This window comes from Microcaecilia unicolor, chromosome 9 (genome assembly GCF_901765095.1).
Source record: "Microcaecilia unicolor chromosome 9, aMicUni1.1, whole genome shotgun sequence".
Classification (NCBI taxonomy): domain Eukaryota; kingdom Metazoa; phylum Chordata; class Amphibia; order Gymnophiona; family Siphonopidae; genus Microcaecilia; species Microcaecilia unicolor.
This window is the reverse complement of record NC_044039.1, coordinates 59,085,389-59,157,477: the sequence shown is the minus strand read 5'-3', so window position 1 is coordinate 59,157,477 and position 72,089 is coordinate 59,085,389. Positions and strand designations below refer to the sequence as shown.

The following is a 72,089-nucleotide window of genomic DNA, read 5'->3' as shown; positions in this document are numbered from 1 at the left end:
TGAGGAGCACACTCGCGCTACGGGCGTGAAGATGGTTGCGCATGCACGGTTCGCGCATGTGCACTCGAGGGCTAGCAAACTTTGTTGCTAGGAAGATCTTCCAATCTGGGGCTGCCAACAGACATCACCCAATATGAGAACAATCAGCCTGCTGTCCTCGGAGAATACCTGCTACAGATAAGTAACTTCGCTTTATTGCAGAAGTCAGTGACCACAGAGTGACAGTTTTTAAATGCTTCCGACTTGGGAATGCCCTTAAATCTTAGATTACACCTCCAGGACCTGTTCTCTCTGTCCTCCGGTTGTTCCCACAGCTCTTGAAAAGCTACATTTTCTTTAGAAAGAGAACTTTTAAGGGTAATTACATCTCCCCGCACAGATTCTTCCACTGTTGCTACTCAAGCACCCAGGTCCCCTATCTTCACTTTAATGTCTTGTAGGGTTTCCTGGATATCGTGGCAAACACCAGCCATGTCCGCTCTTAATTCCTGGAACCAGCCCATCATTTTTGTTTTTGTAACCACAGCCTGTTCCGCAAGGGCCATCGCATGATCTTCCTTCTCCAAGTCAGACTGTATGGGCACCATTTTTTTCACACCCTCCTTAGTGCCTGGCCCGCTGACTCCGATCATGGTTTCTCATGCTGATCTGCCTTGTAGCGCAATTTTTCCAAGCTTCTTCGCGGTGGCATACCATCCCCCACAGTCAGGGCCCAAAAGCACTGTGCTGCAACAGTAACAAATAATGGAAATTGCTCAAAAATACCCAAGCCCCGACGGCGCTAACAAATTATGCTGTTATCCTCCTCCGCCTCCTTATTATTTTTTAGTTTTTCAATGATTTTAAACGTGCTAAGGTATTAAGGATATTAGTCTAATATTGGAAGTCTTTAGCTTATATGGTATATTGTGTGATTTATTTAATTTTTCTTAGAAATTAATGAAATGTAATTAAAACTCTGTAAGAGCACTCCTCCCTTGCTATCCTAATTAGAATAACGGACTATAAATTAAGAGATGTGGTAAGGGTGGGTGGGATTGAAGACTAAACTAGGTCCTGTTGTGCCTTCTTGAGGCTATTTGTTAATGTGTATACTGTGGCAAAAAGTTAAAGTAATCAGATTGCCTTTAATAACCTTTGCAAAAAAAACACACATTTATGCAATACCAGTGGAGTGGAGGAGTGGCCTAGTGGTTAGGGTGGTGGGGTTTGGTCCTGAGGAACTGAGTTCGATTCCCAGCACAGGCAGCTCCTTGTGACTCTAGGCAAGTCACTTAACCCTCCATTGCCTCATGTAAGCCACATTGAGCCTGCCATGAGTGGGAAAGCGCGGGGTACAAATGTAACAAAAATAAAAAAATAAATAAAAATACCACAATTCCTCATGTACAGCCACCAAACAACCTTTTTGGGTGGATAGTGTTCACAATGAGCTCCTTTTATTATTAACCAGATAGAAGAGATTTTTCAGTTTTGGCACACTATAAGTCAGTATAAGAACAAAGATAAGAAAACCAATGGACTGGGCTTATAGCCCATTTAGTTATGTTTAAACAAATGAGAGATAGCATATTTATTATTTTGATTAAAACCACTTGTCCCTGAAACATGCACAACACACAGTAATCCATTTGTGTATCTAAAATTTAAACTTCTACAAAAGAGATTAGGTGAAGATGTGATTCCATGTGCCCCAATGAAAGGAGAGTTTAATTTTATTTCCCTTTAATTTCAATATATTCCATCTTTATAACATGGGGCTTCCCAAGGCAGATTACAACTGTTAACATGAACCTATCAGGAAACAGAATATCCTCACTGAGATTTGGCCACATCTTCTAGCACAGTGTAGAAAAATGAGCACAAATACAGAGTTTATTACTGTTGTTTATACCAACTACAATAATTTTTAAGCTGTTATAAATATCATAAATTGAATATTATTAAATCTAGTTATGGGAAGCTTTCAAATAAATAAAAGCAGTTAAAACATTCCTTATCCTCCACTTTTTAAAGCACTGCCTATCCAACAAACAGCTTTAGACCTTTTACAGATGGACCACACATAGGCAGTCCGTTATTTTTTAATAAACTGTTGCTATTGTTTTCAATAGCGTTTGCCATTGTTTTGGGTGAACTAAAATACCGACAAGCTCCACCTACTGGTTTCATCACAGCAGTGGCGTTCCTAGGGAGGGGCGGTGGGTGCGGTCTGCCCCGGGTGAACACGCCGCTGGGGGGGTGCCACAAGCCTGTTGGCGCCGCTTGTTCCGTGCTCCCTCTGCCCCGGAACAGGTTACTTCCTGTTCCGGGGCAGAGGGAGAATGGAACGAGCGATGCCGACAGGTGCGCGGCACCCCCCCAGCAGGTAAAAATGCACCCGGGAGGGGGTCATTTCACCGGGGGGGGGGCGCATCGGCGATCCGCCACGGGTGTCAGTCGCCCTAGGAACGCCCCTGCATCATAGGCTCATGCCATCCTCCTTGACTAGCTCCAAGCTAGGGCTAGCCCTCCCTCTCTGCCTCTGCAGGCTGTATGAGAGAGTCCAGTCTTCCTTGTATGCCTTTGTGCTCAGCAGCTGATCCCTCCTTAATTTACTTTAATTCCATTAAGAATTTTCACCATCTCCCCAAGTAATTTCCCCATTTATTTTCACAGAGTTTCTCCCCCTTATTCTCTTTTGAGTGTTACAAGCTTTTTCTCTCAGCTAGACTCAGGTTCTAGCCATGTCCTTGCCTCTGGGGTGGCTAGATACAGATTATATGCAGAAGGCAATTCTCTTCTAAGCAACTGAAATGTAAATTGGATTTTTTTGTGTGTATTATGAGTGCTACAATTATGAAGATTTGCTTAAGAATTGAGGTTACTGCTAAAGCTTCTGGTTTAAGCTACGTGTTGAAGCTACTTTATACTTTGCCTAGAACAGTACAGCACTAAATTTCAGCCATACCCAGGTTAACTTCCAGTGCTAGTTCATAGATAGGGCCCAGCACTAAATTGTGAAGAGTCTTAGCAACCATTAGGGTTTGCATCATACAGCAAAATGGTAGCAGCAATTTCTATGGGTCATACATCTTTGTAATTATGAAACTCCACAGGAAGAGAACCTAGGAAAATTATACTAAGAGGGGCCATACATAGGCCTTGCATAATGACTGGGGAGCATGGGGTTTCCCTTTATATTAGCCCACCCCAGGGTTTTATGTATCCCCTACCATAACCCCACTTGGAGCTTGGTCAAACCTGCAGAGAGACATGCAACTAGGGTAAACCTATAAAAATCTACTCGGTTATACCATGGTCAAACAATTGTATGACTGACTATCTTGGTCAGTATTAGGGTTTGGTGTTACCCTTGTATAAGCAGTATCAATTTGAATTACATAAGCAGAAATAACAGAAAATCTTTTTAAGAAACATTCAAAATCTATGCTAAAATGAAAGTAAAGACAATAAGGGTTCAATTATGAGCGACCAATCATAATAGAAAATGTGTCATTAGCTAAAAAGGGAATAATAATAAAATAAAATTGAACCTTTCCAATATAAACAGGATTATTGCTAAACTAAAAATAAAACAAAATATGAGTCCATAATGTCCATAAATAGCAATTGTGAATCTGAAATTAATTATCTCTTGATTTTGCTTGGTTGTAGTGTGCTGGAGGTTCTAGTTCTGAGACGTCTACAGTTGTGATTCTAAATCCTGGACTTTACTGAAGACTGCAATATCTTTCAGGTGAACCCAAGATGAGTGGTTCTCAAACTTGGCTGTAGTAGAGGTCAAAGTTTCAACCTGAAAAAGGATATACTTTTTATGGGCTAAGTCTCTTATATTCAAGGAATTGAGGTTTGCAGAATATCCCCACTTCTGGTTTGCGTAATCTGGATGAAGTAAGACAGATATGTTATTTTTAATTATAAATGGAACTGGAATACTAATGATGAAGCAGGAGAGTCAACATGAGAAAATTGGCAAATTAATGTGCAGGGAAATTAAAGTTAACAATTATGATGTAGAAAGTCCATGTTAATGACATATGTCCAGTAGTCAGTGTTGCTCTTCGGTATTAGGAAGCAGGGCCGTGCCGATGCGGTAAGCGAGGTAAGCGCCGCAGGGGGGCGCCCACCTCTGGAGGGCGCCGCCGCGGTGCTTACCCTCGCCCCGCCGAGGACTTTAAATCTTTTGGCACCAGAGAGGGGGGTGCCGCCGCTCCCGCTGCTCTTCACGATCCTGGCACCCCCCCCCTCCCGCACCAGCCCTTTAAATTTACCTCGTGTGCAAGTAAAATAAGCAGATCCGATCATCTCATTGGGCCTTCCCTCACTGTCCTGCCCTCCTCTGACGCAACTTCCTATTTCCTCTAGGGCGGGACAGTGAAGGAAGGCCCAATGAGATGATCGGATTCGCTTCTTTTACTTGCACACGAGGTGCTGCGCTCGCTATCGCGTCGGCATTGGCAATTTCTTTTTAAAGACGGGTGGCAGAGAGAAGACGAGGCAGGGTGAGGGTGGGGGACAGATGGGGTGACCGTGAAGGTGGGGGGGGGGCTCGGATAGCAGAAGGGACTGGATGGGAGACAGATGGGGTGAGGGGGATTCGGATGGGCAGAAGGGACTGGGTGGGAGACAGATGGGGTGAGGGTGGGGGGCACTTGGATAGCAGAAGGGACTGGGTAGGAGACAGATGGGGTGAGGGGGACTCGGATGGGCAGAAGGGACTGGGTGGGAGACAGATGGGGTGAGGGTGGGGGGCACTTGGATAGCAGAAGGGACTGGGTGGGAGACAGATGGGGTGAGGGGGACTCGGATGGGCAGAAAGGACTGGGTGGGAGACAGATGGGAGAAGGGGCATGGAGCTGGAACTGGGGTCTGAAAAGTGAGCAGGAGGGAGAATGGGGTCAAGCCTGGGGCAGGGGTGGATGGGAGAATCAATGGATCTGGAACTAGGGGCAGCCGCAGGTGGGAACTGGGAGCCGAAAAGAGGGGGCAGTGAGAGAGGGGGGATAGATCCTGGATGGAATGGGGAGTGAGAGGGAGGGCAGACCCTGAATGGATGGGAGGGCAGAGAGGCATGGATGGGAGGGCAGGGCCCAGGGAGAGGACAAATTGCTGGAAGGGGAGGGGAGAGAGGATTGCTGGCTATGGATGGAGGAGGGAAGGGCAGAGAGGGACAAGGATGGACATGGGGGCCCAGGGAGAGGACAAATTGCTGGAAGGGGAGGGGAGAGAGGATTGCTGGCTATGGATGGAGGAGGGAAGGGCAGAGAGGGACAAGGATGGACATGGGGGCCCAGGGAGAGGACAAATTGCTGGAAGGGGAGGGGAGAGAGGATTGCTGGCTATGGATGGAGGAGGGAAGGGCAGAGAGGGACAAGGATGGATATGGGGGCCCAGGGAGAGGACAAATTGCTGGAAATGGAGGGGAGGGGAGAGAGGAGGATTGCTGGCTATGGATGGAGGAGGGAAGGGCAGAGAGGGACAAGAATGGACATGGATGGGAGGGCAGGACCCAGGGAGAGAGGAGAAATTGCTGGAAATGGATATAGAGCAGGAAATGAAGAAGAAAGGAGAAAAGTAAAGAAATAAATGGAAAGGAAGCCCTGGAAACGGAGTTAAGAGGACAGATAGCAGCAGAATCAGATACTGGGCCAGCATGATCAGAAAAAGAAAGTCACCAGACAACAAAGGTAGAAAAAAATCATTTTATTTTCATTTTAGTGTTTGGAATATGTCCACTTTGAGAATTTACATCTGCTATCTTATTTTGCAATGTATAGCAATTTGTTTCTAAGAATATTGCTGACAATTCCTTTCAGTGTGGCAAGTGGTGAGCGATCATTTTCATGGGGGGGGGGGGGGGCGCCAACTGATAGTCTGCAGGGGGGCGCCAGAGACCCTAGGCACGGCCCTGTTAGGAAGGCGCTGTAGGCACACAGTTGTGATAGAGTGTACACATGATCACATCTGGTAGATGGTATGCAGTTTCCGGAAAAGATGAGCCTGCAAAAATATTGAAAATAAGAAGTCCCATTGGGTAAGGTGACGTGGCCGGGCCTTCTGAAGCTTGCCATAAGTAGGTTGAAGGAGTGGAATTGAGGCTGTAGATCATAAATTAAATTAGTAGTCTTCACCTGCGTTGACTACTTTTCCCCAAGGGTTGAGCCCTCAGCTGCTAGCGGCCTGCAGGACTTAAAAAAACAGAATAGAGTTAACAATGGGATATGGGTAGTCAAATCTTAGTAAAGGATTCTGGAAATTAGGCCACGTCTTCACTGTTGATAATGTTGATTAGGATTCAGCATACTGGAGGAACATTTCCAGGCACAGTATGTGTAGGACCATCAAAATAATCTACAATAGCAGTACAGAGAAATTCTCATGTTAGTGAACATATTATAAAGATCTGTTGCAAGTGGTTATTCAGGTTCCAAATGACCTTTTCTTCATAGGGTGGTAAACTAAGGGGTCACACGATGACTGCTAAACAGAATCAGAAAGGGAGAAAATTTCTTTACCCCAAAATAGTGAACAGCAACATTTAAAATATTGCATATTCAGTATGATAACTATTGTTACCATCTGTCCTGTTTAATTATAAATCCAGGAAGTTGGTTAAAGAATTGGAATTAATATATGTTCCATTAACAATAGTGATTTTGCTTGGAATGCCAAATCTGGGAATAATTTCATTGCAGAGAGAAAGCGCCATCACTTGTGCAGTTTCTCTCGTGCTTAGGAATGTTTCTATCCTTTTTAAGAAAGCACACAGACAAGCAAGTACCGTCTACCTCTTACAGGCGTTTGCATATCTGTGAAGTCCACATACTAGCGTTGGTCCTTGCACAATGGGCAAGTGGCCAGGAGGAATAGCGAGTCCCTCGTAAGGATTGTAAAGAAAACATTTAAAACAATTCTGAATCACAGTTTTACATTACTTTAATAGCTGAGGAGTCCACGGTTTAGAAGAAGGCTGATCATATATAATATTAGCATTTAAAGGTAAAAGATAGTGGAAAGCATCTAGTAAAAGGGATAAAATGCACTACAAGGCAGGATTAATGGGGCATCCTGTAAGCTTCCACTGGTTAAGTTCAGCTAGAGTCACTGAGTAAACTAAGGTAGAAGACAAATCAGAAATGGGCAGCTCAGGGGTTGGAGAGACAGCAAAGGGAGGGGTAAAGGAAGGGGGAGGGATGCCAGAAAGAGGAGTGGTTTTGGAAGGGTAAAGAAGAGTGTCAGGGGGTGGAGTTTCAGAGGGGGTGTGTCGAAGGGAGGTGTGGAAGTGGGTGTGTCAGTAATCAAGGAATGGGTTATGGGGGGGGGGGGGTGTAAGGAGGACTGGTAAGGGAAGTGTGAAGGGGTGGGGTAGTAAGCAGGGCAAGGGTAATCAGGAACATAATGAAACATGAATCAAGTTATGGGACAAAATGTAACATTCTAGCACAAAACAAGTGAGCAGAAAATAACCACACAGCAGTAGTTGTCGGTATGGCTAGCATGTACAGAGTGACTCCGTTCAAACAATTCTTTGAGAACATATACAAAATAAAAACTTAGAAAATTACTCTGAATTGTTTAATAGTGAAACAAAAAAATAAGGATGTCATTGTCACTACCTGTTCTAAATATAAAGAAATCAGGAAGTGGAGTTCTTAATCTTTTCTGAAAGCTTCACTTATCCCCTGTTTAAAAATACTACAAAATAAAACAACAGGGGCGGATCCATGAGTAGCGGAAAAGTCTCCCCTGTCTGGCCAGTTCAAGAGAGTATTTCTCGCAGCTCATTGAATTCCCCTGTAGTTAGAAGGAGGGAATTTTTGTTTTAATGTAATCAGGAAGTGGATACCAGAGCCAGTTATTCTAAATATCGTCACAATCAAAAAGCACTCCAAATGCCATATTCTAATAGTCATTAAGTATTTCTGCGTCCTGTAGATAAGGAAATAAGAAGTTGTACTGAAGCAAGCAGAGTTTAGATTTTACACACGCCATAAAGAGACTTCAAACATAAGTAATTTACATTTATGTATAATACTCTGAAACTGAAAAGTGACCGACGCATCAATTTATACTGCACAATAGATCAAGTACTTCCGCAATTGTAAACCATGCTAACACAGAATTTCATTAAGGCATATAAACATTCCAGTACTGAACAATGCATTGTTTTATTTAAAAGGATCCCATATGAAATCAAATAACATAGCTATTCCAGGGACAATATACTCTCATAGGAGATCTCCTGTCTCTGCAGCTGACAGGGAAACCCATGGAATTACCAATAATCAGCTGGCTTAGCTATGCCATTTTCAAAGAGCACAGATGGACACATACAGACAAACAATTAAAACTGTAGTCTAATCTTAACAAATAAGAAGTCTTACATTGGACAGCAATAATAAGAATAAAAAACTAGAGGAAGTAGTGTTCCCACAGAACGCTCAACGCTCACCAGCTACTGCACACAACCAGAGCAGGAAAAGAAAATCCACAACCATACACATACACAGAGAAAGAAATTGTCCCACATAGAGAGCCATTTCTTCGTATTGAGGACAAGATTTAATTTTCAAATTTAGTAAAATAAAACATTTAAATTAGATCTAATTCAAATCTATAGCAACTTATAACATGACTAGGGAGCAGAAAAGCAGAACTTATCCCTTCAAACTGTATTCTAACTGTTTATGACTGTGCTAGCTTATAGAGGAAATGCTGTCATTCTGTCATTTCACAAGTAGGGATCAGTCCATTTGAAATTTATTAATATATCTAAACTTTACCCAACAAACCAGAGGCATAAAATCTAATAATGCCTTTGTGTGTTATATTGTAGTAACAGGACCAAGTAGTAACAGGTAATCAATATGAGCAATGGATGTCAGGGAACGATTGTTGAGCAGGGGTAGGCTGGTGCTTCCGATTTCTGGGCCAGTGTCGTGGGGGGTCATTGCACTCAGCCACATAATGGCCAAGACGATGGCAATGGAAACATTCAACATTGGCATGGTAATTAGGACTAGCCTGTGGGGGGTCACAAGGGCAGTTAGAATCCCTAAAAGGGTTCTGTACCTAGGGGAAGCAACTTAAGTTGCCACCTTTATATGGCTGCTGATTATGGGGTCTGGCATTATAAGTAAAGTTGCCAGATGGGAAAGGAGCTGGAGCTCTGGTGTTGTGGCTTGTGTTCTGAACACCATGACCGGACCGGTAATTATGTCTGCATTCATAGGCATAGTGGCCAAATTTGCTGCATTGCCAACACTGAACGTTGGAACAACGTCCGTTGGGGCAATGGGGGCTAGGATAGTGGCCAGATTGTGATGGGTTAGTCTGGGTGGGGTGTGATGGGTCAGGGTCCTGGCAGCCAGGGGTGGCTACTACAGGAGGCCGCACAACGGGCAACTGTTTAATGATGTCAGATCAATAGTATCCGGAATCACTTTGTCAGTGACAGTGGAAATCCATCTACTGATAATTTGGTAATGTAGATCATAGGTAGAAACCGGTGTGTATGTTCTAACAAAGCCAACTAATCTTTTGAGAATTTTTACATTAAAAGTACCATTTCTAGGCCAAGAAAGACCTGCCCAAATTTTATTCCATTTATACCAGATCTTGCAAAATTTAATAAGATTCATGCGGTCTCCTGGAAAGTGACTTATTACTTTCTCAAGAGGCAGCATAATAAAATGTATACTGGAACCCTAGTATAGTAAAACACTTATATATAGGTTGTGGCAAACTCTACTAACAACTCTAGTCCTATAAAACACCTATTTCACTGTTATCTCAAAAAGAATTCTTAGTATAATATTGAAACCCAAATAAACACCAACTCTGAAGCGTTACCACAACTAACATGGCAAGGATCGACAGGTACACAGAGAGATCGTTAAAATCCGACTGACGTTTCAGAATTCAAGAAACTACTCAACCCTCTCTACTGCCTTACCCTGCATATGTGGGTAACCAGACAGCATCAGCCAGGTAGCGTCAGAATGAGGGATCGGCACCGTGCAAATCTTATCTAACTATATGTAATCATATCACCAATAGTCCCTAAACTATATGTAACTATATTATGTGAAAATGATCCTCCCCTCCGCCTGAGGGTCCTCGGGATCTCCCCTTCACCCTTGCTGCCCAACCTCCTGGTTCACTGCAGTCCACAGGGCAGGGCTCAAAGAAATCTTCAAAGCAAACTTAACAAGTTCTTTATTTTGCTTGGGATCCAACAGTCCAGCAGTGCAAAAAGACACAATACTTGGATCAACAAAAAAAACCTCACAATTCCCCCTGTTGCTCCTCTCAGGGGTACAAACACAGCAAGAAAAAAAACTTTTAACTCCCAGGCTTCCAGCACCCAGCTGGGCTCCTTTTAGACAGTTTTATAGCCCTGGGTCTTCTTTCTCCCCCCCTCTCCCTTGGGAGGGGCCAAAACACTGCAAGCAGTCCCAAAAAAACAAACAAACACAGCTCTTGAGGCTTCAGCACACAGCTCAAACCCCTTCAGCTTCTTTTAGGCTTTTTAGCCACAGTTCACACTCCACCTTCTTCCTGCTGGGCTCAGCCCACTCCAGGAAAATCTCTCATCCCTCTTCAACCAGAACTCTTTAAACTCAAAGTTCATTCACAGCCTGAGCTCTGGAAAATGAAAAGGCCCCACCCATCTGGGTCACTCTCTCTAAGCACTGACCCATCCTCCCACATGGCCTTTCCTCTTTCCTCTCTTAGTCCAGTTACCATACCATGAAGTTACCTGGTCCCTTAGTTTGTTACCTAAGGAGTGAGCCCAGGCTGAGAGGTCCATAGGCTCTTCCTCGCTCTCCTCTCTTTCTCTCTGTCCAGCTTCTTGATACTCCATGGGCTCCCCGTCCCACCCACTTTGCAGCTGTTCTTCTTTCCCTTGATTACCCTGCAGGGGCACCACCCTTTCCTTGTTAGAGTTCTCCCCCTGTTCCTGCTGGGGAAGGTAATCTCTGTACCAGGCTTTGCCCCGAGGTTGCTGGGAAATGTAGTCTCTTCCTCTCCTCCATTTTACTGGGGTCACGAACCTTTCTCTGCTCTCTCTCGGGGGATGCTGGGTAATGTAGTCTTTTTCCCTCCACCCTTTTCTAGGGGGCATTACTACTTCTCTCGCTCTCTGGGGATGGAATGGAGGCCAGGCTCTGTTCTGCCTATGTCTGCTCGTGAGCCGCCTCCCTTCTTCCTCTTCCACTTCCATCTTATCTACCCCCAGGTCCTCTCCTTCACATACCCCACCCCTTAAGAGACTGCCCCTCTCCTGAACCCTAGGTGCTGTATCCTCCTCTCCCATTCGGGATAAAGCATCGACATTGCTCAGGGCACTGCCCGGTCGATGCTCTACCGAATAGCGGAACGGCTGCAGAGCCAGGTACCACCGCATGAGGCGAGAGTTATTGTTCTTCATTTGATTAAGCCATTTTAAAGGCGCATGATCGGTGACCAACTTAAACTCTCTTCCCTCCAAGTATACCTGACAGGTCTGGACTGCCCACCTAATGGCCAAACTCTCTTTTTCAATTGTGGAGTAGTGAATTTCATGTGGGAAGAGCTTTCTACTCAGGTACAACACTGAATGCTCTTCCCCCTCATGATCCTGGGACAATACCGCTCCCAGCCCTACCCCGGAAGCATCAGTCTGCAGGATAAAGTTTTTCTTAAAATCTACAGCTGTTAACACAGGTTCCTGACACAGGGCCCTCCGGAGGGTTTCTATCGCCTGTATCCCATCCTTCTCCCACACTAACTGATTGGGCTTATTCCCCTTCAGCATGTCAGTAAGGGGTGCTGACAGGGTAGAAAAATGGGGGATAAACCATCTATAATACCCTATGAGCCCTAGGAACCCCCTTAACTGTTTCTTAGTGCTAGGCCGGGGAAACTCCTGGACACTCTGGGCCTTGTCAATCAGGGGCCTGACTTCGCCTTACCCTACCATATACCCCAGGTATTTCACTCTCCTTTGGGCAAAGTGGCATTTCTCGGGATTTAGGGTTAGCCCGGCCTCTCGGAAGGAACTAAGCACCGCTCGGACTCGGGTCATATGGGTAGGCCAGTCCCTGCTGTGAATGACCACATCGTCCATGTAGGCGGCAGCATAGTTTTGATGTGGTCGCAGCACCCTAACCAGCAGGCGTTGGCAGCTAGCCGATGCCGAATTCAACCCAAAAGGCAACCGCTTAAACTGGTACAGACCCTGGGGCGTCCGGAAGGCCGTCTTAGGACGGGCTTCTTCTGACAAGGGGATTTGCCAATACCCTTTGGTCAAGTCCAGCGTGGTGAGAAACTGGGCCGTTCCCAGCCTATCTAGCAATTCATCAATATGGGGCATGGGGTAGGCATCGGTCTGCGCAATGGTGTTCAGCTGACGAAAATCAATGCAGAACCACCATGACCCATCTGGTTTAGGCACCAGCACCACCGGACTTGACCAGGGGCTATTGGACTCTTCGATCACCCCAAAGCCTAGCATCTCCTGAACCTGCCGCATGACCTCCTGCCTTTTTTGGGGGGACAGCCTGTAAGGCCTCTGTCTAACCACCTTCCCCTCCTCTGTTACAATCTCATGTTGCAACAGGTGCGTTTGCCCAGGACAGGGTGTAAGGACATCTTTAAACTCCTTCAGGAGCTTTTGCATGTCCTTCTTCTGGGCCCAACTCAACTGGGCGTTAATGTCTAGTGGCCCGGGCCTGAAAATCTCATCTATCTGGGGCCCCAGGTCCTCCTCTGCCTCCTCTTTAGCCAGAGCCTGAAACCCTTGCCTCTCGACCCAGGGCTTCATCAAATTAACATGAAAGGTCTGCCTCTTCCCAGACCCTCGGGCTACTTCATATGTCAGGGGGCCCAGTCTCCTGCGCACCACCCAGGGACCTCTCCACCTGCTTTCAAATTTATGTGGAGCTTCGGACACTAATATGAGGACCTTATCCCCCTCCTGAAACTCCCTCTCCTTAGTGCCCTGATCATAATGCTCCTTTTGTTTCCCTTGACTCTGTCTAAGCTGTTCTTGCGAGTATTCCTTTAGCCGCCCGAGCCTTCCTCTCAAGTCCTGTAGGAAGGTGTCCACTGATTCTTCCCCTGTCTCCGGGGCCACCCACTGTTCTCTCAGGATATCCAGGATCTCCCTTGGTGGTCTCCCGAACAGGAGTTCAAAGGGCGCTACCCCCAAGGAGGACTGAATAGATTCCCGGCATGCATACAGTACAAAGGGGAGCAGCTGATCCCAGTTCTCTAACTCGGTCCCCAGTCCTCTCTTCAGCATCCCCTTAAGGGTTCGGTTAAACCTCTCCACCAGCCCATTTGTTTGGGGGTGATATGCTGAAGTCCTCACATGGTGTATCTGAAAGGCCTCCCACACCCGCTGTAAGGTTCGGGACATGAAGTTAGATCCCCGGTCGGTCAGTACTTCCCTGGGAAACCCTACTTCGCAAAAGAGTTTAATTATCTCTGCCGCTATAACCTTAGCTGAGATATTCCTTAGAGGAATGGCCCAAGGGAATCGCGTAGCGACATCCATCACTACCAGTACATACTTATGGCCCCTTTTCGACTTAGTAACCGGGCCGATTATGTCCATAGCTATACGGGTTATGGGCTGACTCACCCGGCGCAAAGGACATAAGGGAGCCCGGGGGGGTAGGCGATCGGCCACCTTCTGGCAATTCGGACAGGATTTACCGTACCCTTCCACCTCCTTGTACACCCCGGGCCAATAGAATCTCTCCAGTACCTGCTCCAATGTGGCCTGTGTCCCTTTATGCCCTCCCAGGGGATGATCGTGGGCCAGGCGAATTACCAGGGGCCTGAATGCTCGGGGCACCACCAACTGCTTCCCTCCTTCAGGATTCTCCCAGGTGGGCCTCACCCTATACAGCACCCCTTCTTCTACTATAAATCTTGGGACCTGGCTACCCTCCTCCCTACGGGCACGTTCCCAAGCATACTGTAGAGTAGGGTCCGACTCCTGCTCCCTAGGGAAATGGGGAAACTGCTCTTTGAGGCGGCCTACTTCTTGGGGTATATAAGCTTCCGTCTCGCCCTGGTCAAAGGCCTCTCTCCGTTCCCTTTTCTCCACCCTTCTGTCTGCCCTCGCCTTGCGAGTCTTCCCAAGTTCACCCACCACCTCCCCCTGAAAAGGGAAAATTTGGTCTAGATTGGGCTCTGATGTCTGGCGCTCTCGGGCCTGCGCACGAGTGGTCACCATAACCCTCTTATTCTCTATACAATCTGCGAACGGGGGCCAATCCCTGCCCAAAATCAACTCTTGGGGCAACCTGGGCAAAATCGCTATGGCTAGCTTAATCTTCCCCGTGGGACCCATAATGCTCACCTGGTGCAACCTATACGGGGTGCTGGCTCCATGGATACATTGGATCACAACCTGCCCGTCATAAGCCCCCCTATCAGGCCCTCTGGTCCCTCTTATCTTCTCCCACAGGGCTCTTGACATCATAGACTGATCTGCTCCGGAGTCCAACTGGGCCTTGACCGTGATGCCCTCCACCCCTACCTCCTGGGTATAACTAGACTGGGCACTGGGGGAGACTTGTGAGATCCAGCCTGCTCGACCCGGACACTGGCTTTGAAAATGCCCCGTCCCTCCACACTGATAGCAGCGGCGCTCTTTGGACAGCCCTGCCCCCTTAATGTCCCTTCCCTGAGGAAGAGGGCCTTTAGCCCGGGACAGCACAGGGCCTTCCCCTGGACCTCCCTTTTTGGTCAGGCAAGGAAGAACCTGGCCCTCGGGAGAGCTAACACTGGCTTTCCCTCCCCCCGGGTCTTTCCCTACCTTACCCCAGTGTTGGGCTTCTAAACAGCATTCTAGGCTCCCCACAGCTTCCTCCAGGGTACGACACCCCCTCCGTACCACCAATACCCTTACTTCCTCTGGTAAGGCTTGCAGAAATTGTTCTAACACTATTTCCTGTAGGATATCTTCCACCGTATGTCCCTCCGGCTCTAGCCACTTCTTCGCTAGGTCCATCAATTTTGTGGCTAGGCCCTTGGGAGACTCCCCTTTCCCCCAAGCTAGGGCCCTAAATTGCCTACGATAGGCCTGGGCACTAAGCCCATACCTATCCCGGATGGCCTCTTTCACCCTGTGGTAATTCCCCGCATCTATAGGCGATAGTCCACAGAAAGCCGCTAATGCCTCCCCTGATAGAGAGGGGGCTAGACGAATGGCCCATTGTTCTTGAGGCCATTTAGCAGCCACCGCCACCCTCTCGAAAGCACACAAAAAGTCATCTACATTGTCCTGCTCCGACAGTTTACCCCAGGTGAGCCAGTTCATGTGATAAGGGCCTACCATGCTTGTCCCGTCAACAGTCAAGTCCCGGTCTCTTGCCCCACTCACGGCTCCCTGGGCGTGTGCTCCCCTCTGCAGGAACTCCTGGAACATGTCCAGCATCGGCTGTTGCTGGGCTCGATTAGCCGCCAAGGAGTCCCCCATCATCTTTTCCGCCAATTCCTGCTGCTTTTGGAATTGCAGGGTCATCCAGGCGAAAACCTCCTTAGGATCCATCGTGGGTGCTGCTGCCGTCACCTACAAAGAGGGCACAAAAAAAAACTCTCCAAGTGCAATAGCTTAACACCTGTGCCCCGCGGCCACTTCCCGCTCACCTTCACTCCACCCCTGCTCCCGTATGCGCTTACCGGAAGCAGAGATGAGTCTGCGCTGCTCTCAGCGTTGGCCCCCTCGGGTCCGTCTGCCTTCTGCATGGACATCCGCTGTGGATCCCACCACTGCCACCACTTGTGAAAATGATCCTCCCCTCCGCCTGAGGGTCCTCGGGATCTCCCCTTCACCCTTGCTGCCCAACCTCCTGGTTCACTGCAGTCCACAGGGCAGGGCTCAAAGAAATCAACTTCAAAGCAAACTTAACAAGTTCTTTATTTTGCTTGGGATCCAACAGTCCAGCAGTGCAAAAAGACACAATACTTGGATCAACAAAAAAACCTCACAATTCCCCCTGTTGCTCCTCTCAGGGGTACAAACACAGCAAGAAAAAAAAACTTTTAACTCCCAGGCTTCCAGCACCCAGCTGGGCTCCTTTTAGACAGTTTTATAGCCCTGGGTCTTCTTTCTCCCCCCCTCTCCCTTGGGAGGGGCCAAAACACTGCAAGCAGTCCCAAAAAAACAAACAAACACAGCTCTTGAGGCTTCAGCACACAGCTCAAACCCCTTCAGCTTCTTTTAGGCTTTTTAGCCACAGTTCACACTCCACCTTCTTCCTGCTGGGCTCAGCCCACTCCAGGGAAAATCTCTCATCCCTCTTCAACCAGAACTCTTTAAACTCAAAGTTCATTCACAGCCTGAGCTCTGGAAAATGAAAAGGCCCCACCCATCTGGGTCACTCTCTCTAAGCACTGACCCATCCTCCCACATGGCCTTTCCTCTTTCCTCTCTTAGTCCAGTTACCATACCATGAAGTTACCTGGTCCCTTAGTTTGTTACCTAAGGAGTGAGCCCAGGCTGAGAGGTCCATAGGCTCTTCCTCGCTCTCCTCTCTTTCTCTCTGCCCAGCTTCTTGATACTCCATGGGCTCCCCGTCCCACCCACTTTGCAGCTGTTCTTCTTTCCCTTGATTACCCTGCAGGGGCACCACCCTTTCCTTGTTAGAGTTCTCCCCCTGTTCCTGCTGGGGAAGGTAATCTCTGTACCAGGCTTTGCCCCGAGGTTGCTGGGAAATGTAGTCTCTTCCTCTCCTCCATTTTACAGGGGTCACGAACCTTTCTCTGCTCTCTCTCGGGGGATGCTGGGTAATGTAGTCTTTTTCCCTCCACCCTTTTCTAGGGGGCATTACTACTTCTCTCGCTCTCTGGGGATGGAATGGAGGCCAGGCTCTGTTCTGCCTATGTCTGCTCGTGAGCCGCCTCCCTTCTTCCTCTTCCACTTCCATCTTATCTACCCCCAGGTCCTCTCCTTCACAATTACCAATATTCTCTAAACTATATCTAACTATATCACCAATATTCCCTAAACTATATTTCCATTAATTATATCTTCTAAGACTCAAATATCTGTTATGTATCTACTATGACTCAAATATATCTTAATGTCTAGACCTCATATAGCCTCTCCAAAGAACTAGGAACCCCCCCTTACCATCAAAGTACTTGTACAAGATTTTCACTACTCAAAAAATGTGATGGTAAAGGACTCCCCATAAGTTGGAGTGACCGAATAGAAACATTTACTCACAACCCAATATAAGTGTTAACTCTAATATGGAGTAATAAAGAAAAGAAAGTTTGAAATGTAAATAGGGATTATACTTACCCCTCTTCTCGTTCCTAAGTGTTCGGACTCAGAAACCCCTGGTACCTCACTGTCTAGGAACTCCAGGGTCAATCCAGACAGACTGTAAGTAGTGGCTGGATTCAAAAGAGGACTAGTCCATAGGACAGGTGAAATGAGAGCCTTACATCACTTCCACATCGTTTCTATGTCTCCGTCATCCCTGGACGGTGGACTTAATACGTAAAACAAAAGACCTCACTAGAGAAAACCCTAAAACGGGCTTAAATCCAAATGCCTAAATTTTTAGTTACTGTCACTCACATATGGTTAACCTACTGGCAGGTATTAGTTCCATTATTGGGTGTAAACCATAGGTATCAGTAAATGCCAATTGTACTAACTTATTTTAAGATGAAAATATTGAAATAGAGCATAGTAATGGGAGTTAAAATTTCCTAAATTCTAAATTTAAACAGGGACCTGTCAATAATCTCCAGCTTTTAACAGCAGCGCATGGCCATGTATCTGTATGTTTGTGTATATGAAGGGGAAAAAAACTTTTGGGGCAATGTTAAAGGCACAATTAAAGGGTACTAGAGAATACTCAGTGAAGGTTGAGAATCAAATTAAAGATCTAATGTATAAATTAATAATCTAACCCTGTAATATAAGTGATGGAAAATGGAAGAAAAGTTAGAATTAGTGAAATAACAAGTATTGTTGGGGGGGGGGGGGGTAGTGAGAGTGGGAAGGATGGGATTAGGACAGGGGGGACAGGAAAAGGAAAGGAAAAAAGAAAATTTTTACAAGGACCTGGACAGCAACCAGATGTGGGAAGGTTCTAAGGATTCAGCTGCACCCAACTGTGAAGTAAAATAAAGCAGATATATTACATTCAACCTAATTGCAAGAGCATTAGAACAAAAATTAGTTTTTAAGGCAAGCAACAGCAGCGTCGAGAACACCATGCGTTGAGAACACAATGCCTAAACAGGAAAATAGGTGGGGCCTAGAAGGAAAAAAGTTTTAAAATGAAGCATGGATGTAATTGTTATGCAAAAGTGAAATTGTGATGTATGATTTGTCATCAATAAAAAACGTTGAAGCATAAAATGAAGCATGGAACTTGAGAGAAGCATAACATTTAATCTATTCCCAAATAAAACACCAGGGCAGGAGAAAACAGCAAGTAAGCATGACTCCTAGCTAGACAGTGAAGTTAATATGACAGGTTAATACACAAACACTTACACTTACAAAAGGGACCTAATCAGAAAACCAGAATGCAATGACAGGGAATCTGTGTCAAAGCAGGTACATAAAACAAATTAAAACATGTCATTTTTACACCAAAACCCTCAATGATACAGTATAAAACATATCTAATCAAGTAATTGAAATAGTATATTCAATGATTACAAACAGAACAGTTTCAGCATTTGGAGGAAAGGGGAGGGGTTGAAAAGTACATTCAGGAAACCAAAGAGGAAGTTGGCACTGCTGTACTGCAGGCACACTGACATTATCTTCTCAGTAAGAAAGGTAAGAACTTATATTATATTATTATCTTTGACCAAATAAAAAACTTTATTGCTTATTGAATCTCCTATTATGTAAACTGTATAGAACTCGAGATACCACTACAACAAGGGTTCTATAAATTCTAAAAAAATGATGAACTAATGTGATTTTCTGTGTTTGATCTGAGTCTCTGTAAGCACTGTAGATCAAAAGCAAAGAAAACTGTTATAAAGACCTTATGCTGGTGTAATTAGTCTGTATAGAATTAATATTTCAGGAGATAAAAAGGAAAAAAAAAGAAAGTTATTGCTTTGTCTGTGTCTAGATATAAAGAGGAAGTTGGGATTTTTCAAATGCGTAGTTCAAACAAACCAGTCTTGTCTTAGTTGGGTTTTTTTCATATATATATGACAGCTTCAGCTTTTCCCTTTAAGCACAGTTGAGTCTATAGCAGTTCCCGCTGTGTTTGTAGAGAGTCCAAATTTTTAAATGTAAATACAGTTGTGGTTACAACTTCAACGTTGAATGGAACAGCAGGGGTTTTTCTTTTACACTTCCTTGCTTGTAAACCCTGATAAAAGCAAGGCAGAAATATTATACCAGATTAAATTTGTCTGAATTCAAGCATTTTTCATTCCGTATGCCTTTAAAAGGACATTAAAATTTAAATTTCTATTGCATAACAGTGGTTAACCTGAGCACTCTCTCAAGCAATAAGGAGATGGTTTCCGGTTTTATAGTATACAGAAGTAAAGTTTCTTTCTGTTGTAAAAAAAGGTTTTGAAATAATGTTTAAAAAGATCAGCTCTATAGTTTCAAAATTAAATGTCTTATCAACAATAAATCTATAACTTGAACAAGGATCCCTAATGCACCGTAACATATAGAAACAAGACAGCGAAATAACCTAACACATTCTAAAAAAAAAAAAAAAAATTGAACTCATTTTCCATCACTAGAGGGCAGTGGATAGACACCATAGCATCTGTTTCCTGTAGATTAAGAAAACATACATAAAAAAAAAAAAGAAAAGAAAGTCCCTTTCCAGAAGAGCTTACAATCTTAACTAAAAGTAGCTCACATCTATTTCAAACTCAGCCTTCTTGATTGCAAAACTGGCAAAGTCAGTGCTCAGTATAGTATTTCTTTTTAATGATAGAGAGAGGTTTAGAAGCGATTTACCGAGACAGAGCTGTAGCCTGTCACTAAACACAGGAAGTGTTAGTGTAAATATAGAAAAGAAAAGAAGCCTTTACCTTGTCCCCCCCTTTTTTTTCCTGAGAGGGGAGACATCTTGCAGAGGACAGGGAGGTGCAGAGGTCTCAGGGCAGCCCAGCAACAGCACTGACACATTTTAGTTAAAATGTTTAAAGTGTTTAAAATGCTCCAGCACTGTTATAAAACTAAGAACTCAGGTGTCCATAGGTGCTAGAGGTGTGTTTAAATTTTACAAGTTTATAACTGTGGGAAGATGGGCAGAGAAACCTGTTACAAGGCTTCTGATTGGCTGTCTGAGACCCCAGGGAGAGCTGGGAGCTGGAGGGGCATGTAAGGCAATCTTGAAGGGCAGTGTGGAAGGAAGCCAATAGGAGCCAGAATATGCTAAAGGGCATGAATTTGGACCAATGAGGTGGCAGGAGGCAGTCTGACCCATAGATTGGTGTGAATTTCAAGCCAATCCAGGGGACAGGAGGGGTGGAGCAAAGAAAATAAGAGCAGTCCAGATGCAACCTGGAAAAAAGAAAGGCAAGCCCGGACAAAGAGAGGAGGCTGAAAGCATGCTCTGAAAGGGGAAGATCAGATCTAGGCAGGAGTGTGCAAGCTGGGGCAGAGAAGGGCATGCGCAGGCAAGAAGAGGCAGCTGCAGGCTGGAGGAGAAGATCAAACCCAAGCAGGAGTGAGCTGCAGGCTGGAAGGGAAGGACCCACTGACAAGCCCCAGATGAAGAGAGAGAACTGGTGAGTCCTGTAAGGGGCCGGGCACTAAAGCAGACAGGAACAGAGGAGGAGGAGAAGGGGGTCTGGAGTGAGCCGGGGCAAAAGAGGAGCTGTAGCAGTAGCCACAGAGGCCATTTTTTAGACAGAGAGAGAAGCAGAGGAGGAAGAGGGACCATACTGGGGAGCTGAGACGTGTTGGGAGCAGTGCAGAGCTGAATAGAGAGCAGCTTGGCCAGGTCCCTGAATCCCAGAGAAATCCACCCAGCACATCCCTCCGTGTGTGTGCTTCCTGTCCAGAGAGGAGAAAGCCGGCCATGTGACTGCCTGTCCTGTAAAGAAGAGGCCTATCCGGAAAGGGAAGAAGCCCCACAAGGAGAGAGAGAGAGAGACCCCCCCCTTGCACTGAGTGCCTAGACTCCAAAGGAACTTTATTTGGAGTGTCTGCCAGCATGAGTGTCTGCCTCAGGAGGATCCAGCACAGGAGCCTGCTGGTTTGAGTGTCCGCACCTAAGCGAGCCTGCCCTGGGGAAAGAGCTGCCCAGCCTAAGCCTCAAGCCCTGTGAGTGCCTGCAGTTAAGGGCCTGCCTTTAGGAGATTTAGTTTAGCAGTCCATCAGTGTGAGTAGAAAAAGGGGTCATGTTTTGGGAGGGCTAGATAGGAATTTCCCCTGCTTATCTTTTTATTTGAATTTAGTTAGCCCACAAGGTCCCTTGCCAAAGAAAATACTGATTGAGGTTAGCACACACACACACACCAAGCACAGGGAGTTAGGATTTTCATTTTTTGAGTTTTTTGAGTCAGAGCAGTAGGTATCCTGGAGTTCCTGAGCCAGTGAGCTGACCTCGCCAACCGAGACGTGGATGTGGAGAAGACCAAGGTACCCAACGCAAGAGAGCAGCGATGCTAGCGAAGATTTGATACACCGGTAACATTATTGTGTGCACACAAATTGAATATATATATATATATATATATATATATATATATCAGATCTGAGTACAATAATTGGGGTTGTGTACATGTTTGGGATGTTTTATGTTATTGCAGCAGTGGGGTCGGGGTCTTGGTAACTGAAATTGTAGTTTTGAACACCTTGTTGCCTTTGTAACCTATCACAAAGTATTTAACACCTTTCACTATTTTTATTTAATACTTTAACAATTGGTACCAACATTAAGGAACATAACCAACAAGTGTTTCTATTTATTTTATCATTTAATAAAATATTTAATATTTTTTTTCTTGCCAAATCCCTCGGTTGCGAGGAGTTTATTTGGGAACCCTATTTGAAACTGTGACATTCCTATATATTTATTAATTATTGTAATTATCTGCTCCACGACTAGGTGGTTTACATTAGTTTTGTATAAAAATGCTACAGCTATGAGCCTTGGTCCCCTGCCTAGACTTTGGTTCAGGCTCTAAGGGAAACGCTTACAGGCCTGGGTGACTCTTGCTTGAACTCCCAGTGTTGGAGAACAACAGGAAACACAAGGGTGGGGGTCCGAAGGACAGAGTGACATTGTGGTCAGCAACGTTGTGAGAAAGGAAAGGTATAGCTAGATGTAGGGTCTTGCTTAAGATTTGTGGTCAAGTGAGCTAAAGACAAAACCATGTTTGCAAGATAAAAGCTACTCATTAGCATGAGCCAATCAGTGGTAACCACAGTGCATTCTTTCTAGCAAAAAAGGTGCCGGTACTCAAATGCTAGGCCACCCTTCAGGGGTGGGGTGATCACTGAGGGACCCACCCTACAATAGCCAGGTCCCCTGCAACCAATCACAGAATCTATGACAAGGCAGAATTGGTGTGTAGAGCCTGAGCTCTTTCATTAAAACTTGGGGTCCATGGGTCAATGTTAGCAGACAATGGAAAAGGTGCCGGTACTCAGTACCCCCAAGTACCCCCTCAAAAAAAGCCCTGGGTAACCATGACATTAGCATAGATCCAATCAGGTATAGCTACTGTCATATTATCCATATCCTGAGGGCACCTATAAAAATCAGTGTATTTCCTGGTTTAAGCTAGAGAGAAGGGTTGCCACTCTCTCTCTCCAAGGGAAACCAATGTGACCAGCAGAATTGACAAATTACCTAATTGCTTTCCCTTGTAAAACCTTTAATTAGTAAAAGAAATTATAAAAGATTAGGAACTAGCTAACACCTGTTTGCAGCTGGAGAATTATATTCCTAGAACCAATTAATTGTACATGCCATTTGTATATCCTTTGGTGTCTTTGGGCGAGTAAATAAATTCATAATCTTTGGAACTATAGTGTCTTCCCTTGTCTTCACTAATATTTGTTAATAATCTCTTGGGTTAGTTAAGGGATAGTAATTAATATTCTATTTAGAGATGGAGTCAGATTTGAGGTCCAATCAGCCTTCTTGAGGAGTTCTCTCTGGTACTAGACAGTTGAACTGTGGTACCAGGCAGAACCTAGGGGTCTCTAAACCCTCATATTAAAACAGTTTCAACAAAAACAGGAACTTCTAATTGCTTTTTGAACAGATAAGAACAGACTTAAACTGTTGCTCAGTATATTCCGGCTGTGAAATAAAACTTATGGTCCCTAACTAGTGCTTGCAAGTAAAAGTGAGCAGTGAGGTTAGGATTAAAACGATTAGAAGACAAAAGCATGAACCCGATAGCTACCGTAAGTCACTAGCCGAGCTACGAGGCAGCAGGCTTATAGAAACACAGTTTATAACAGGGAATAAGAGAATTTGACAGTGAAGCAGTATACAAGTAGTTAAACATTAAAAAGTTGGAAATCCCCATTTGAACAGCTCTCAGTATGGTAGGAGGAATCTAGCCAGACTTATACGGTCTGTGCCAGAGCTGGTGGTGGGAGGCAGGGTTGGTGGTTGGGAGGCGGGGATAGGGCTGGCCAGACTTATACGGTCTGTGCCCTGAAGAGGACAGTACAAATAAAAAAAGTAGCACATATGAATTTATCTTCTTGGGCAGACTGGATGGACCGTGCAGGTCTTTTTCTGCTGTCATCTACTATGTTACTATGAGGGGCATAATTGAACTTCGCCGGCCAAATAGATCGCCGGCGATCTATTTTGGCGGCGGTGCTACAGCTGGCCGGAACCCTATTATTGAAAAAGATGGCCGGCCATCTTTTTTTTCGATAATACGGTTTAGCCCAGCCAAATGGCAGAGTTCGCCGAGGTTGAGATGGCTGGGTTTGTTTTTCAGCGATAATGGAAAGTTATGTTGGCCATCTCAAACCCCGGCCAAATTCAAGGCATTTGGCCGTGGGAGGACCCAGCATTTTTAGTGCACTGGCCCCCCTGACATGCCAGGACACCAACCAACCACCCTAGGGGTCACTGCGCTGGACTTCAGAAAAGCTCCCACGTGCATAGCTCCCTTACTTTCGGAGCTGAGCCCCCCAAACCCACTACCCACAAATGTACTGCACCCACTAAAATTGTTCCAGGGACCTGCATACAGCCTCTAGGACAGTGATGGCGAACCTATGACACGCGTGTCAGTACTGACACGCGTAGCCATTTTCGGTGACACGCGGAGAAGCAGCGGAGTTCCTTGAGCGCGACCTCCCTCCCCCGGTGAAATCACCCCCCCCCCGGTGCATGTTTACCCGCTGGAGGGGGGTGCCGTGTGCGCTCCTATTGGCTCCCTCCCTGCTGCTCCCTCTGCCCCGGCTCCTGCACGGCCGTTAGGGGATCTTTGATCTCACTTCCGGCCGGCGGAGCAGAGAGCAGCGGAATGCCGTGGGGGACGCATCTCTGAGGGCCCTGTGATCACCATTACCCGCAACCATCATCCAATCTACTGTTCTGGGGTGTCGTGGATTTGTAATTGACCATCATTACTGAGATAGGTGAGGGGGAGGCTGGGAGAGGCGAGGGCATGTGCTATGGGTGCCGTTTCCCGCCATTAGAAATAGCGGCAGCCGTCTTAATTTACATAAGGTGGTCAGTTAGGCTAGTTAACCCCTAATTGCCTGCAGGGCTAACAGGCTATCTATAATTCTATCTTCTGTCACTGCCCCCCTGATGGAGAACCCAAAAAATAAAAAACCAAGGTTAAGTAAAGGAAGTGGTAGTAGCAGTAGCCGACCCTTTCAAGAGACATGGACCGAGATGTATGGCATTATAGAAAAAAATGGCAGATCATTTTGCGTTCTATGTACTGAAACGATAGTAAGCAGAACGTGGAATATAAATAGACATTTTGAAACTAATCATTCCCAGCTCTTGAAAAAAAGTGAGGATGAAAGGAAGGAATACATTTCCAGGCAGCTACACTTTTATAAGAGCCAATCTAATTCCATCCTTAAATTTGTAAAAGGTTCTACAAATTTAACATCTGCAAGTTTGAGCATTGCTCACTCCATAGCTCAGCATGGAAAAGCACTCAGTGAGGGAGAATTTATTAAAGAAACTCTCCTAAGATGTGCACCAGTTCTATTTCATGATATGCAGAATAAAGATGCAATTATTAAGAGAATATCTGAGTTACCAGGAAATTTGGAGTGCCTGGATCCGATTACCAGACACTTTTAGCACCCTGAAAAATATAGCAATGGCTTTACTCACAATTTTTCCCTCTACATACTTTTGTGAAACCTTATTCTCAACGTTAAATAATATCAAAACCAACAAAAGAAACAGATTGAAAGATGAAGTTAGTAGCGCTTGCTTGGGCTTGAAGTGTACAAAATACCAACCTTCAATTGAAGATTTAGCCTATGAAATTCAGCAACAAAAAAGTCACTAATAGGCAGATTAGTTAAAGAATTCCCCCTCCCCCTCACTTATCTTAGTTCACGGCACCCCACACAAGTTAAATAATATCAAGACCAACAAAAGAAACCGACTGACAGATGAACAAAGAAGTCACTAAGCAGGTAAGTTAAATAATTAGGTTTTGGTTTATTAAATACAGTTATATATTACAATTATACATTTTTGTTATTTAAACTATAAATATCGCGAAATTATGGTTTTTTTCTCGAAGTGACACACCACCCGAGTTATGCTCGGTTTTTTGGCGAATTTTGACACACCAAGCTCAAAAGGTTGCCCATCACTGCTCTAGGACTTATTGCTGCTGTATAACTTTGGCATACCAGTTCACACCTGAAGACTAATCTCTCTGAAAAAGTCCTTTCTTGAAATAAGCACGTTTACTCACAGTTAACTGCAGATCAGAGGTTGTGCCCCACTGGCAAAGAGTTCCCTGGTACTAAGATTAGCAGTAGGTCAGAGCTGGCACAATGGTGTACAATGCCCTCTTTCAGCACCATTCAAGGTAAGAACTACGTTCTCTGACGTGGGTAACACAGGAAAGGGATCTAAAAGTGGTTTACAAAAATGGCCACTACCGCATGGACTACAACAGGAAACAAAACAGGGCACACTCTGACCCAGTTAGCAGGGGGGGAAAAGCACCATGGGAGTAGAGCCCAGTACCCTACACCCACCACAATGCATTGCTAATGTGACTCTGCAGGGCACCTAACAGAAAAGGTGTCACACTCACCCGAGAGCCACATCGCAACCAGGGAAAGGCTGTCGGAGGATACAACACATTCTGCTGTCATGGAGGTGGGTGCGGCATTTGAGGCTGGCATACAGGCTGGCAAAAAAGGTTTTTAGTTTTATTTTTTAAGTTTGGAAGGGGATTGCTGACCACTGGGGGAGTATGGGGAGGTCATCCCCCATTCCCTCCAGTGGTCATCTGGTCAGTTGGGGCACCTTTTTGAGGCTTGGTCGTGAAAATAAAAGGACCAAGTATAGCCGGCAAAATACTGCTTAACGCCGCTTTTTTTTCCATTATCGGCGAAAGCCGGCCATCTGGTAGCCACGCCCATGCCCGCCCATGTCCCGCCTTCGCTAATCTACCGACACGCCCCCTTGAACTTTCACCAGCAAAGCGACGGGAAAGCGGCGATGCTGTCAAAAATGCCGCTTTCGATTATACTGATTTCGCCACTTTTAAAAAATCGCCGGCCATCTCCCGATTTGTGTCGGAAGATGGCCGGCGATCACTTTCGATTATAAGCTGGTATGTTACTATGTTAAGTAAATACATGAACCACGGAACAAAAATTTAGAAAAACAGCTAAGGGTTACTGAGACATAAGCAAGAAACAAATATGCTTTGATTTATGTATATTTCCAATTTAAAAGTCAGCTAAAATAAATTATTAACCAAGGAACGGCAGAGCTGTCACTGACATTTCCTGTAGATGGAGTGAAACGTAGCTAGTGCCAGTTTGCAATATAAAAGTTATGATTCTATGGTCGCATCCTGATTAAAATATAGCTAAAACAGTTCCTAAATAAGATTCAAATGTTCAAAACAATTATAAAATATTTTATGCAGCCCAAAGTTAGAGAAACTAACTCAGAAAGAAAGATTTCAAAGTGCGCCATAGAAAAAAAAGAGGAACTTAGTTATAACCGAGTGACGTCAGAACCAGGGAGTGCAGGGCCGTGCCTAGGGTCTCCGGCGCCCCCCTGCAGTTGGTCCTGCCCCCGCCCCCCGAAAACGATCGCTACACTACCCGCCCTCTTCTCCCCAGATCCTTTTCTTTTTGTTTAAATTTACCTCTGTCCGGCGGCAGCGTAGCATTAGTGAGAAGGAGGCGGCGCTCCCCTGCCCCGACGTGTCAGTCTTCCCTTCGCTCAGTTCCCGCCTTCTTAGAAGGCGGGAACTGAGCGAAGGGAAGACTGACACGTTGGGGCGGGGGAGCGCCGCTTCCTTCTCACTAACGCTACGCTGCCACTGGACAGAGGTAAATTTAAACAAAAAAAAAAAAAGGAAAAGGCTCTGGGGAGAAGAGGGCGAGGTAAGCATGGTGGGGCGGGGTGCCCCCCAGAGGATGGCGCCCTCCTGCCATGCTTACCTCGCTTACCGTGTTGGCACGGCCCTGAGGGAGTGAATATCAGAACTCTCTATTTTAAACTACGGCACAAAACAATGTTTCAGATGCCAGCCATCCAAAACAGTTAGGAAACATCTTTTCTCAGTAATACATTACTTGAATGAAATAAAATAGTTAATCCATCTATCACAGGATAGCAAAATATGAACAAAAAAAATATCTAGACTTAAAACTAGTCAGATACAAACTGCCACGGTGGTTACTAGAATATTACCAAATTTAGAATAAATGACCCATTTATGGCAAAAATCTTTCAGTAGTCAAAGAGATACAAAAGAGTCCTGTTTTTAAGCAAGCAACTATATCCCACTCACTAGTTACACCATCTAAACAGAAGAGAAATAGAAAAAGAAAACCCCACATACAAATACACAGAAAGTGGTCCACATATGCAGAATTATCTCTGTATACTAAGGACAAAATTTAATCTTAAAATTTAATAAAATAAAACATTCAAATGTGAGCTGATCAGTTATTTAAATCTTTCAGAAAGGGCTAGATTTGCCCTACAGAAAGCAGGAGATACTATCAAGGACAATATAAGGGATTCGCATAATAGACCCAATAAAACAATAATAGTCAAGAGTGCAATGCTGTCAAAGGTTTGAAGGTTTATATGTGCAATTTTAAGGGTGGACAGAAACAAATGTAACATATACACTTAAACTAGGCTATATAATTCCAGATACATACACTGACTACATAGCTTATTACCTTTAGATTGTAAGCTCTCTTGAGCAGGGACTGTCCTTCCCCTTGTCTAAACTTGTACAGCGCTGTGTAACCCTGGCAGCGCTATAGAAATGCTAAGTAGTAGTAGTAATTAAAAATTAAAAGTACGGAATTGAACACGGGAGAAGCAGTAGTGGCATGGTTAATTAGAAGGCAAGGGGCAAAAAGGTCGGGGAAGACATCAGTATAGGGGAGACAGTCAAGAAGGAAAATTTTAAAAGCTTCACTAACAGTACTATAGAGGAAAGGGGCATCTTATCACTTGCGACTTGGGTAGTTAGTCAAGTGTAATCGAGGCAGCAGATGGTCATAATTATCTTGTGAGAAGAATGAGAAGCAGACGATGGGTGTGACCCAGAGTTAGAAGCGAAAAGCAGGAGGTACAGGAAAGACTGTAAACCTGTCCAAAATAAGTCAGAAGATGAAATTGAGGGCCATACGGGTCACAGCTTATGAAAAGGGTAATTACTTCTTAGGCATACTTAGACCTGTCAGGGGATAGAAACTAACCAAAGAACAGAGACAGAACACATTTTGGTCAAATCAGACTCAATAACTGAATCCCCTCTTTTGACCAAAATGAGTAAAAGAGAGAAAGACTAGAAATAGAAGACTACCAAGAGATGTGTTTATAAATATGTATAAAGGTGCGGAAATAAAGGAGAGAGAGAATAGGTCGCCCACTCCAACTTACTATGTAGCATTAATTAAGTAATACACAGGAATAAGGAAACAGAGCGAGCTAAAGCAAACTGCGTAGTTGGGCATGAAATGAAAAGGGGAAGTAGTTATGAGAGATAGTAAGGAGAAAAAAAAGTACCAGTTACAGTGAACTGCATGCTATCAGGAAAGGGAATAGAAGTTTGAATGAGACAGAATTGAAAACCATGGTATTTTGAAGAAAAATTTACAGAAGCCAAGGGAAAAGAAGGGACCAGGAAGCAAACAAAAGTGGGGCAGTTAAAGAAATAGAGTCACAGAGGTGAGATAAAAGGAATAATAGTAGGACTTTTAAGAAACTGCATGGAAAAGTAACCTGAAAACTGCAAACAATGAAAGGATTTCTCTAGAGATTAGTCAATGCAGAGGTAGAGATTCAAGAGGATAGATCAGAAATTGGGAAGAGGTTGAAGACGCTTAGAAGATGTACATAATGCAGTAAAATTACTGACATCTTCCAAAAATTGGCAAGGGGAGGAGCCGGGCATGGCTTTGTGTATATATCAGAAATTGTCCCTCTTATGGAGTGAGGGATACTTAGAATGATAGGTATGGAAACACACGTTTCAGGCCGTTAGACAAGATATGCCCGCATCAGACCAAGCCACGAAAGTGTGCGTGAACGCCAAAGAATAACCATCGAGAACAATGGAAGTTTTAGAAGGAAATATACAGAGGCTATTAGAGAAAGGGGGCGCCATATACCAGTTCCAACATTTAAAAAACATTTTCACCAAGGCACGTTATGGCTGAAATGATATATATAGCTGAAAGGGACAGTAAAAGAAGAATAATTAACAAGGATAGAAATGTTTGGGAATGTTTTCACTTTACCAACTGGAAGTATAATAATAAGACACAATACTCACATCTTCTCAGAGAAAAATAAAAAATGCCCCATTTATAGACATGGGGAAGACAACAGAAAGCAAGTAAGGGTTACCATAAATAGTTTTCAGGGAGAGGTTAATACCAGTGGGACAAAGAAGATATATAAGATGAGAGAAACATATGAATATAGACGAGAAAGCTAGGTTTGTAAGAAGAATGCAACCAAATTTTAATAGGTTAGAACTAAAGAAAAGAAAGTAAGTAAAGGTCTAGAGAAAAATATTAAAGTGAAAAGAGAAACAGATATAGTGTATTGTGAGTTGTCAGGACATAAAAGTTGTCAGAGGAAGAGAGATAGAGTGTATTTTGGTCAACTGAGATTCAATATGCCAATCTCCTGTTTGACCAAAATGACTTAGGTAAAGAAAGAATATTAAAGAATTGTGTCCAACCAACGGAGGGGTGACCAAATGAATTAATGAGGGGTTAATTATCCCCTAGGTTCTGGCCGGTACCGGCATAGAATTGTCCAGTACCAGAGAGAACCCTGAGAAGGCTGATTAGACCTCAAATCTGACCCCATCTCTGAAAAGAATAATTCACTTACTTTATAACCAAACCAAGACATTATTAACAGGTATTAATAAAGAGAAGGAGAGATCGGTTTAAATATAAGATTTATTACTCACCCAAGACAGGTTACATAAACAAGATGTTCATATGGAGAGATCTCGGATAGTGCAACACAGGTCTACCTCTAGTCACAGACTCTTCAGACTCCTCACTATAGGGAGACTGCCAGTCATATTTATACTCTCCTCATTACATTAAGTTCTATGAAGTTCTAGAAAAAACTACTTCTACGCAAATGGCCCAGGTGGCCGAATAACAGTTTTTTCCCCCTTAACCGCAGATTCTGGTATTTTTACCCTTGGAAAAAGTCCCCTACCTTTTTCCAGCAGATGGGCAGCTGTTTTTGTCCATAAATGTTCTTTCTTACTTCTGCTTTTTTCATGCACCTGGTATAAGGTCCCTCCCAGCTATCTCTGCAGTCAAAATCTATTTTCATCACTCCACACTATCAAACTAAAGTCACAGTAAGAAAATGCTCTTTTTAAAATCAATCCTCCCTTGGCCTGTAAGTTTTTATACCATTTTGGAGCCTGACCCAGACCTTGGCTGCCAAATAACTATACACAATATGGCTGCCTGAGGAGCTGCTGCACAAGATGCTGTACCTTCAGCTCTGTTTACCTTCACAGTGAAGAGAAAATCCAAGGTTCTGATGTTTCCAGTGGAACCCACATTGAGTTTAGCTGTCCCAGGGCCGATGGATACTTTTATGCAGCATGGCCCACGCATTAGTGCTCCAGAAGTTTTTTGGCTGGAAGGGGCCACAAGATAGAGGGGAGTCCTGCCTCCCTCGAAGGTGTCAGCTTATCACCGGACCAGCAGAGTCCACTGCTCCAGCCACTTCCCCAAAGTCCTGAGCTATGAGTATCATGTAGGAAGGTAGAGATAGTGTGCAGCAGAACCTTGTGAATTTGGAAGAACTCGTGGCAGCTTTAACACTAGGGCTAGTGAAAAGTGGATTGGCGACTGGAGGGGCTATTGCACTTGAGGAGGGTTGTTAGCAGCAGGTGATCTTCCCTAGGCCTGCAGGTACTCCAGAATTGTTAATGCAGGTACTCCAGAGTTGTTAATGTCCAAACTCTTGCCAGTGGCAAGACCGAAGATCTTTAATTTAGAATCTATCTGGGAAATAAGTGCAGCCATACAATTGGCTGTGGGTACTCAAATGCAGGCTTTAGCTACACAGTGTTCCTCTATAATCTGACTGGCATTATTCAGTGCTATTGTCCACATAGCTAACCAGGCAAGTTGGACTGCATGAAAAGCAGTCCTAACTATATCCAGTTAGCTTTGCAGGTACAGAACTAACTGTCAGCCATCTCCAGATAACTTTCAGTGCCAGATCATGGATGAGGCCCAGTGCTGAATTTCTGATCGAACATAACTAGCAGGAGTCAGCTTTTAGAGAAATACTGACCGCTGCAAGCCAAACATTATCCCTTTCTGTGGCTGGAGGGATAAAACTTTAGTCAATCAAATCTAAAGAGAGGATAACTTTTGAAAGCTAAAAAGGTATTATTATCTATAGGTTTTTTGGAGATTATTTCTACATACTGAAATACACTAGCACACAACTTAAGCGTGGTACCGGAAGATTGGAGGGTGGCCAATGTAACACCGATTTTTTAAAAAGGTTCCAGAGGAGATCCTGGAAATTATAGACCAGTGAGTCTGTCGTTGGTGCCGGGCAAAATAGTAGAGACTATTATTAAGAACAAAATTACAGAGCATATTCAAAAGCATGGATTAATGAAACAAAGTCAACATGGATTTAGTGAAGGGAAATCTTGCCTCACCAATCTATTACATTTCTTTGAAGGAGTGAACAAACATGTGGATAAAGGGGAGCTGGTTGATATTGTGTATCTGGATTTTCAGAACACGTTTGACAAAGTACCTCATGAAAGACTCCAGAGGAAATTGAAGAGTCATGGGATAGGAGGTAGTGTTCTATTGTGGATTAAAAACTGGTTAAAAGATAGAAAACAGAGAGTAGGGTTAAATGGTCAGTATTCTCAATGGAGAAGGGTAGTTAGTGGAGTTCCTCAGGGCTCTGTGCTGGGACCGCTGCTTTTTAGCATATTTATAAATGACCTAGAGATGGGAGTAACTAGTGAGGTAATTAAATTTGCTGATGATGCAAAGTTATTCAAAGTCGTTAAATCGCGGGAGGATTGTGAAAAATTACAAGTGGACCTTACGACATTGGGAGACTGAGCGTTTAAATGGCAGATGATGTTTAATGTGAGCAAGTGCAAAGTGATGCATGTGGGAAAGAGGAACCCGAATTATAGCTACGTCATGCAAGGTTCCACGTTAGGAGTCACGGACCAAGAAAGGGATCTAGGTGTCTTCGTTGATGATACGTTGAAACTTTCTGCTCAGTGTTCTGCTGCGGCTAAGAAAGCAAATAGAATGCTAGGTATTATTAAGAAAGGAATGGAAAACAAAAATGAGGATGTTATAATGCCTTTGTATCGCTCCATGGTGTGACTGCACCTCGAATATTGTGTTCAATTCTGGTCGCCGCATCTCAAAAAAGATATAGTGGAATTAGAAAAGGTGCAGAGAAGGTCGATGAAAATGACAAAGGGGATGGGACGACTTCCCTATGAGGAAAGGCTAAAGTGGCTAGGGCTCTTCAGCTTGGAGAAAAGGCGGCTGAGGGGAGATATGATAGAGGTCTATAAAATAATGAGTGTAGTTGAACGGGTAGAAGTGAAGCGTCTGTTCACGCTTTCCAAAAATACTTGGACTAGGGGGCATGCGATGAAGCTACAATGTAGTAAATTTAAAACGAATCAGAGAAAAGTTTTCTTCACTCAACGTGTAATTAAACTCTGGAATTTGTTGCCAGAGAATGTGGTAAAGGCGGTTAGCTTAGCGGAGTTTAAAAAAGGTTTGGACGGCTTCCTAAAGGAAAATTCCATAGACCGTTATTAAATGGACTTGGGGAAAATCCACTATTTCTGGGATAAGCAGTATAAAATGTTTTGTACATTTTTGGGATCTTGCCGGGTATTTGTGACCTGGATTGGTCACTGTTGGGAACAGGATGCTGGGCTCGATGGACCTTTGGTCTTTCTCAGTATGGCAATACTTATGTACTTATGAACTCCATGCTAATTTAGGTAAGAATAGAAAAAATATTTCTAGGGTTTTTCTCCCAACCCTCTGATTTGATTACTTATCTGCCTTTGCTGTTGCCAGTAATCCCATTGGCCACAAAATGTCATTGTCATCATTACAGGAATAGTATACTACCACTTTTGACCAGTACCAGTTCTAGAATTTAAAAAGTGATTTTTTTCCATCCCATTGTCAGAACTAGGTCCTTGCATCTTCTAGGAAACTATTATTCTAGGCTATACATCGGTCCGCTGCTGCCAGGGATTTGGGCTATTGGAAGTCGTTTGCCCTGCTCGCCCTGACCAGTTGCTGACTGTCCATTGGCCCTTACTGTGTGGCATCGGCTGCCCCTGGATAAGAGGGCCTGACCGGTTAAAGCTCGGGGAGATGATTCGTTCTGCATTTACCTCTCTCTGCTTCACTAGGATCAAGACCAACCCACCAGTTTACCGCTTCTGACAAATACACCAGCCTGTTCCCTGAACCGAATTCTTTCACTTCATTTCTCCTGCCTTCATTGAACAGTGCCAGCCATTCCTGTATTGGAGGACCCATCTAGTTGTGACTTGAAGAGGAGGAGCGTCCAGTCCTGCTCCAATAAAGCCTTCCCCTAATTGTCTGTCCAGTTTCTCCTTCCTGCCGTCATCCGTATCCTCTCAGCACAAAGCAAGACAAGTGTCTTTTTCCCTGCTTAGGCTGGATTGCTGTAGCATTGGTTACCCCCACCTTGAAGGACAGCACAGCTACCGTGCCCAAGACATGCTTGCACAGCTTTGAATTCAGGATTATTCTACTGTAGTCACTACCATACTCCCCTCTAATATTCTCTCTATTCTCTATTTTGTGACCCTCATCTGCTCCTCACTCACTGCAGTCCTGCCTGACTGCAGCTCCATACCTGTTCTTATATCCAATCAGAAATTATCTAGCCTCTCCTCTCGTCGCCCCACAGACTCACTCCCTGGCCTCCATTCAAGTGCTTTTCACCGGCACAGTTCTCCATGCAGCAGTACCCCTAGGCGTCATTACCTCAAATACATCCCCTGCTCCAAGGGCCAACCGGACCTATATCAACACATTAAGGTGGGCTACACTAATACTAGGTCTGTGATCAACAAGACCAAAACAATCTCAGACTGGCTCACCAATGACAAACTTGACCTTCTTGTCATAACTGAAACTTGGCTACGGGACCCTACAGACCCAATTCTCCTAGACTTTTGCCCCCCTGGTTTCAAAATTATGCACTGGTCTAGACAAGTGAAAAGAGGTGGGGGACTAGCCTTGATTTACCACTCGGGCCTCATAGTTGACCCTACAGCTGAATCCATATCACCCCACCTGGAAATCGCTTCACTAAAGGTCCACAACAGATCTCTTCATGATTCTCTATGTTGTATTCTGTTCTATAGGCCACCGAAGAACTGGGCGGACAGTCAAATGCATTTCATGGACTTTCTCTCCAACTCCTGCACCAATTTCTTCAATGTCCTCATCCTGGGTGACCTGAACCTTCATTTAGAAGACCATCTCTCACTTAAGACTTGTCAGTGCCTGAATTTCCTCCAACTACTGGATCTTCAATACCCCAATATGCATTCGACGCACGTAAAGGGCCACACCCTTGAGCTCCTTATTTACAAGTTCCTCAATGATACCATCCTTTGTTTGGGGAATACTGCATGGTCTGCTGCTCCTTGGACAGACCACTACAAGCTGAACTTTTTGATTAACTGGCGGAAGACTGGTCAACCCCTCTCTTACTATACACGAGGGGAAATCAACCTGGCCTCTTTTTGGAAGCACATTTATATGTGCGACTGGCAAGTAAACGCAGACTCCTTTGATTTCCTTACACGTTGGGATAACAGATGCCTCTGCATTCTGGAAGACCTGGATCCTTTGCGCCTTAAATCCTCCCACCATCGCACATCTAAAGCTTGGTTCACTCCTGACCTGAAAACATTAAAACTCCAAACTCGAAGGCTGGAAAAAGCTTGGTTAAAGTCACAAAGTCACCACACCTTAACGACTTGGAAACAAGTTCACCGCAAGTATAAATACGCCATCAATCAAGCCAAAAGAACTTTCTTTCAGAAACGTATTCTGCAAGTTATAAAGGATGCTAGAAAGCTCTACCGGCAACTGAACTCTCTCCTTGACACTTCCCCGCTTACCTCTCCGACTGCCAGCATGCCGTCAGTGATTCAGCTAGCCAACTATTTTAAGGAAAAAATCCAATCACTTCGCAACTCGTTCCCCTCGTGCACCTCTACTTTGGATGACTTTCTCACTGACCGCTTTTGGACTACCTTTGACACGGTCTCAACCGAAAAGGTCTCCCTAGCCATTCAAAAATTTTCTAAAACACACTGCAAACTGGATAGCTGCCCAAACTACCTGCTCCAATCAGCGCCAGAGTGTTTTATTGTTGACTATGCCACCTATCTGAACTTCATGCTCCAGTAAGGGCGCTTCCCGACCGATCATGGTAGCATTCTCCTTACACCAATCCCTAAGGACCCGAAGCACAAGCCTTGCATAATATCCAACTACCGCCCTGTTGCAACTATCCCGCTACTAGCGCTATAGAAATGATAAGTAGTAGTAGTAGTACTAGTCAAGTCTATGGAGAGCTTGGTCAATTCACAGCTCATTGAATACCTGGATAAATTCTCTTTTCTCCATGCCTCTGAAGAAAAGACTAGACGAATTTCATATTCCATATAAAAAGTTTATTTACAATTGTACTGAATAGCTCAATGGGCTATTTCAGGAAGCATTTTTTTTATAAGCAATATACAAGCAATGTACAAGAGAAATCAGAATGCTATATACAGAATGCTTAAGGCAAAAGAGTTAAAATGCTTAATGCTTCTTTGTTGCACTCTGTTTTTATACCGTTCTTCTTCGGCATCTGACTAATTCTCTCATACAACATTCCTGTGCAAGTCTCTGAATACCACAAACTGTTAAATGTGCAGAACATCTGCTTTCTGTTATTGCTCCCCCTTCTTGCCAGACTTTCTGGAGCCGTGCCTTTGGCTGATGTGGGCCACATTCTTTTCTCATGTCCCAGGAGATTTAGTGTTGAAACAGTTTGCTCTGCATGTTCTTTGAAGCTTTCCACTTCTATTTTGTATGCTTTTATTCAACATCCTCCCTTTGAGGACTGATTGTTTCAGGCCTCACACATCTGTTTCAGCTCCAGTCTGTTTCCTTACCTCCCTTCTAAATCTCCTCCCCCCTTGTTTGTGGCATTCAGTTTCTGCACACTTTTTCAATATTTTTGGTTGATATATTAAAGTTCTATTCATTCTTGATTTCAGTTACCATAGTCATTTTAAAAGCATCCTGGCACATCTTTGCAAACATGCTAATACACATGTTACACAGCATTAAACAGATTCAATTGTACTAGGGTACAAAATTTATATTTCTTTGTATACAGACAGTGAGTTTCATCAAAGGAAAGTACACTGTCATTCTTACTTTTCATATAAGAATAATTATAAGGATAATGCCTAATTGCATTAACTGATGTGGCATTAAAAATTACACAAATTAAAAGCATATTCCAAGGTTATTAACATTCATTGAATCAGTTGTTACATACCATTGAGTTAAAGTCTTATTGCAGCTTGTTTTATTGCCACACTTTTCTTTGGTGGCTGTGACATTTACAATCACTGTACTTTTTCCTATAGACCAATTACCTGTTACAACATTGTGCGTGTAATTGCACTTTATCGGGGGAATGTTTCCAGTTGTCATACTATTAATCAGACACCAAAATGATGTCTGTGGATACTTGTCCGTAAGCAAGGCTTGCTTATAAATAGTCTAATTTGTCCCATGAAGGTTTCCATCATCCCTTACACAGGTATTATTGGGATAACAGACATGATTTTATCATTGTAGTCCCATATATCATAGCTGGCAAGGACAAGGATGATGTCAGTCAGTGGGCACATATGATACAATCAGTCAAATTCAACATCTTGGCCGCTGTAACAAGTCTATATGTGTTCATTGTCCATTAACAAACAACAACAAAACAACAACATCCCAATACCATCATGTTTAGGGACATGATGTTTGTTTATTCTTTGTCCATTTCAATATTATTAGTTCGTCGAATATCTGATAAGTGTATCCAAGAAGTATGACCTTCCAGACGGGCAGCGGTCTGAGTAAGGGCTGTGATAGCAAAAGGCCCTACATACACAGGATCCTTCCACGTTTTATGTGTAAAGTTCTTCCGTAGTACTAGATCACCTACTTTAAAAGCACAAACATCATTAGTAATCCCTGCCTGTGATGCTACATTTGTTCGGATCATATCACTTGTCAGGTTCAACATCGGTTGTAGCTTTTGCCAGTACTGAGCTGTGCTATCAGTACTTGCTATCTGCATCGGGAAGAAATGACGTCCTGTCTGAATTTGGAATGGGGACAATTTAGTACGCCCATTAGGTTGGGCCCTTATTGTCATTAATGCTAATGGCAATACATCAAGCCATGTATATAATTTTCCCACCATTTCTTTATTGAGAGATTTTAGTAAAACTCTCAATTTTGTTTTTAAAATGCCATTGTAGCGCTCCACCAAACCATTGGAGGTGGGGCGATACACTGATACTTTCCTGTGTGTTAAACCCATAATCGTTTCTATTTCTTTCAAAACACTGTTATTAAAATGTGTCCCGTTATCAGAAATTATTCTAGACGGACACCCATGTCTTGGCATAATATGAGTTACCAGGCATTGTACCACCTCATGTGCTGTCTCCCTTTTACATGGAAATGCTTCTATCCACCTTGAGAAAGCATCCACCCAAACTAACAAATACCTTTTTCCCTGCACTGGAACAATCATATCAGTGAAATCAATATACCATTCTTTTGCTGGGCCTTCTGGTATTGGAAGTGTCCCAGGCGATATTTTAGGACCTCTTTTAGGTATGTTAATATTACATACCATGCAATTCTGCACAACCTGTTGAATCAGGTTATCAATTTTTAAAGTCCAAAATCTTTGCTCAAATTGTTGTTTCATTGTTTCTCTGTTCCAATGCATGGTTGCATGCCACCTAGTCAATACCTTAATCACCTGACTCATTGGCATACAAGGTAATCCTTCTTCTGCATTAAACCATTCACTTCCCAATTTCATACATCCTCTCTTCAACCATTTTTCACTTTCCTGTCCCTCTGGCTGCCACATTTCAATCTTATCTACATTCGTAAGTGGCCCTTCCTGTGTCTGTCTAGTATTATACAAAATCTTTTCACTTTGCTTAACCACCTCCGTTGCTGCTGCATCAGCCATTGCATTACCTAGTGCCTCAAAAGTTGGCCTTTCAGTGTGGGCTGGGGTCCACACAACTGCAGTTTTTCTACCTTCACGTTCCCTTCTTGCCAAAATTTCAAACAGCAATTTCCAATATGTGTAATGTTGTAGATTTTTACCTGCACTGGTTATCATCCCCCTACGCTGCCATTTTAATATATGATACTGTAGTGAACTTGCAACGTAACCACTATCAGTATATATAGTGACATTTTGAGTCATATCAGTGTGTTGTAAGGCCGTAATAACGGCTAAAAGTTCAGCATGCTGTGCAGTCTGGTCAGGAGGGGTTTTATATTATACTTGCATTATCTTTCTTAGATTCTCATCTACCTGCACGCAGGCAAAGCCTGCAACAGTCCTTTCACAAGCTCCATCTGTAAACCATATTAACCCATCAGATAAGGGTTCAAAAGTAAGACAGTGAAATGTAGGGATTTCTATAGTATCGATCTCACCCTCTTGATCGACAGGAAAAAGCAGATCTATCTTATTTCTTTGTTCTTTAGTTAATGGTATTATTCTTATATCTTGTCCTAAAAGTACTGCTTGATATTTTCCAAATCTAGTGGCTGTCAATGCTGTTTGGCTAGGGCTCAACAGCGTTTTAATCGTGTGGTTGGTATGTATTACAATAGGAACAAAAGGCATTTGTGCTCTCCATTTGCCTACTGCTGCCACAATAGCAGTCAATAACTTTGGTATTTCTTTCATTCCCTTTTCCACATGATTAAAAGAGCCTGACAAAAACGCTACTGGTGCATTTACTTCATTGTTTTGATTAATCATAGCTGCCCAACTATTTCCCATGTCTTTTACCCACAAATGCACAGGTGATTGGATATCTATTACTGCTAAGGGTCCTGGGGATAACAAATCCCTCACAATCTTAGCCAGCACTATTTTATCCTGCTCTTCCAACACAATTAGTGTATTCTTTGGTGTGGCTGCGGGCAGTTTCAAATGTTTATAAAGTCTCATTACTTTTTGTGTATAATTTGGTATCCATTGTCTGCAGTAATTTAACATTCCCAAAACAGCACGTAACTGGGTAACTGTTTGCGGTACCGGGGTTTCATTTAAAATAGATATAACTTCCGGTATAATGACCTTATGTGCTGCTGAAACATTTTGTCCTAAAAAGGTGACAGTAGACTGAGCTATAACACATTTCTCCTTATTACATTTATATCCTAACTCTCCTAATAACAAAAATAATTTTCTAGTCCATTCTAGGCATTCTGCTTCAGTCTCAGCAGACAATAGAATATCATCTACATAGACAAACAATGACACCGTGTCAGGCAGTTGACTCCTGAAATCTTTTAAATCCATCATTAGTTGTTTTGAGAATACCGATGGACTATCAGTAAAGCCTTGCGGCATCCTAGTCCACCTGTATGCCTCATTCTGTACTATAAATGACGTCAAATCCCTAGACTCTGGATGAAGAGGTATTGAAAAGAATGCATTAGACAAGTCAATAACAGTGTTATATGCATATATATTCTGGGTATGCAAAAGAGTAGCAGGATTTGCACAAATCGGAAATTGATTTCTTGTAATCTCATTTAGCTCTCTTAAATCATGTACTATCCTTACATTGTTTTCCCCTTTTGGAACCGGAAACAATGGGGTATTGTACGGGGATACTGAAGGTTCAATAATACCACATTTCAATAATTTACCAATGTGTTCCAGGGTTTTGGATACTAATTTAGGTCGTATGGGGTAAGGGTCTTGCTTCGGCCCCTGTGCCCCTTCTATTAATTCTATCTTATGGGGTTTTGCATTTATGGCTAGTCCATATGGTGAATCACTTGTACTCCAAATATGTTGTGGTAATTCTTCCATAACCCTTACTTTATTTTCATTATTCAACTGCTGGACCATGGTGAGTAAACTTGGTATTTCTTTATTTCCAAATTCTAAACACAGTCCTAATTGAGACAACAAGTCTCTACCACACAAATTTACTGGGCAATCAGGTGCCACTAAGAAGGGTACCACAGCCTCCCTTGAACCGTGCGGTTGGCATTCCAAGCGCACCAGAGTCGGTTCCGTTAGCCTTTTTCTTTGTTCTATCCCCGTAAATCCCACTGTTGTTCTATACTGATTTGAAAGCTTAACTCCCTGTGGTTTTGCACATAACACAGAGGTACTCGCCCCTGTATCTATCAAAAATCTCACAGGAGTTCCATATTTTCCAATTGTCAATGTAATAAAGGGCTCCCTTGTGTCTAACCTGAAAATCATTCCCTCCTCCTGACACGGGTCTGTTTCCAGTCAATAGCATTGGTCTGGAATATTCTGCCAAGTTGGAAAGGCATTTACAGTGCCTTGTCTCTGTACTGCAGCCCCTGGTCCCTGTGATTGCGTCGCCGGCTGCTGTATTGCAGTCTGCGGGGCACTCACAGGCATCCCTACTACTTGTGGCATCAATCCTTGCTGCGTCTGCATTTGTACTTGGGGCATTCCTGCATTCTGATAACATTCTGAAGCATAGTGACCAAATTGATTACAGCCCCAACACTGTACATGCGTCCTTCTATTAGGTGATGGTCATCCTTGCATCCCTCGGCCTCTACCCCTGCCTCTAACCATGCCTCGTCCCCTTGGTTGGTACGGCCGGCTATATCCCGGTTGTACATAGTAAATGACCTGTGGAGGTACAATTGTTTCCTGTTTTTTGTTTCTATCCTGTTCCTTGCTTTCCAAATCCTTTAACTGCATAGTCATTAACTTAGAAGTTAATTTAGCCTGTTCTTTCTGTGGGGTCTCTATCAGTTTACGATGCACATTACTAAAATGCATCAATGTCTCTCTTATTTCTGGCCACGGCTTTGAGGACAGGGCAATGACAGCGTCTAAATTCTTACGCATATTATCAGGCAGTGTGGACATGAATAGGTGTAAAAATACTGCTACATTATGATCCACATCTGCATCTTGCCCTGTTTGAGCCTTATACAAATGTATACATTTTGTCAAATGTGCCGAAAAATCAGTTTTAGGGTCCCATTTATTTGCTGTTATGGCTGAAAAATCAATCGGTGTTGGATACATCACATGCAGAGCTGCAGAAAGAGCAGCCTTACTATTCCCTGCGTATACATCCCCATCCACAGTATGTGATGGCAGGCGCTGATATCCACACTGCACTGCCAGTTGAGATATACTAATACCTGACGCTGCACACAGGGCTTTAAAATCCCCAATAGTCAATTGAGTCCCAGCAGTTGCCTGTTCTATCCCATCTAACCACATACGAGCTCCTTTCACTATACTGGGAATTTTTGCAACTAAAGTTGTAACATCTACGGGAGTGTATGGTTTGTAATGGCGTACTCGATTGCCAGCTGCGTCTAAGCGCGTCATAACTGGCATGACCTGTTCACTGAAGCTGGAGGCCAGTGCCCCACAGACTTCCTGCTTTTGTTCTTCTTCCAAATCACGTTTTATTTTGTGGAACCAATGATCCCAGAATTCCAATCCCTCCTTTACAAATGTTCCAGTCCCTATACCCGGGCAATTTTTGTGGACAGCCTTTAATAATTCCTGAATGTCCTCATGTGTACTAGGACCATTTTCATCGCACGGCAAGGGGAGCCGTTTTACATCTAACAAGTGTCTAGTAGCCCCCCACCATTCCTCACCATATCTAGTATTATTCAGTCTCATAAGCTCTGCAGCCACATGCGTGCCTCGAAAAATTGGCCTGGGGGGCCCTGGGGTTAAAGATGTTGGCATAGTTTTTGTTCACTTATGAGTTGGGGTTGACATGGTCATGGGAGGCTCGGAATACATCCGCAGTCGTCCCTCAATTTCAAATTGAGTTGCCAGGTCATAATGTTCTGATGTAATTAGGGTTTTCAAATCAGGGTAAGTGCCTGATTCTGCACTAGATTTTCCTTTTTCTTTCTGTCTCACCCGTTTTTTCTCCTTTTTCTGTTTCCTAGTCCCCACATCACTGTCCTCATTATCCCCTCCCTTTGAACCATCTTCATCACTGGAGGGGTCGTCTAAAGCAGAAAATCCCTCACACGGTTTAGGGCGCTTCTGCTCTCCTTTCAATCCTTTGTCCCTTATTGGGCAAAGGGTTTCTCGTGTAATTCCACCTGACTCATAAGGAGGTGGCCGTTTTTTATAATTTTCCTGTTCTTGCTGTATTTTTTCTACATCTGCATGAAATAAATCAGACGCAACTGAAAATAAATTCCAAATAGTAAGATGCTTCTCTAAGCTTTTCTTCTTTTTCTTATTTTCTTGAATGTATGTCAGGAGAGATAATAATTTTGGACGATCAAACGATCCATACTGAGATCAGTTTGCATCATATTTGACCCATTTCTCATGTATTTTTTCAATCTGTTTTTTTTCTAACGGGAATAATTCTATGACATGCTGCAAAGGGGTGCATTTTTTTTGACTATCTAAATCTAAATACAAAGTAAATACAGGAGTTTCTTTCTTCTCTGCCCCTTTCCCTTCCATTTTATTCTATTAAAATTTCTCCTATAAAGCCACAATCTACAAAAATATACTAATGCACTTAAACAAAGAAAATATACAAAAAAGAAAACTACAAAGCTAAACAAATATACCACTAATAAGTCCACAATGTAAGCTTACTCACGCGTCTTCTTATTCTCTTGAGCAAGCCCAGGAGTCGTCACCTGTATGTCCACGTCAGTAGGTTGATCACTCCCAAATCAGTGGTACACAGTAATCAGGCTTAAACAACGCTTGCTCTCACAATCCAATCCTGTAAAAAACTTCGTTAACAACAAACACTTAATTTGTCATTCGTCTCGCCTTCTCTTTTCCGTGTGCGGCATAAATCTTCACTCCTGGCTGGCTCGCCACTTTGAAGAAAAGACTAGACGAATTTCATATTCCATATAAAAAGTTTATTTACAATTGTACTGAATAGCTCAATGGGCTATTTCAGGAAGCATTTTTTTTATAAGCAATATACAAGTGAGGCAGTGGGCAAAAGAAATTGATTAATTCTGAGAAATCATATTAAGGGTTAATTCTGTTTAAAGGTGCTCAAATACTATTTTAAATTCTCAGTCCTGCAAGTGAAGGAATGCAAGCTGGATTTAATTTACTTCAATGTCTAGCTTGGCTAAGCTAAAGGTTAGAAAGGTCAGTGAGAAATGAAACTCTGTCCTTTGTGAATGATGGATTGTTAATGCTAGCACATCTGTATACTATTAAATCTTGAGGGGATACTATTATGAATGAACAAAGGAATGAGCCAGACATACAGTAGTTTAAAAGCAGGCAGTTTGTTTTAAGATTAGTTTAAAATGTTTAGAAGGAAATAGTTAGATTCTAAATAATTCTAGATATTCCTGATGTTTAGATATGTCTTATAAGGATGCTTACTTTAGAATATGCTGTATTCTGTGTAAATTAATAATTCTGGGTGGAATGTCTGTTCAACTCTCTGTCTGACTTTCTGAGTAGGGCTGCAGTGAAAAGATCAGCATATGGTTTGACTTAACCATAGTCCTAGCTAGTTCTGTGTATGGAGCTGATGGGTGAAAAGGGTCAAGAAAAGTCTTGATTAATTATAGGTAAATATAGGAATGGTTCTGAAAGTAATAAGAAACTATAGCTGGATGCTATTAAGTAAGACTGGCCTTGACCCCTTAATGAATGCCAGAGTCCAGTTAGCAGTTTAAGCTATGGCTGGGATTATGTGAATAATAATAAAATGCAAGAGTTCTGGTGCCAAAATGTCTGGTCTGAGAGGCCCCAGGTCATGGGTCAGTTTGAGAAATATCAAACCTATGTAACTGATATTTTTATAGAGCTGATTGGCTGAGGCAAGGTAACCAAACTATTCTTTACCATCTGGAAAGTAAGGGGGGCTAGAGGTTAGAACTGTATATAAGAGGGAGCAGAAGCAGCTTACGTCAGAAGGAACAGACAGAAGAAGAAGAAGACAGAAGAAGAAGAGAAGCAGCTGAGACAGAAGCCACAAAGACACAGAGAGCTGAGAAAGAGAAGAAGAGACTTAATGCTGATGTTCTACTTTGTTTGCTGGCAAATAAAGAAGATTTCTCTCTCATTTTGATGTGTGCTGTCTGACTCCTGAAGTACCACAGATTCTGTTAACAATAGGGGTAATTCATGCATCGATTCCTGCAACAATTCTTGGTGGCAGCGGTGGGATCCTGAATCCTGCATTAATCCCAGCACCCAACTGACTGGAGAACATTCGCCGGGTATGTATTCTGTATTCTGTATTGTAATCCTAGCTAGGAAATTGTAAACCAGCCCCTCACAAATTGAGGGAAGGGGAGTCTGATCAACTCTCAGCGAAGGCCTTAGTAGCTTTTAGTCTAGTGGAGATTAGAAGCGAAACCGCTTGAGCTTATCTGTATCTGAGAAATTTGAAATTGTTGGGTGGGATTTTCTGTATGGAATGTGTGATGCGTGAATGTTAATGAGTGCGGACTTCTTATAACTGCGTTTCCAATTAACGCGAGTTCAATTGGCCAGTGACGGAAGGAAGCGATTGGTGTCTGTCTTACCTTGTGTCTCGAGAGTGGGGACCCCTTACTGCACTCTCAAAAACTCCTTCCCTTTTGTGTGTTGTAACTGTAAGCATTATGGGAGGAAAATCGTCTAGACAAATTGATACTCCCCTAGACTGTATGCTTAAGAATTTCAAGAAAGGATTTTTAATTAATGATTATGGACAGACTTTAAGCTCAAGTACTTTAAGAACCTTGTGTGAAGTTGAGTGGCCATCTATGGGGGTGGGGTGGCCCTCTAGTGGCAGCTTAGATATTGAAGTAATCCGGAAGGTCTACAGCATAATTGTAGGAGAACCAGAATATTCTGAACATCTCCCCTATATAGATTCCTGGGACAGCCTTGTGACTGACCCTCCCTCTTGGTTGAAAACTTATATGGGATCCCCAGTAAAATTCATGTTAGGCCATGTTCAAAGAAAGATTAGAAAATCTAAACTGGAAGAGGGAAAGAGCCCCAGGAAGCCTACCACCCAATCGGTGGCTTCCGCCCCTACCCTGTCCGAGAAACCCATACTCTCTGATGACCCCTCAGATCTTGAGCCACCACCTTATGGCCCATTGTTGGGGTTCCGTGCCACCCCTAGAGATCCACGCCGCCCAGCCCAAGCCTCTCCAGCACAGGCTTCTCCGGATAGCTCCTCTTCTGTGCAAACCCTGTCACATCCTAGGGTGGACCTTTCATCCGGCCTCTACCCTTCTTTGCCACATCCTTCCCTGCTAACCTCCGAAGACCCGCTTTGGGCTGCACCCCCTGACTCCTCAACTCCCGACAGCCCAGCCTTTCCCTCTAGTACCCCTACCCACTCATCAGGGGCCCGGCATCCCTTTCAATGGACTGAATCACCTGTGACTACCTCTCAGTCTATGAGTACCCCTCCCCATCCCTCAGGGGTTCAACACACCTCCACTGAATGGGTTAGACCTGTTGCAATCACTTTTGAGCATGATAGGAGGGTAGCTCCTAGCTCTACCTCAGATTCCATTCCCACCTCCTCGAGAGTTCTGCCACTCCGACAGGTAACCATCACTCGACCGGATCCTAATAATGAGGGTCAGGTTATGCAGGCACAGGCCTACCAGTATGTACCCTTCACAACCACCGATCTCCTGAATTGGAAGACGCATTACCCCTCTTATACTGAAAAGCCTCAGGCAGTGGTGGACCTAGTGGCTAGCATTATGGCCACCCATAACCCAACCTGGACTGATTGTCAACAACTTCTCCTGACCCTCTTCACAACTGAGGAGAGGCGGAAGATTTTGCAAAATGCTGAGGCCATCACGCGAGCGCGTGCCCCCGAGGGGACACAGAACCTAGAGGAATGGGTTAGAGCTCGGTTCCCTCGCGCAGCTCCAGCTTGGGATCCAAATAATGAGCAGCAATATGAACTGTTGTCTGGCTATTGCCGGGACTTGCTGGAAGGTATGAGGAAAGGCATAAAGAGGCCCATTAATCTGGCAAAGGTCTCTGAAATTCTCCAAGGGGCAACTGAATCCCCTGGGGCCTTTTTAGAGCAACTAATTGAAGCCTACAGAACATACACCCCATTTGACCCTGAGGCACTAGAAAACCAGAGAATGGTGAATAGCGCATTGGTGGCCCAGAGTATGCCAGATATCCGGAAGAAGTTGCAGCGTCAGGAGGGATTCGCAGGGATGAATACCACCCAGCTAATTGAAATCGCAACCAAGGTTTTCATTAATAGGGATCAGGAGGTGCGCCGAGAGGCTGACCGGAAGATGCAGAAGAAGGCCGACCTTTTAGCAGCAGCCATTACTAACTCCACCCTTAACCGAGGTCGACCTCTAGCTAATGGGAAGCCAAAGTGGGACCCCGGACCACCAGCCAGGCCCCGAGATTCCTTCAATCAATCCCGGCCAAGGGGGGAGAATCCCAGACCAAGATTGGAGAGGGACCAGTGTGCCTACTGTAAGGAAAGAGGGCACTGGAAAGATGAATGCCCCCAGAGGCGCCAGGGACTGAGAAGGGGACCAGGAGATCGAGGAAGCTGAGGCCGAGTTCGAGAGGGAAGATATGAGCCTCCTGAATCTGACATCATTGGGATAGCCGAGATGGCAGAATGGGACGAATAGGACAGACCGGGTTCCTACAAACTGGGCTCCCAGGAACCTATGGTCAAGTTAACTATAGGGAGCCGCTCAATTCCATTCATGATTGATACAGGAGCTGAACATTCTGTTGTGACGGAGCGATTAGCGCCTGTGTCTGGAAAAACTGTCCGAGTGGTGGGAGCCACGGGGGTGCAGAACCGGAGGCCCTTTCTGACGACCCGTAGATGCCAATTAGGCTCACACACAGTCACTCATGAATTCCTGTATATGCCAGACTGTCCAATCCCTTTGTTAGGTCGAGACCTGCTGCCCAAGCTTAGGGCCCAAATTTCCTTTGACTCTGATGGCCAGACTTCAGTCTCCTTTCGGCCCCCGACATCTAGCCCTAAGGGTATATTGAGTTTCTGCTGCCCTCTTGAAGAAGAATGGCGGCTGCATCAGTCGCATGGCCAAGTTGACCTACCCCTGGCAGACAGCTTTCAGGTCAGTGGGGTATGGGCAGAAGATAATCCCCCAGGGTTGGCCCGAAATATTCCCCCTGTTCATGTAGACTTACTTCCAAGTGCCCGGCCAATCCATCTTCGCCAATACCCAATTCCCCGAAAGGCTCTGGAAGGGATTCAAGCACATCTGAATCGTTTGTTATCCCATGGAATTATTCGTCCTTGCCAGTCTCCATGGAATACGCCACTATTGCCAGTTCAGAAGCCAGGGACTGAGGACTACCGGCCAGTCCAAGACTTACGAGTGGTCAACAAATCCACTATTTCATTACACCCTGTAGTGCCTAATCCATATGTCCTGCTGGGATTGATACCTTCTGGAGCTACCCATTTCACAACACTAGACTTAAAAGATGCCTTCTTTTGTATTCGGGTGGCCCCCGCCAGTCAACTGCTTTTCGCCTTTCAATGGGAAAACCCAGTAACAGGAAGGAAGCTTCAGTATACATGGACCCGCCTGCCACAGGGGTTCAAGAACTCCCCCACCATTTTTGGGACAGCCCTAGGACAAGATCTTAAGACTTTTAAATCTGAGCCTTCCAGGCGAGTTTTACTCCAGTATGTAGATGACCTCCTGATTGCAGCAGTGACTCAGGAAGAGTGTTTTGAGGCTACCAGAGAATTGCTGGAGCTACTCTTGGATGCAGGCTATAAGGTCTCACGCTCAAAGGCCCAACTTTGTCAGTCAGAAGTGAAGTATCTGGGCTTTTGCATTTCCCAGGGAAGTCGGAGACTGGATGTCAGTAGGAAGCAAGCAGTTGCTGCAATTCCCCAACCCAAGTCCAGAAGGGAAGTTAGGGAATTTCTGGGAGCAGCCGGATTCTGTAGAATTTGGATTCCAAATTTTGCATTGATGGCGAAACCCCTTTACCAGGCCACAAAGGGGGGTGAAAAGGAACCATTTGAATGGGGACCTACAGCTCAACAATCCTTCATTGCCATAAAGAAAGCCCTACTCCAAGCCCCTGCGTTAGGCCTTCCTGATGTGGAGAAACCTTTCTCACTGTATGTCCATGAGCGACAGGGGGTTGCTCTGAGTGTGCTGACCCAGATGATGGGATCCTGGCAGAGGCCTGTTGCATACCTGTCTAAACAGCTGGATGGAGTGGCTAAAGGATGGCCAGCCTGCATGAGGGCTATTGCAGCAACAGCCTTACTGGTCCAGGAAGCAGATAAGCTGACCTTGGGGCAAGAACTGGTTGTTAAAGTCCCCCATGCAGTTCTTACCCTCATGGAGTATAAGGGCAACCACTGGTTTACAAATAACCGCATGGTTAAGTACCAAGCTAGCTTGTGTGAGAATCCACGGATACACCTGGAAACAGTGGCTACATTCAATCCCGCCACTCTTTTGCCAGCATCTGAGGGACCACCGGATCATGACTGTATCCAAACTATGGATGAAGTGTATTCCAGTCGACCAGATCTTAAAGATGTTCCTTGGAGGGACCCAGATGTAATTTATTTCACAGATGGAAGCAGTTATGTGGAGAACTCCAAGCGATTGGCAGGCTATGCTGTGGTGACAGAGGACAAGGTGATAGAAGCAAGAGCCCTGCCCCAAGGAACTTCAGCCCAGAAAGCAGAACTTGTGGCCCTCATACGAGCTCTGGAGCTAGCAGCAGGACTGGTAACCAATATTTATACTGATTCCAAGTATGCCTTCACAACTCTACACGCTCATGGAGCTTTGTATAAGGAAAAGGGACTCATAAATGCCGCAGGCCAACCTGTTAAGTATGGACCTGAAATACTTCAGTTGCTAGAGGCTGTTTGGGCCCCTAAGAAGGTAGCTGTCATTCACTGCAGGGGACACCAAAGGATAGATACTCCAGTGGCCCGAGGGAATCGCCATGCTGATCGGGTGGCCAAGGAAGCTGCTCGAGGACCCCCAGCAAGTACTGTGACTCCCCTGTTCCAAATTCGACTACAAGAATGGACACCTATGTATACCCAAATGGAAGAGAAATGGGCTCAAGAGGAAGGTGCAGTAAGGAGACCTGATGGCTGGTTACATCTCCCTGATACCAGAGTTCTGGTGCCACGCCACCTAGCTTGGTCTGTAGTGTCTCAAGCTCATGACCTATCACACTTAGGGAAAACAGCACTAGCCCGCCTACTCAGTCGAGTAGTGGTGCTGGAAGGATTGGATAGTCTGGTTGCCACTGCCTCTGCCCGATGTACTCTCTGTGCCCAGAATAATGCTCGTCAGGGACCCCGTATTCCACCAGGAGTTCAGTCTAGGGGACTAACACCCTTTGAGTCCCTAGTTATAGACTTCACAGAAATGCCCAGGAGCGGTAGGCTCCGATACCTCTTGGTCATGGTCTGTACCTTTTCTGGGTGGGTGGAAGCATATCCTACAGTCACTGAGAAAGCCATAGAAGTAGCTCGAGCCCTCCTTAGGGATGTCATCCCCAGGTATGGACTGCCCCTTGCCATAGGTTCAGATAATGGTCCCGCCTTTGTTGAAGCTACACTTCAGGCCCTGTCCCGCGCATTACGCATTACCTGGAAATTGCATTGTGCCTATCGTCCCCAGAGTTCAGGGCAGGTTGAGCGGGCAAACAGAACCTTGAAAAATAGCCTAGCAAAGATTTGTCAGGAAACCCAACTGAAATGGCCACAGGCACTGCCACTAGCCCTCTTCCGCCTCCGATGCACCCCAACTAAAGGAACAGCCCTCTCTCCCTTTGAAATTGTGTATGGGAAGCCCCCAGCCATTTTGCAGGGAATTAAGGGAGACATAGGGATTTTAGGGTCTGCCCAGGTGCAGGAGCAGGTAGCCCTCTTGGGCAAGATAATTTCTGAGCTTCAGTCTTATGTGAGAGAAATAAACCCTGTCCCCTTCCAGGCTCAGGTACATTCCTTCCTGCCAGGGGATAGAGTTTGGGTGAAAGACTGGAGGCTCCAGCCTTTGGGGCCCCGATGGAAAGGACCTTTTACTGTTTTGCTTTCTACCCCTACAGCTGTGAAGGTCGCAGGGATAACTCCATGGGTCCATTGGTCTCGAATTAAGTCTGCTGACCAGACTGAGCCCAGCAAGGATCAGACGGAGCCTAGACAGTGGAGAGCAGAAAGTGATCCAGCGGAGCCATTGAAGTTGCGCTTGACCCGAACCAAAGAATCTACTAGCTGAGAAGACGGGTCAACTGCACACTGCAGGAGCTGCTGAACTTCGGCTTCACACTGAGACTCTTTCTTGCCCTGATTCTGGCTTTCTTGGAATTTGAGAGCTTGATCCTTGTCAGTTGAGGGTCTATCCCAACTGGTATAAGAACTCAAAGACTGAGAACATTATATTAGAGTAATCTGTGATTAGCACAGACTGTTGAAATATTATTGCTTAAATTAGTTTGCTGTATTGGTTTTAGATTAGGAAGAAAGAAAATGTTAGTAGCTTGGATGCTTTTGTTGTTTTCTACTCCTTGCCTCTTTTTTCCTAATACCCCAACTCGCTCCAATCTTTGGTTACACTCTGTCCAGGAACTAATTAGCCAGGCAAAGATTACTTCCCCTTGTATTGTGTGTTCCCGATTTTCTCCTTATACTACAGATGTCCCAGCTGTACCTGTCCCTGTGCAGCTCCCAGCTCTTATACCTCCCTACTTTTCGAGTTCAGGCCCTTGGAGCCAGGATTATACTTGGTGGTCCTTTTATAATGCTACTTCCCCCTCTGAATCTTCTCTAAGGCCAGTCTTTACGTCTCCCTATCCAGCTTCTGGAGTGTTTTGTTTAACAAGAGACATCTCAACTGTTCTTCCCATTCCTTGTAACTATACTAATGTTCTCCCAGAAAAAGGGGAATCTGTGTGGGTAGTCTCTCCAGGTACTCCTATGTGCCCTACTACCATACCTGTAGATTATGACCAAGGTGATTATCTGGCTCCTAACCTTACTACTGAGAAGACTATAGTGTCCCGGCCTATTTTCTACTTTCATAAGTCCCCGGGGTATGAAAGGGTTGCATCATATGAGCAGTCTGTCACAATTGGGGATTGGCACCTATGGTGTACAAAGTCTCCATTTCTTCTTAGTTCCCCCTGGGATAGGGGCTCGCATTATGGGCATCCTAGTGTCCATCCTGTGCCAACATTTATTGGGAACTTTCCTCGCCCTCTCCTTGGTCATTACTGGCTTTGTGATAATGTCCTCCACATGATTCTTCCCCCCACATATGATTTTTGTGTATTGGTAACTTTGAATTATTTTCCTAAAGTTATTCCTCTCCTCAAGCCATCATCCCCGCACCGCTCTAAGCGAGAGGCCTTGTCCTTACCTTCCTCCGTTGCCACAGAGGATGAGGCGATTGAATTAGCCCTCCAGTATATTAACTCTACTTATCCTCTGACTAAAAAGAGACTTGTAGCCCTTTCTGCTACGGCCTGGATTCCAATTGGGGGCCCGGTAGCGGGTATTACTGAACTAGGTATGGCTACCCGGAGACTTCAGTCTCTACTCCATGTTTTAGTTCATGAGCTGAACGTGGTAGTCAATGCATTGCAGGATCAAATTAATGAATTAAGTATAGTTTCTCGGTATAACCGTATGGGTCTTGACTATCTCTTTGCAGCTCAGGGTGGCCTCGTCAGTAGGTTGATCACTCCCAAATCAGTGGTACACAGTAATCAGGCTTAAACAACGCTTGCTCTCACAATCCAATCCTGTAAAAAACTTCGTTAACAACAAACACTTAATTTGTCATTCGTCTCGCCTTCTCTTTTCCGTGTGCGGCATAAATCTTCACTCCTGGCTGGCTCGCCACTTTGAAGAAACGACTAGACGAATTTCATATTCCATATAAAAAGTTTATTTACAATTGTACTGAATAGCTCAATGGGCTATTTCAGGAAGCATTTTTTTTATAAGCAATATACAAGTGAGGCAGTGGGCAAAAGAAATTGATTAATTCTGAGAAATCATATTAAGGGTTAATTCTGTTTAAAGGTGCTCAAATACTATTTTAAATTCTCAGTCCTGCAAGTGAAGGAATGCAAGCTGGATTTAATTTACTTCAATGTCTAGCTTGGCTAAGCTAAAGGTTAGAAAGGTCAGTGAGAAATGAAACTCTGTCCTTTGTGAATGATGGATTGTTAATGCTAGCACATCTGTATACTATTAAATCTTGAGGGGATACTATTATGAATGAACAAAGGAATGAGCCAGACATACAGTAGTTTAAAAGCAGGCAGTTTGTTTTAAGATTAGTTTAAAATGTTTAGAAGGAAATAGTTAGATTCTAAATAATTCTAGATATTCCTGATGTTTAGATATGTCTTATAAGGATGCTTACTTTAGAATATGCTGTATTCTGTGTAAATTAATAATTCTGGGTGGAATGTCTGTTCAACTCTCTGTCTGACTTTCTGAGTAGGGCTGCAGTGAAAAGATCAGCATATGGTTTGACTTAACCATAGTCCTAGCTAGTTCTGTGTATGGAGCTGATGGGTGAAAAGGGTCAAGAAAAGTCTTGATTAATTATAGGTAAATATAGGAATGGTCCTGAAAGTAATAACAAACTATAGCTGGATGCTATTAAGTAAGACTGGCCTTGACCCCTTAATGAATGCCAGAGTCCAGTTAGCAGTTTAAGCTATGGCTGGGATTATGTGAATAATAATAAAATGCAAGAGTTCTGGTGCCAAAATGTCTGGTCTGAGAGGCCCCAGGTCATGGGTCAGTTTGAGAAATATCAAACCTATGTAACTGATATTTTTATAGAGCTGATTGGCTGAGGCAAGGTAACCAAACTATTCTTTACCATCTGGAAAGTAAGGGGGGCTAGAGGTTAGAACTGTATATAAGAGGGAGCAGAAGCAGCTTACGTCAGAAGGAACAGACAGAAGAAGAAGAAGACAGAAGAAGAAGAGAAGCAGCTGAGACAGAAGCCACAAAGACACAGAGAGCTGAGAAAGAGAAGAAGAGACTTAATGCTGATGTTCTACTTTGTTTGCTGGCAAATAAAGAAGATTTCTCTCTCATTTTGATGTGTGCTGTCTGACTCCTGAAGTACCACAGATTCTGTTAACAATAGGGGTAATTCATGCATCGATTCCTGCAACACAAGCAATGTACAAGAGAAATCAGAATGCTATATACAGAATGCTTAAGGCAAAAGAGTTAAAATGCTTAATGCTTCTTTGTTGCACTCTGTTTTTATACCGTTCTTCTTCGGCATCTGACTAATTCTCTCATACAACATTCCTGTGCAAGTCTCTGAATACCACAAACTGTTAAATGTGCAGAACATCTGCTTTCTGTTATTGCTCCCCCTTCTTGCCAGACTTTCTGGAGCCGTGCCTTTGGCTGATGTGGGCCACATTCTTTTCTCATGTCCCAGGAGATTTAGTGTTGAAACAGTTTGCTCTGCATGTTCTTTGAAGCTTTCCACTTCTATTTTGTATGCTTTTATTCAACATCTCCCAATCCGGGTTCCGATCTCACCACAGTACCGAAACAGTACTGGTCACTCTCCTCTCCAATTTTAAGAAGGAAATTTCAATTGGGAAACACATCTTACTTCTGCAATTTGATATGTCCAGCGCCTTTGACATGGTGGACCATGACCTCCTACTCACCTTACTATCGGAATTCGGTGTGGGAGGTTATGTCTTAGACTGGTTTCGTGGATTTCTATCATCTCGATCATATCAGGTCAAAGTCCATTCCTCTATTTCACCACCTTGGAGATCCTACTGTGGAGTTCCTCAGGGCTCTTCTCTGTCACCTACCCTCTTTAACATTATGATGTCTCCACTTGCTATGGCCCTATCCAACCATGGCCTGAACCCGTTCAAATATGCTGATGATATAACCATCTACATTCCCTTCCGCTCTTCTTTAACTGAAATCTCTGACGCAATACAGACCAGCTTTGACATCATGACCAGTTGGGCGAGCACATTCAAGTTCAAGCTTAATAAGGAGAAAACTCAAAGCATCATTCTCTCCTCCCAATTCAATAAATCCATCCCAGGCAGGATTTCTGTGCTTGACTTCTCCATCCCTATCACAGATTGTTTGAAGCTCCTTGGTATCATTCTGGACTCTCACCTGTCCCTCGACCTTCAGATCTCAGCTATTATGAAAAGACTGTTCCTCTCCATGCGCTCACTCAAACGTGTCAAGCGGTTCCTTCCATTTGATTTTTTCCGGACTCTACTCCACTCCAGTGGCATAGGAAGGGGGGGGCGGTGGGGCGGTCCGCCCCGGGTGCACGCCACTGGGGGGTGTTGGTGCCTCGCAGGTTCCTTGCTCTCTCTGCCCTGGAACAGGTTACTTCCTGTTCCGGGGCAGAGAGAGCAAGGAACCAGCGAGGCGCCGACACCCCCCAGCGGCGTGCACTCGGCGGATTGGCTCTCTCGCCCGCCCCTCACCGCCTTCCAGGTATGTTCTCGTGAGGGGGGGTTGCGCTACGGAGGGGGGAGGGTGTGTCGCGCTGCACCCGGTGGGGGGGGTGCACAGCGGCGACCCACTCCGGGTGTCAGCTGCCCTTGCGACGCCACTGCTCCACTCTCTAGTGTTCAGCCACTTTGACTACTGCAATGGGATTTACACCGGATGCAAAGAACACACCCTTAAGAAACTCCAGACGGTGCAAAACACAGTGGCAAGATTACTATTTGGTGCATCTCAATTTGAAGCAGCAAAACCTCTACGAGAGAAGCTCCACTGGCTCCCGATAAAAGAGCGCATCCAATTCAAAGTCTGTGCCCTGACCCACAAGATCATCTACAGGGTTGCTCCAGTTTATATGTTCAGCTTGATTGATCTCCCTCCCCGAAATTCCATAAAACCGTCTCGGAAGAGCCCCCTACCTAGCACCTGTCCCCATGAGCTTACTGATGTTTTACAGCACTACCTGCTTTCCTCTTTTAGAGATGTCTGTTTTGGGATGGCATCTTTGTTTGCTGAAGTTTCAAATGGCGAGCTCTGACAGTCATTTCTTGGTTCTCACATCACTTTATTTCTGGGGCTTTCTTTAAAATCATTATTCCTGCTTTACAGTTTCTGTCACTCTGGGGCTGCATAAAAGATTTTTCAATCGTTTTTAACATTCAAATCTTAGCTGGGGACAGTTTTGGCTATATTTTAAGCAGGCAGCGACCATGGCACTGGCTATATTTTAACTTATTTCATTTACAGGAAGTACTTGTGTCAGTTCTGCCCTTGATTTACACTGCTTCAAGTTTCTTTTTTCCATATCTGCAGGAAACACAAGTTTATAAACTCTGTCCTCTAACTAAAATGGTGATTTTGTCCACCCATAGATAATGAGTTACATTTTTAAACTACTGAAGACCCATCTCTTCAGCAAGGCTTACCACAAAGATCAACCAATGTGAATATACATAAATCCTCCAAACGTAGTTAGAAATGTCTTCTAATATCTGCTTGTCATACTACTATCATGTCTTATCATTATCATGCCACCAAAAAATTTTCTGTAACACAAAATGCCTATTTTTCTATTATATTTCCACTATCCATGATGTATTGTAAGCCTGCAAAGAGGTGGGAAAATGTGGGATACAAATCAACGTTATATATATATATATATATATATATATATATATATATATATATATATATATATAACGTTGATTGCTTGATTTAAAATGTTTTGTTCTGTGCCAATGCAGAAAGTAAAACATTGATCCTAAATACTCCCTTTAGAAAGATGGGAAATACATATGCATTGCTTTTGTCATAATATAGTAATATAATATAAATTCTTATCTTTGTTGTTTTTTTCATTGTTGACATGACGCTGCCAGCTTGCTCGTTTTCAGTATGGGCTTGCCCGGCTCCTCATTTGAATCAGATTTCCTGATTGCTATTTCTCAACTCCCCTCCCCTTTTCTCCAATGGCAAAAGCTGTTCTGTTTTCACTAAACGTGTTTTTCTGATGGCTTGATTAGATGTTTTATGCTTTATCATAAATGCTTCTTGATATAAGAATGATACATTTTAATTTGTTTTCCTTGTTTGTTTTGAGACAGATTTTCGGTCACTATACAGCCTAACTAAGGAAATATATCTAAAACTGTTCAAGGCATTTCAGTGTTAACCTATGATTCCATTTCCTTAACATTTATTTGCTTTTATTTCATTCATTTTAGGGGTATAGTTCTGAACTACACACATTATATTGCCTTTCCTGCCCTTTGTTGAAATCTGTATTTTTTGGAAAGTATATGGTTCTCCCATTTTACTTATATTATGGCATATAGAAGTTCCATGTTTTGTTTAAGGTCTATGCTTTGTTTATAACTTTTTTGTTTTTTTGTTGTCACCGCTTTCTCCTTACTGTTTATAAGCGCTAATTAGGTAGGCCCAGTTTTTACCTTATAATATTTTCACTTTATTTTTATTTCACAGCTGGATCCTTACAGCCTTCAGGATCGGCTGCTGCCCTTAAGGTGCCCAAAAGGGTTTTTTCCTTCATATACGTAGATATACAGATATAAGGCCAGGCTCTGCTGTTACAGGCTTATTGACAGATCCCTGTTTAATTGAGTCATTTAGATTTTGGAAATTTTTACCCCCATTCCTATACTCTATACCTTTTCTATTTCTATATTTTCATCTCAAAATTACTACTACTACTACTATAAATCACTTCTATAGCACTACCAGTCGTGCGCAGCGCTTTACAATTGAACATGAAGAAAGACAGTCCCTGCTCAAAAGATCTTACAATCTAAATCAGGACAAACAGACAGAATCAATAAGGATAAGTTAGAACAATTGACAGTTACCTACACATGCACTCAGTCTGCTGCCCCTCACTATCTTTCTACCCTCATCTCCCCTTACGTTCCCGCCCGTAACCTCCGTTCACAGGATAAATCCCTCCTCTCAGTACCCTTCTCCACCACCGCCAACTCCAGGCTCCGCTCATTCTGCCTTGCCTCACCCTATGCTTGGAACAACCTTCCTGAACCCTTACGCCAAGCCCCCTCCCTGCCCGTCTTCAAGTCTTTGCTTAAAGCCCACCTCTTCAATGCTGCATTCGGCACCTAACCCTTACCGTTCAGTGAATCCAGACTGCCCCAATTTGACTGCCCCTATCGGACCGACCGTTCACTTGTCTATTAGATTGTAAGCTCTTTGAGCAGGGACTGTCTCTCTTTGTTAAATTGTACAGCGCTGCGTAACCCTAATAGCCAGTGGTGTGCTGGTAAATTTTTAACAACAGGCTCTCTCCCCGGTCCACCTCGGCGCCCCCCCCCCCCCCGTCCACCTCTGCACCCTCCGTCCACCTCTGCGCCCCCCAAAATTGCAGAGCTGGCTTTAGCCAGTGGGTGGGGGGGGGGGCAATGCATTACTCTCTCCAGGAAAAAAAAAATTAAATGATCCCAGGTTCCAATCTAATTCATGTTTAATGTGGGATAAAATGCCATAAATAAGTAAATAATTATAAACTTTTAATGTTGAGCACCTGATTCTCAAAGTGAACATATTCCAAACACTATAATGAAAATAAAATGATTTTTTCTACCTTTGTTGTCTGGTGACTGTTTTTCTGATCATGCTGGCCCAGTATCCAATTCTGCTGCTATCTGTCCTCCTAACTCCGTTTCCAGGGCTTCCTTTCCATTTATTTCTTTTACTTTCCTCCTTTCTTCTTCATTTCTGGTCCTCAGCTTCTGCCTATTTTCTTCATCCAAGTGCAGTTTTTCTCCTTTCTTCCTTTTCCCTTATCTTATCTCCTTCCTCGCTCTTCCCTCCCCTCCATCTATGTCCAGCATTTATTCTCTCTCCCCCTGCCCTCCATTCACCCATGGCCAGCGACCCTTCTCTCCCCTGCCCTCCATCCACCCATGGCCAGCAGCTCCCTTTTCTCTCCCCTGCCCTCCATCCACCCATGGCAAGCAGCTCCCTTTTCTCTCCCCTGCCCTCCATCCACCCATGGCCAGCAGCTCCCTTTTCTCTCCCCTGCCCTCCATCCACCCATGGCCAGCAGCTCCCTTTTCTCTCCCCTGCCCTCCATCCACCCATGGCCAGCAGCTCCCTTCTCTCCCCTGCCACCCCCTCCCGACTTGTTCCGCGAATTCTCCTGCTTCCTCCCTCCCTCCCGATCAGGTCCCTCACCGACCCTACCTTGGCCATCAAATTCTTCGGGGCAGGCAGTGTTGCCTGCTCGCTGCCATCGCTGACTTTCCTCCGCCGCCCGATCGTGCTTCAAAATGGCCGCCGAGACTTACAGAAGTCTCGCGAGGCCGCCTCTGGAAGTCTCGGTGGCCATTTTTAAAGCGCAAACAGGCGGCGGAGGAAAGTCAGCGATAGCTGCGGGCAGGCAACACTGCCTGCCCCGAAGAATTCGATAGTCAAGGTAGGATCGTGAGGGACCGGATCCGGAGGGCGGAGGGAGGGAGAGCCAGCTCGCCCTTTCCAACAACCGGCTCGCAAGTCCGGCCAAAATTTAACAACCGGATCTTGCGAGCCGGAGCGAGCTGGCTCCAGCACACCACTGCTAATAGCGCTCTAGAAATGTTAAGTAGTAGTAGTAGTAGTTACTGATACTTGCAGTAACCATGGTTTACACCCCACAGTGGAACTAATACCTGCCTGTAGGATAACCATATTTGGGGTGACAGTAACTAAAAATGTAGGTTTTTGGATTTATGCCTGTTTTAGAGTGTCCTCTAGTGAGGTGTTTTGTTTTGCATATCTAGCCCCCTTGGAAGTGCTTATAGCTCGTGGCGATCAGTTGAAGATGTGTTAATACTCCTGATCTTTGGATTAGTGGAAAGTGTGTTGAAACTCCTTATCTGGAAGGTATATCCTGGGTTTTTGAGTCCGAACACTTGGGAACGTTAAGAGGGGGTAGGTATAATCCTTATTTACGTTCCAAACTTTCTTTTCTTTATTACTCCATGCTACATTTAACACTTGTGTTGGGTTGTGAGTAAATGCTAGTAGTCGGTCTCTCCAGATTATGGGAAGCCCTTTACCATCCATTTTGTGGGTAGTTAAATCTTGTACAAGTACTTTGATGGTGAGGTGGGTTCCTAGTTCTTTGGAGAGACTATATAAGGTCTAGACATTAACAGATATTTGAGTCATAGTAGATACATAAGAGATATTGGAGTCATAGCAGATATATAACAGATATTTGAGTCATTGCATAATTCTAGATTTCTCTGAAGGGTCTAAGCATATCCTCATTTAGGACTTAAAACAGAGTAGTGTTTATCTCCTAACCTTAAAGGTTTATAGTTAGATACAGTTTAGGGACTAACACAAATATAGTTAGTTTAGGGACTTATGGTGATATACTTAGATACACAATATCTAACTGACACAGATTTAGTTAGATATAGTCTAGGGAATATGGGTGACATGGTTAGTGTAGTTTAGGGAACATGGTTAGTGTAGTTTAGGGAATAATGGAATGGACATTTGAGTAATTTAGATTAGATTTCGCACAGTGCTGATCCCTTGTTCTGAAGCTACTGGCTGATGCTATCTGTATTACCCACATACACAGGGTAATACAGTAGAGAGGGTTGAGTCGTATTATTGAACTCCGAGATGTCGGACGGATATAGCGGTCACTCCCTGTGTACCTGTCGTTCGTTGTCACGTTAGTTGTGGTAACACTACAGAGTTGGTGATTTTTAGTTGTATTTAGGTTTCAATATTATATTAAGAATTCTTTTTGAGATAATAGTGACAGATAATAGTGACATAGGTGCTTTATAGGACTAGGTTTGCTAGTACAATTTGCCACAACCCAAATATAAGTGTTTTATCATACTAGGATTCTAGTACCCAATTCATTATGCTGCCTCTTGAGAGAGTGATAAATCACTTTCCAGGAGACCGCAAGAATATTATCAAATTTTGCAATATTTGGTATACCTGGAATAAGCTTCAGCCTGAACTCTCCTGGCCCCGCAATGGTACTTTTAATGCTAAAATTATCAAAAGATTATTAAACTTTGTTACTACATACACACCAGATTCCATCCAGGGTCTACATTTGCTAATTATCAGTAGATGGATTTCCACCATCACTGATGAGGTTATTCCTGACACTGCTGATCTGACATTCTTAAAGATCTCTGGTAGGGGCAGCAGCCCATTGAACAGGCTACTGTAACAGCCAGTAGCTGTCAAGAGGCTAACCCATCGCAACCCCACTCCCATTGCTCCAACCTACATCATTCAAATGTTCATTGTTGGCAATGCTCCAAATTTGGCCACTATGCCTATGAATGCAGGGATAGTTACCGGTCTGATTGTGTTGCTCAGAGCACAAGCCACTATACCACTATACCGGCAACCTTACTTATAATGCCGGACCTCATAATCAACAGGCATATGAGGATGACAAGGTACGGAGTCTTTTCAGGGATTCTAATTGCCCTGGAGACCCCCCGCAGGCTAGTCCTAATTGCCGTGCCAATGTGCTGTGTTTCCGCTGTCAGCAGTTTGGCCATTATGCTTTTGAGTGTCCTCAGCCACTTCGACACTGACCCAGAAATCAGAAACATCGGCCTACCCCTGCCCATCAATCGCTCCCCTTGTAGAATCTGGACAAACGCCGTCCGTAGTGACCAGGCGTACTCTGAACCCAAACTAATTATGAATTCCCCATGTTTTTCCTATTCATGGTTACTCAGACTGCTGTGCGTCTCACTTTGAACCCAGAAACCATTTCTTTTTCTGTCTCTGCTATATGTGACATATGTCTGTAAATAATTTTGTTTTTAGTTTTCTATTCATAAGGATCTAATTACATTTGTAATTATGTATATACGTATATCTGGTGGTACCATACAAATGGCATAGCTAAACCAGCAGGATATTTATTTGCCTTTTTCAAATTATACATAGCCCTCCTGAAGATTTCTTATCAGCTGCAGATATAGGTGATCTCCAGAGGGTGTCTCTATTTTTGTCTTTTCATATGCCTTAATTCTGGCGTAGCTATGTGGTGTAACTCCATACAGGATCCTTGTAAATAAAACAATGCCTTGCTCAGTATTGAAATGTTTATATGCTTTAATTAAATTCTGTGTTGGCTTGGTTTGCATTTGCGGAAGTGCTTTATCTATTGCACAGTATAAATTGACGACATTCACTTTTCAGTATTATCAATGATTATAAAGCATTAATGTTTGAAGTCTCTTTATGGTGTGTAAAATCTGAAAGCTTTCATTAATTCCTTATCTACAGGAAGTGGAAATACTTAATTACTATTGGAATATAGCATTTAAAGTGCCTTTTGATTATCTGGAATAGCTAGCTCCGCTATTCACTTCCTGATTACATAAACCTTTTTCTTCTCCCTCATAACTACTGGGCAATGGGCTGCTGGAAATACTCTCTTGAACTGGCCATTCAGGGGAGACTTCCGCTACTCATGGATCCATCCTTGTTGTTTCATTTTGAAGTATTTTTAAACAAGGATTAAGTTAAGCTTTCAGAGGAAGTTACAATCTCCACTTCCTGATTTCTTTCTATTTGGAACAGGAAATGACAATAACATTTAGTTTGCAGGGTGTTACGCTTTCAATCCCTCTATCTTCCAATGAGAGGCATTGCGAGTGATTGTGAGAAGAGCTGCTGAAATGTGGCTTTGCCATAACATCCTTTGAATTAGAAGTCCCTTTTCGATCTGTGCCAGCCTAGAATACGTAGACTTTTAAGTTTCATTTTTAAGCTAATTTATAGGTATGTTCTTGCTTGGATCTGAGTGCTTTTTCCCCTGACTTGCAGTATTTTTTGTGGCTTCCGCCTTGTTTCAACTAACTCTTGCCAAGTTGCAGCTATGTCGTTTTGTCTTGAAATAATGTGCTATTTCCTGCTTCTTCAATCATTGCGAAGTGTTACTGAAACTCTATGTAAAGGTCAATCGAGGGTGTCTGCTCTTGAATATTTTTTCCTTTTTAAAGGTGCTTTTTGTTGCATTGCAAACTAAATATGCCCTGTTGCAATGCAAATGTAAGGTGTTTTCATACATTTATGAAACCATTTTAACTTTTTCTTACATTTCCTCTCCTAGAGAGGCATTACATTTTTTAGGTTACACCTCAATTATCACAGTACATTCTTTTTAAGTACTATTTTTAATTTTAAACAATTCACAGTTATTTCCTCAATTTTTATTTTTGTATATGTTCTGGTGAATTGTTTACAAGGATTCCCCTTATCCTGCCTCCTGCCTAGACCCCTTCCCCCGCCCCTTCTCTGACACCCCCCCAGCCACACCCTTGACCTGCCTCCTTCTGTTACCCTTCCCCTTGTTGTAGTTCCGCCCCCTCAGTCCCTCTATCCCTCACCCTGGTCCATCCCCTTCATACCTCCATTCTGGACGTTGCCCCTCTCCCTTATGCTCCCTGTACCCCACCTCCTACGACTATGTAGCCACATCCCTTGCCCCTCTTCTTTCCGTACCCCTCCCCTTGACAGACCCCCATGCCACGCCTCCTGACCCTTCTCGTTCTACAACCCCTCCCTTTTTCTGAACCCCTCCCCCTCTCCTACCCCTTTCCTTTTCGAAACTCACAACCCATTTCTGATTTTTCCTCCTCACAAGTAGCACACAAATTATGGAATTAACTGTCTGTTTTAAGTCCAATCTTTTCCCAGATGGATATAGAAGTAAACTCAGTGGTATAGAAGATTTAGCTGATGCCCAATCTGCTGAAGTTGGAGATGTCCTCCAGTACGCTGTATCCTCATCAACCTTATTTAGACTGCAGACGTGACTTACATTCCAGATTCCTATCCTGAACTTCGACTACAAAGTGAACTCACCTATTCAATCCTATAAGTCCTGCAGGCCTCCTGAACCTGAGGGCTCAACCCTTAGGGTAAGGTAGTCAAAGCAGGTGAAGTTTCCATCCTGAAATACACCCTCAATTCCACTCTACTTCAAGTGACTTCTGACAAGAGAATGCTGCAGAACGCCTGGCAATGCTGAAATCCTCAATGAAAGCTCTATGTCCACATTTAGACTTTCTGTGACTAGTGTTCACTTACCAGAGAAATGTCTTCTTCTCGCGGAACTTCTCAGAACAAATGGCACCAGCTTCATCCAGCAGTTAGTGTTATGATAAATATGACTGCTTCTGTTTTCAAAATATTAATGGTGGTAATAGAAGCAATGTTGCTGCTGAAGTGGACCTATTTTTAACTAACAAGTCCCCTGACGTAATCAGTGTTTCTTTGCATCAAGCACTACAAGATTGGATTTGTTTTCAAGTGCTCCTGTTGAAAGGCTTTTCAGCATGGGCAGACAAATGAGTACAAAACGATGCAGAAGGGCAGACAAACATTTTGAAATGCAATTGCTCCTGCTTTTTAATTGGACCTGTTTTAACGAATTAGCAGGTGCTACTTCAAAAACAGTGCCCAGGTACAAGGAAACCTGCAGTGGACCTATTTCTAAATGGCATTTGAAAAAGTGGAACCTTATTATCCATTCTGCTTGAACAAGTTTTTGTTTTATTGCTGGCATTAAAGGCCAGAAGATGTCTCTGTCTGGAAGCTAACACACTGATATACATGTCTGATTTCTACAGCTTTCATAGGGCTTTTTTGTCCTTATTTAATTTAAATATCTGTCTTATTGCAGTGGATCCCTATAGTTGATGGCTTGAGCATTTTCTATTTTAGATGTTATCTCTGGTAATAGATTAATTTTTAAGTGAACACATGCTGGGAACTATAAGGATGGAGACATTTTCATTGCTTTTCTCTGAACCACTTCAAGTCTTTTTACATCCTTAGCAAAATATGGCCTCCAAAACAGAACACAATAATCCAAGCGGGGCCTCACCAATGACTGGTACAGGGAATGTCAACACCTTTCTTCTGCTAGTTATATATCCCTCTATGCCGCCTAGCATCTTTCTGGCAATGGCCACCACCTTGTCGCATTGTTTTGTCACTACCTCAAATATTTGCATGGAATTAAGAAAAAAAAAACTGCCCCAGACCCAGCACCTTCAGATTGAAAGAAAACCTTTCCTACAGGCCTGAGTGACTCCACTGGGACCTGGATGTAGGTGTAGTTCCCATCAAAACGTCTGGATCCACCCAAATCCAGCACTAATTGGCACAAGATCAAAATGTTACTGAACAGCTGGATCCACCCAGATCTTGCAATCACTAATCAGAAGGGCAGGATCTGCTCAGATCCAGCACTCATTCGTAGCAGAAGGGCTGGATAATGCTCATTTCCACCAGAAGGGCAGGATCCACCTGAATCCAGCACTCATTCACACCAGAAGGGCCAGATCCACTGGTACCCAGCACTAACTCCAAGCAGAAGGGCCGCATCCATCCAGATCCATGCTAACTCCAAGCAGAAGGGCAGGATCTACCTAGATCCAGCACTCATTCCTAACTGAATGGTTGGATCTATCCGGAACCAGCATTTATTTCCACTAGGCGGCCAGGATCTAGCCAGATCCAGTATTCATTCCCAGTGGAATGGCTGGGTCTACTTTGTATATCCCACCACAAGGTTGGATCTACCCAGATCCAGCACCAGTTCCCACCAGGAGGGCTGGATGAACCCCAATAAAGCACTCATTTGCACCAGAAAGGCAAAATGTTGCCAGATGCAGCACTAACTGGCACCAAAAAGGCTGAATCCTGCCAGATCCAGCTGGATCCTGGTCCAATTATCACCAGAAGCACTAGTTATTTTGGGTTAATCAAATGCACCCAGCCTTTCCAGTGGGGGTAACTGCATTTTAGTCATTAATTTTCTGGTGTAAGAAAGCTATATCCCATAGGATCCTATCCTTGTGATAAGAATAAGGGCTAGATATGGTAGAAAAGCTGGCTATGAGTGTTGTGTCAGGGGTGAGTTAATATGTGCAGGATATGAGTACATAAGTACATAAGTAGTGCCATACTGGGAAAGACCAAAGGTCCATCTAGCCCAGCATCCTGTCACCGACAGTGGCCAATCCAGGTCAAGGGCACCTGGCACGCTCCCCAAACGTAAAAACATTCCAGACAAGTTATACCTAAAAATGCGGAATTTTTCCAAGTCCATTTAATAGCGGTCTATGGACTTGTCCTTTAGGAATCTATCTAACCCCTTTTTAAACTCCGTTAAGCTAACCGCCCGTACCACCATGAGTGTTGTGTCAGGGGTGAGTTGAATATGTGCAGGATATTTATTATTATTTTATTTGGATTTTGCTCACACCTTTTTTTCAGTAGTAGCTCAAGGTGAGTTACATTCAGGTACACTGGGTATTTCTCTGTTCCTGGAAGGCTCACAATCTAAATTTTGTACCCGAGGCAATGGAGGGTTAAATTACTTACCTAAGATCACAAGGAGTAGCAGTGGGATTTAAACTGGACACCTCTAGATGTCGACTAGTGCTCTAACCACTAGGCTACTCTGGAGCTGCGAGTGCTGGGCCAGGATTGGGTGGTCTGTGGAGCTTTGATATGAGCAGAGTTTAGCTGTAGAGGATGAAAAGCTAAGCCTACCATGCAGTGGGAGCAGCCACACCAGTCACCAGGTTATACCAGTGGTGTAGCCAAGGTTGGGTTTGGGTGGGCATAGGCCCACCCACTTTGAGCTCAGGCCCACCAGTAGCAGCACACCTATGTTGTGGCCGGCAGAGATTCCCAAGCTGAAAACTCCCAACAACTGTCCCTCCTGCATACCTTTGCCTACAGGAAGCAGCGACTGATACATACTGCTTACACCGGCCCCACAGACTTCCCTCTGACGTATTCCCGCCTATGCAGAAACAGGAAGCTGCATCAGTGGGAAGGATGTGGGGCCTACATGAGTAGTGTGTATTAGTTGCTCCTCACTGAAAATCAGAAATTTTAAAGGTGTGCAGGAGAGGAGGAATATTTGAGAGACCATATGGCATGCAGGCAAGAGGATAGACCAAATCACCGATGGGGTGGGGTTCTTCTGCCCACCCATCTTGGGCATAGGCCCAACCAAAATTGGGTGTCTGCCTAAGCCCCTGGGTTATACAGCGTGTTTTGGGGGGTTTTTTGTGTGCAGAAGGGAGAGAAGTGGGGCCTTGTTCTTGGAATGGGGAGAACTATATTTTAAAAAGTACCAGTCTTCTGTTGGGAATGAGTACTGATCCAGCCTTTCTGGTGGCAAATAGAACTGTCATGATCCAGCCCTTCTGATAGGAATTACACCTGCAGCCTGGCCTTACACAGACACCCCTGCCGTTTACAAGTAGTACAAAAAAACAAAACAAAACAAAACACTACCCTATGCATTTTCTTGCAGTTCAGGCAGAAAATAGGACCATGCCACTCCCTTTTTCATTCAGTCACTGCTTCTAGTATGGTATTGTATTTAACATGAGATTTTGACTCTTACCCACAGAACCCCTTTCCAAAGGTGTTAATTCTTATCTCTCCAATACTCCCCTTGCAGACTTCTCCAATCTTTGCACAATTGGCATTTACATATTCCTTTAGTATCCTCAGCACTGTTAAAGCTTCAAGTGGGTCAGCCTTTTACACTGGAGCACCGTTATAGAATGCACTTCCCCTCAATTGTCTTGAACTCTCTTTTTCTACGTTTAAAGTTGCCTTTAAGACCCATTTATTTAAGGCTTCTTTCAGAGAGGCCTTTGGGGGCAATGTGGGCACTGGGCCTTGCAGACTTTACCTCATCCTGGTTGATTGGCACTGGTAGTGAATGGATTTCTTCTGTCAAGTGGTTTTCAGTTATCCTTTCCTTGCTTTAGGCCACATCTCTACGAGGTGTAAAAATAACCACATAGGAATCCTACTGGCACCCAAAGTAACCCCCGTTCCCAGAAATATTTACACATCTGTTTTGTGTGTGTGTCCTTCAGACGAGTTGTAGAAAAACAAAATCATCCTCATCTCCTGTCTAGTTTTCATACATGCACTACAAACCCCACAAACATGGTCAAGGCCCAGCGTGTACGAAAAGCGGTAGGTAGCAGTACCCTGTGGAGGCTGTTCTGGGTATTTATTTATTCTTATAGCCCACATTATAAAAAAAAACAAACAAACACATTTCAGTTCAATATGGCTTACAGTGAAGCAGTTGAGACAGATATGGGAAGCAGCTGCTTGTCCTGGGATTTGTAGTATGGAGTGTTGCTATGATTTGGGTTTCTGCCAGGTATTTGTTGACCTGGCTTGGCCACTGTTTGAAAACAGGATAATGAGCTAGATGGACCATTGGTCTGACCCAGTATGGCTACTTTTAGATTACATATGATTAGAATGAGGTAATGATTACATAGAGAAATATTTTAAACAAACTTTTAAAGCTTAGTAAGTGACTGTCCTATGCCTGCGTTGGTGCTTTCCCTAACAGGCTGCTTACTGTTTCTGGATTTCCTTTCAGCACTGCTTGCTATTTATAACTCATTAGCTTTTACTGGGTATTGAAAAACAACAATTTTTTGTGGTGAGTTGTGAATCAGCGCCTGGATAGAGGAATCCTGAATAAATGTAAATTAAGATTTAGATCTACGGTGTTCAAGTATGTCAACTAAGCTCAGCAGCATATGTGGTCAGTGACTCAGATGTTTGGGAAGCCTCATAGGGTGGGGCAGGACATGGTAGGCCAAGTTAAAATCCTTGGAATGGCAACACCTGTGTCAGCATTTAAGGTACAGTGGGGACACTTGAACACAGCTGCCTCCACCACCTAGTACCTCTGTTATTAATGGTATTATACATATTGAAAACACTCCAAGGGATCATGCAAGCTCTTCTACTCAATGAGGGCACTGTTCATGTTACAAGAGGGCTATAATTACAATTCTCTAATCAATGGGAAGTAACAGTTGAAAGAAAAATAATTTTATTGAAAACTCTGCACTGGGTGATAAGCTTTAGTCCTCAGATAGAAGCCCCGCACTCAACTAGCAGAAGTCACTCCAACCTTTTAACTTGCAAGGGCTGATATTTAAAAATTATTTAAATCAAGCAGTAGAAGCTCCTGCCTGCATAGCTAACTTTGCCCAGTTATCTGCATGGGTATGGCACATACATTCTGGGCACTAGATATCGAGGTCTAATTTAACCAGCAATGACCAGCCTTTTTAAAAATACGCACTAGCACCTGCTGCATATTGACCCTGTAAAGTTGTTCCTGAATAATGAAGTGTAAAGTCCTCTGCAGTAGTAAGAAATCAAGGTGGCACTAGGTCCACAATATCCAAAAACCAAATAGCAGACCTTGATGAAGAAAATGCAATCTAATATTGATGCTGCCAGGATTCAAATCCCACTGATGCTCTTTGTAACTGTGGGCAAGTCACATAAAGTTCACATTAAGTGGAGGAGTAGCCTAGTGGTTAGTGCAGTTGACTTTGATCCTGGGGAACTGGGTTTGACTCCCACTGCAGAAAGTCACTTAACCCTCCATTGCCCCAGGTACAAAAAAATAAATACCTTTGTATAATATATAAACTGCTACAAATACAGTTTCAAACCCCACAGAAAGGCAGTATATCAAATACCATTCACTTTAATAGTAACATTTACATTGCATAAAATGGAACATTTGGTATAGAAATGGTAACCCGTGTTAGCATATGCTAATACAGTAGTGTACATTAATAATGGTATCTGTTAGACTAAGCCTTTTGGGGACAAGGAAATAAATGCCTATCATACTTAAATGTAACTCACTTGAAATGGTGCAAGCTAAATTAATAGTAGAAAGTCTCTTGCTCTCTGCATTGTTCTCTAGTAGGTTTGATTCCAAAATTTGGACGGCCAGAATGTCATTAAACATGGAAGATGTACACAGTTTAAGTACTTTGGTTTATCATTTTAAGACCTCAAAAGGAAATCTTTTTCACTTGTCTGAGGGTTTTGAAATCCGTATTAAGAGATCTCATATGCTAAAACACAGCTTTCTGCTTCTGAGAGCTGGCTGATCCCATTCAGTCAGCTAAATTACTAGTATAAATGCAAACACTGGGGTGGGGGGGGGGGGGGGGGAGACAGCAACAGTTCTCTATATTTCAAGGCAAGGACTCACCTGGTCACTCATTGACACCTCCTCCTAGCTACTGACTTCAGACTGGAGGACAGTGGCGTAGCCAAGGATGGGCCCGGGTGGGCCCAGGCCCACCCAGTAGCAGCCCACCTGTGATGTGGCTGGAAGGGATCCCTAAGCCCCACCAGCTGAAAACTCTCAACAACTGTACCTCCTGCATACCTTGTAAATAGCAGATCTTCACCTACAGCGAGCAGCAAGTGATGCATACAGTTCGCACCGGCCCCACAGTCTTCCCTCTGATGTATTTCCATCTATGCGGAAACAAGAAGTTGCATCAGAAGGAAGGCTGTGGGGCCAACATGAGCAGTGTGTATTAGTTGCTGCATGCTGCCAGTGAAAATCGGCTATTTAAAAGGTATGTGGGGGAGGGGGTTGTTAGAGAGTCCATATGGCATGCAGGCAAGAAAGGGAGAGATCAAATCACTTGTGGGACAGGGTAGAATTCTTCTGCCCACCCATCTTGGGCCCAGGCCCACCCAAAATTGGGTGTCTGGCTACACCCCTGCTGGAGGAGCCACAAGCTTCCCTGCCTCTTGCTGACAGGTTTGTAACACTGCCTCCCCAACTCGGCTGCAAACACAAAATGAAATCATGCACACAGCCATAGCTCTGTGCACACAGTTGCTGCCTCTGGCAGTTTCTCTCCTCTGCCCTTCCACCCCAAAACAGACATCATGGGGGTGGGCAGAGGTGATAAACCAGCAGAGGCAGCAGAAACATGCACAGGGCTATGACCCCATGCACCTAAACCATAGACAGCCCCCCCTGTTTGGTGATGAGAAAGGGATCTAGTCCCTATTCACTTGAGAGAACATTGGCTTAGTTTTCAGTATAGTCTTATATACCCAGTCACACATTGACACTTAGTTTGCCTTCGCTGTTGGCTCCTGTTGTCTTAAGAGCTCTTCCAGATGCTACAGTTGTCTGATGAGACCATGGTGCTTAACTATGTGCTCTATAGTTTCAAGGAAAAAGATTGACAAGTTGCTCTTTGCTCAGCCACTTTCTGGAGGAGATGGGGGAATACTGAACCCATTGTCTAGCTTAAGTATGGTCTGTTCCACAGTCCATCCCCCAAAAAAGGCATGAACCATGATTTTACAGGGGAAGATCTGGCTCATAGAAGTGATGTAAGTGGGTTTTTAGATCAAAGTCAGATATCCAGAAAGCTACAGGGGAATAGAGAAAGGGGGGAAAAAGGTGGGGGGGGGGGGGGGGGGGGGGGGGGGGGGAAGACAGCTTTTATTGCAATCTATGATCATATTAGTAGCGCTTAAGAAAGTCAGTATATTTCTATTGTGGAATGCAACTTCTAGCCCACCTTTGGTTTGTACGAAGTGACATGCAGGCCTCCAAGCCATCTCACATCAAGTTGTGGGAACTCTCCAACTGAAGATGGAAAACGTTTGGTCAAAAATAGTGGTCACACATGGTAAAACTGGTAAAATAAACCAAAGCACAAAGGCTTTTCATTACTGCTACAGTTTAGTAGTTCTACCCCCGAGATAAAGTTTTAAAAAGTATATTTAGTTTTCACAGGAGAGAACTTGATATCTGTTTCCCTTACAAAAGGCTCTCAATTAGTGAGAACAAATAGGACAATGTAAGCAAGTCCAACCCATAGCTCAGAAGCTGTTGGCAGATTTAAGGTAAAATGGTTGAGTGTTTAATGTACAGAAATTCAAGTTGATATCACATCCTACTATGTCAAGCTAAGGAGCATAAAAAGATCTGGAATAGCTTAAGAATCAGACCATATCGAAGAGAAATTTGTCCTCCCTTAAATATTAGGACAGGACTTAGCTTTCCCCAGTGCAAAACCTCACATTAATCTAGTTAATTTACCACCCGCAAGAATCAAGTTACCTGTGTCATTAAGGGT

The 72,089-nt window shown here is 44.0% G+C and overlaps 1 long non-coding RNA gene across 1 annotated transcript; it reads left to right on the top strand.

Moving 5' to 3' along the window:
- The first annotated feature begins 18,762 nt into the window (after positions 1-18,762).
- On the top strand, positions 18,763-64,166 carry LOC115477818. The gene is made up of 3 exons (XR_003943380.1): positions 18,763-18,814; positions 59,868-60,018; positions 63,793-64,166. It is a non-coding gene; the product is annotated as an uncharacterized LOC115477818 (long non-coding RNA).
- Positions 64,167-72,089: the final 7,923 nt, after the last annotated feature.